The sequence below is a fragment of the Choloepus didactylus genome, chromosome 18, assembly GCF_015220235.1.
Source record: "Choloepus didactylus isolate mChoDid1 chromosome 18, mChoDid1.pri, whole genome shotgun sequence".
Lineage (NCBI taxonomy): Eukaryota > Metazoa > Chordata > Mammalia > Pilosa > Megalonychidae > Choloepus > Choloepus didactylus.
In genome coordinates this window covers 46713799-46775573 of record NC_051324.1, presented here as the reverse complement: position 1 = coordinate 46775573, position 61775 = coordinate 46713799, and the positions used below count along the sequence as shown (strand labels likewise).

Sequence of the window (61775 nt, the reverse complement as noted above, 5' to 3'; positions counted from 1 at the left end):
CACTGACTCTGGAAACAAGAAAAAATAATAACAATAAAAAATTCAAGGCATTCATATCGGCGTAGGCAACACGTGTTGCAGAGCCCGGCCCGGGCCGCAGGCGACTGAGACAATGGGGTCGGGGACCGGGAAAGGGGCGAGTGACCCCCTTCTTCACCTGCCGTCGCCGCACTTGTGCCCCAGACAGGATTATTTCCCCCTCCAGCCGAACCCGGAGCAGACCCGAGTTTCCGCCCAGTTCCGAGAGACTCCGGCATTACTGGTGGTCGCCCCCCGCCCCTTCCCCCAGTTCCCAGGCGGAGAGGGTTCCAGGGTTCTCCGGCCGCGCGCTCCGCCACCCCCTGGCGCCATCCCAGCCCCCGCCGCTGGAAATTCGTTGGCCTCGCGTCTCCGCCCGGGATTCCGGGCTGGGTCGCGTATCCGGGACTCCCAAACGCGCGGCGACCTGCCCCCTCCCCCACCGCCGGGACGGGGCGCGACCGCCCACGTGTCGCCCCTTGCCCAGTCGTGTCTGTCCCTCCGGCTCCTGGGGCCGGAGGATCCGGAACGAGTTGGTCAAAGCCGAGGGAAGGGACCTGGGCGGATCCGCTTCCCCTCCCCAGGAACGGGCAGGGGAGGAGCCATCGCCCCCTCCTCTACGCCCGCGCCCCTCGCTTCCTCAAGAGCCAAGCGGAAATTGCCCCCTCCCCCCGCGGGTCTGACCTGGGGGCGTGGGAGGGGCTTCGCGCCCAGTCCCCCGCCCCTCTCCCGCCTTCCCGCTGGGATCCGAATCCTGCGCCCCAAACAAAGTTCCGAGACCCCAACCAAGTGCTTGGAGCGCGCCTGTCGGTGTCCGTGGTGGAGCAGGCCGAGAGGACTCCACCTGTCTGCCCCCGCAGTGAAACGGGGACCATTCCTATCTCCTCCCGTTCACTCCCTCGCTAAGACCTCCCCTTTCGGTTCGCCGGGTTTGCCCAAGATACCACCCCTCTTTCTTCTCTTCCACCCTCCCTCTCTCCAGGGGTCATCTTGGGCCGGAACCACGCGCCCCCATAGGAGCTCTGAAACGTTCTCGCTCAACAGTCGGATCCCCAGTGCGAGTCACCCTTTCTCCCGTGGGAATCCCAAAACATAATTTCCTGCGGATCCCTCGATCCCAACTGCAAATCTCCGTGTTCCTAGCTTCCCGATCCCGCTTTCACAGGGGAACTCGGGCTCCCATCCCCGGAGGCGGGGGGAGTTGTGTGGGGGTGGGGCGGGGAAGGCGGAGACCCCTCACTTAAAAAGCTAGGCAAAAGGCGCCTTTTTAAATCGCTAGCTCGCACGACCCCCTCCTGAAGACCCCAGAGTCCTCGGCTTCTCTTTGTTTCTCACGGCCGTCCCCCCGCTGTCAGTCTCGACCAGTTAATCGGGGTGGGGTGGGTAACACTCCCCCCCAAACGAATAAAAAATAACCCTACATTTTACCCTCAACTACAGGCTAGATTCTGGGCCCGACCACCCTCCCCCAACTTCTGCCAGGGGAGGGAGATGAGTGGGGGCGGGGCGCTTCCCTAGGGGCCAGGTTCTAATAAAAGGGGAGGGGGAAAGTAGAGCCGCCCCCACCGTCCCAGTTTATCCTGGGGCTGAATCGAGTGTCCCCCAGGCGGGAGATTGGTAGTTTAGGACTGGCTGGAAGGCCGAGGGGCCCTGAAGCGTCGGGGGTCTTCCCCTGCGGGGTGGGTGGGGGCCTTCACCACGTGGCTTCGCCTTTTTTTTTTTTTTTTTTCCGCTCCATTTTTTTCAAGTCGATTTTATTTAGAGGCGGCGCCAGGGCGGCCGCGGAGAAACGTGACACACCAGCCCGCTCGTAGGGGTTTCGAACCAGAGGAAAGGAAAGGACCAGCCGCCGCGTCCTCCGCCTCGGATCGCGCTGCGGACACTTCTCCCGGGCTCTCTCTGCAGTCTCCCGCGCCCTTCCTCGCCCTCAGGCGTCCTCCCCGCCTTGGGCTCCCGACAACTTAAGGGTGGGGTGCAAAGAAAGTTTGCGTTCCGGCCGCGGGTCTCCGCATCTCTCGGCCTAGGAGGCTCGCCGCCCGCACCCGCTCGGTTTGGCCTTGCCGGAGACCGCGTCCTGCCCCGAGACCGCCACCATGAACAAGCTTTACATAGGCAACCTCAACGAGGGCGTGACCCCCGCCGACTTGGAGAAAGTGTTTGCGGAGCACAAGATCTCCTACAGCGGCCAGTTCTTGGTCAAATCCGGCTACGCCTTCGTGGACTGCCCCGACGAGCATTGGGCGATGAAGGCCATCGAAACTTTCTCTGGTAAGAACTCACCCACCTCCCAGAAAAAACACCACCGAAATCCCTAACGGCCGAGACCTGCACCTTCTCTTTGCTTGCCCGCCAGCTCCCCTACACCCCGTCCCGGCCTGCGTGGCTTGGCCCCCAGGACCCACCCTCGACCCACCTCGTTCTCCTGCTGCAGAAATATTCGGGATGGCCTCACCCCTTTCTCCCAGCTCGAGATAAGAAGTTGGGGGCTTTAGTACGGTGATTCCTTCAAACTCTCTCGACCGGGCAGGAGCCCCCATTTAGCGGCAGTGAGGCGACCCCTGTCTGGACGGTATTTCCAGGTCCCTCTCCTCCCTAGCCGCCACTCGACGGCCCCTCAGTTTGAACACCTCCAGTTCCTCCCCTGCGTCCTAGGCCTTTCCAAACAGAGAAGGGGTCCCTGCGTGGTCTCTGGTGCCCCAGGTTTCCGTACGGCCCGCAGCCTTCGGGCAGGGCTGGGAGGAAGGGGGTTCCGCCTCCCGCCCAGGCCCTGGGACTTGAGCCATTTTGATTTGAAAGTGGGGCGTGAGCGGCGTGGCGCGGCGGCGGCGGCGCAGGGTCGCCATGCTGCTTCCCGAGACGCCGAGGCTGGGCCGAGAGGCGCGCGCCGCGGCAGCGAGGGACCTCGCGGGGCTCAGCAGTGCTTCCCCAGGCCCTCGCCTCCCCGACGAGCCCCGACAGGTGACCACCCCTCCGCCCGAAGCTCTTCTCCCTGGTTGAACAGAAAAATAAAGTTTCATTCTGCACCCGCGCCCCGCCCCCCTGCTCACACCCCAAGAAACAGGGAGATCTTTCCCTTCTGGCCACTTCTCCCCATATCTGGGGGTCGTGTAGGCGGCGAGCCCACACAGATGCCCTCGCACTGTTCCCAGATGGGGCTCCCGTGCAATCCACAACACAGCTAGCCTCAGTGAGAAAACAAAACAAAGATTGAGAAAATATTACGAATTTATAGATCCCACAATTCCCAGAGCAACGTTTTCCTATCCAGCAGCGAGATCCACTTCTGGATTCCTAGGAAGATCTCGAAACCCAGTAACTCCTGAATCATCCTAGCGTCTTTTCCTTCCTCTTTCCACCCCCACCTCTGTTAAATCTCTCATATTAATGTGTGTTGTTTTTTTAATCTTTAGGAAAAGTAGAACTTCAAGGAAAACGCCTAGAGATTGAGCACTCTGTCCCCAAAAAGCAAAGGTAGGGAAGAGTTCTTCTCTGGGGGCCGTCCTGGAGGCCGAGAGGCTCGGATCAGGGGTCCATAGCGTCTCCAGTGGAAGAAACCCATTACTGGCCTTCTCACTCCCAACTCCGGATGTTGGGGGCAGGGAAGGAAGATTGGCCAAGATCTTGTAGAATGGGTGGTTTACAGCTTGTAAAACAAAAAATAAGTTGGGACTACGGTGGGCTAAAAGATGTTACTTGGGGAATTAAAAGGAAATAAAAAAATAATGGGAAGGGGAGAATTCTCGTGGAGTTTGCTCAATGTGGGGGCTGTTTTTTTGTGCAAAAGCTTGAGTTCAGACTCAAGGCAAATGCTGCAACTTCTAAGCAGGCTTTATTTCCTTTTTCCCGTCCTTGCCCCCTTCCCTCATCATAATTCTTAAGTGGTTTGGGGGAGGGTGTCTTCTTGTACTCCCTAGGGGCAATAAAATGAGCTTCCTGCTCCCCAAAAGAATACCCTTATGTTTGTGCTTACTTTATATTTCTGCAACAGGCAAAAGACATTTTTTTTTTTTTTAAACAGACCCTACTCTCAGTCACTCACACATACACACACACACCCCTCACTGGATTTTCCAAAGAATATGATTTGTCTGTACGGATCCTTTTCAAGCCCCCTCCCTCACTCCTTCAGTCCATTGTTACTAGGGACCATCTGGGTGAGAGCTTTGTGTTGAGGCTGTGAGCTGGGCTCTTTGGAGGGCCTAGAACTCCCAGGATGAATGGTGTGTGTGTGTGTGTGTGTGTGTGTGTGTGTGTGTGTGTGTGTGTGTGTGTGTGTGTGTGTGTGTGTGTGTGTGTGTGTGCGCGCGTGCGCGCGTGCGTGCGTGTGTGTGTGTGTGTGTGTGTGTGTGCGCGTGTGCGCGTGTGTGCGTGTGTGTGTGTGTGTGTGTGTGTGTGTGCGTGGTGGTGGTGTTTTCCAATATCCTCTATCATCTCTTGCAAAGTGGGGTACCTCCATCACATTTCCCCCAAATCCAGCTCATGTTGGCTTCCAAATCTTTTAATATTGAACTGTGGCAAGGAAGTATAAGGGCAGAATCTTTTTGCTTTCTCAAATCAGCCTTTAAACATGTTGACAGTGCAGTTTTCCTTATGTTGTTAGTTGGAAGCAGCCCCCAGGAAATCTTGGAGTCTTTCCCTCCTCTGATTTCAACTGGAAACTTGCTCCATTTCAGAATAATTGCTAGTCTTTCCTGGATGGGAAGTGGATGACTGCTTTTTTATTGGGGGAGGGGGTTAAGAAGAGCTAGGAAGTTAACTTGAGCCAAAAATCTGTTCAATGGTTTAGTTTGAGGTATTTAAGTAACTTGGAACTGCTGTATCTATAGATGATCAATATAGCATGCTACTATGTTTATAGAACTTGTGATTTAACCTCAAGTGCTTGAAATTCTCTGTTACTGGAAAGGCAATTAGAATTGGAAGTAAAGATGCAATAAAATTGGAAGGAAGAGGTCTTATTTATTATTTTGAAATATTTCCTGGAGTTGGGAGTAAGAGAAACATATATACACTGACACCAGTGGATTTATTGAGACGAACTCGTTTGAATTTAAAACACGTTTGAAATGTGTTGATAAGAAATATGCAGAATAACTGGAATTCTGACATTTGGAAATTTTTTCTTTTGCTCTTGAGGATGGTTTAAATTTTAAAGGGAATGAAATGAAAAGCAGGAGAATACCAAATGTGATGAAATGGAATTCAAAACATTTATATTTTAATTTTCATGGTGTGGTGTATTTATGGATCTTTTTCCCTAAGCCATCTGCTTGCTTTCAAGCCATTTCTAGGCTTGTTTCCTTCAAAATGCATTACTGTGGTCTCTTTTTGAGTTGGAATGGCGTTGGGGTTTGTGAAAAGATTGTGTAAAATATCTCCCTCTCTACACCCATATTAAATTAGGTCTTTCTGTGTTTGCCGCCCCCCCCCCCTTCCTGAAATAATTGTTGAGCCCAAACATTGAATCAGTTTTGTTTTATTTTCCTTTGTGGGGTGTTGGCGAGAAGGCACTTCGTTTTTCTAGAATGAATCAATTTTTGCAGTCTTGGGACTTAAAAAGAGAGTTTGTTTTTAAGTCAGTTTGCTCTATCATTTGTGCTCTTTGAGGAAGCATGTGGTGTGGTGTGTTTTCAGCCTGTCTCAAAAATATTTCTTCAGTTGGTTTGTTAGAGGTTTTTTCAGTCTCATGGATATATATAAGAGGAACTAGTTAATTAACTAAGACTAATATATTCTAAGCAAAATGAACAACTACACATACACATTTTGGGTTTTTCTTAAGAGAAATTCACTATTTAAAGTAGAGCTCCACTTGATGCACTCAGTTCTAAGTAAATTATGATTTTAAAAAAATTTCTAGGAGCTTCATGAAAATCCCAAAGAGGGGGGAATCAAATGAAAAATAGGTTATTGCAGCATTTACCTGTTTTTGGTCTAACTTGGTATCTATTTGATAAATAGAATTTGTACCTTTTCTAGAACCCAAGAGACTGAACAGTATACATTTAAACTGAAAATTGCAATTAATATGAGTTTTTTAAATGGCAAAATTAAAGTTCTCTGAGATTACCTTCCCAAACCCCCTCCTAGTCATAAGTATTGGAATTTTAGTTAATAGTTTGGGCTTTTTGTTGAGAATTTGTGTATATTCACTGCCAAATATTGGGACAAAGGAGAAAAACCGAAAACATTTTTCAAACAGTTACAGACAGAGTTTGTATATGTGTTTTATTTTGAGAGGTTTAAGAGTAGTTAAGGTTGTCTGCTTAAACTTTTGTTACATTTGCCACCATGGGTGCCTTTTTCTTGAGGAATTTAATCTTAAGATAACATACTCGGCGTAAACTGGTGTGATCAAAATGTGTTTCTGTTAATTAAGAAAAAAAATCGAAGAGATGCACTGTTATTTCTCTGAAATGTGTTCAAGTTTGAGTTCTAAGGTGATTTCTTTAGGCAGGCCAATGGTTGGCTTTTTTTTCTCTTAAATTGACTTAAAATGAGGGAGGCTGACATTCCCCGCCCCCTCAAAATTTCCTACTATTAAAAAAACTAAAATTAGTCCTCATAATCTTCAAGTGTGAGAACTTCTTAGAAGAGAAATTGTTCAAACTTAATTCTATTTTACAGTTTATTCTTTTACTGAAGTTAATAGCTTTAAAAATCTTTGTGAAGGGGATGTCTTGTAGTGGCAAAAATATTTTTAATTTTAGTATTAAAAAGATTTGTTGGCATTGAAGAAATAATTGTTTCACTAAATGCTTCAAAACAAGCTAAAATTTGCTTTTAGAAATGGGGTTTGCCTTTAATGAAAAAAAAGCTAGTTAGGGGCTAAAAATGAATGAAGGGAGTTAAAAAAAAACAGGGAAGTGAAAAGTATCAGGGTGAGGAGATTTTCAGGCACTTTTACTTTAGTGGTTGTAGTGGAGTATCCAAATCAAAGAGAAAGTTAACAACTCATATAAGGTGAAAGATACATCTGACCAGTATCCAACAAGTAAGTTTAAAGTAGAAACAGTTTATGACACTTTTAGTAAAAAGGCTTTTTTTTACTAATATTTGGTTAGATTAAATAAGTGAAAAAAAGTTGAATCCTAAATTTTTCTGCAGTTGGGAGGAAAGATGAAAGTCAGGGTTGACTCTCCACATTTTCATTTCCACCTAGAAATTAAATTTTAAAAATTCATAAACAAGTTTTAGTCACTGCTAGAGAAATCCCTAACTGTTATTTGCTGGTCAGTATTTTAAGATGAGGCTTTCCTAAGGACAGTGGTATTTGTCACTTGGAAGAGTTGTTTCCCTTATTTTATGACCCAAAGGAGGAAGATGAAATTTTACTCTAATGGTTCCCAAATAGAGAACTTTTTAGTAAAGAAGGAAGAATTGTAATTACATTCACTCATTTTTTTTTCAAAATATAGTTAACTGTTCCAAAAAAAGTTTTAATGGCATAGCTTTTGGTGGAAAAAGCAAAACATTTCTTCTTATAATTATGTTTTAGAGAGGAAAAATATGACAATAGCAACTGGAAGAATTGAGATTCAAAAGTTCTGAGCTTCTAGTCTTCTAAGTTACCTTAATATATAATCATTTTAATGTATGTTATGTGCGTGGGTACTTTCAAGGTTTAATTTTTAAGAGTTTATTCTATACTTTAAAGCAAAACAGCCAGTTGACAGATATCATTGAGAAAATAAGTGTACAATTTTAAAATATTGAAAAAAAAAAGACTTCAAGTCTGCTTGGTGGAGTTTAAAAAGAGAACAGCAAGTATTACTTGTTGAAGTTCAGAGATTTTGTGTTGAAGACATACTTATTGGCTATTGGATTTTTGTGGGAGGAGGGTAGTAGTGGTGATGGTGTCGTTATAATGAAATGTATGAACCAAAGGCATTTGAAGAACAGACAGTTTTCCAGCCGTTAAGCATTTAAATTCAGTCTTCGTTCCCCGTCTTTTTCAAAGATTTAAAAAAATGTGGCTAATGTCTTCCAGAAACAGCAGCTTAGATTTTGGGATGGGAGTGTTAGGGAGAGAAAAGGGGAGGTAAAAAGCAGCAGGGGAGACTTGAGAAATCAGACAAGTTAGTCTTGGGTTGGAAATTCCAGACAGGGGTAAAAAAAAAAAAGAGAGAGGGATGGGGGTGGGGTTGGATCTCTGGCCTCCCTTTTAAAAGAGCGGCTGGAGGCTTAGAGCTCCCCATTGGAGAGGGGGTCGGAGAGTCCAGGTTTAGAGGAGGGGTGGTAGATTTAGCGACAGTCAAGACTGTTTTTGCTTTGAGTTGCCTGCCTTCTCTTCCCTTTTTCAAAAAAAAAAAAAAAAAAGTCGCGGCGGCGCTGGAGGCGCTTCCTGGAGAGCTCGCGTCCGCCCTACTGCCCTGGTCCTTCCCGGTCCAAGTCCCAGCCTCGCAATCTCTGCCCGCTCTGCGGTGGAGCGGCCTGCCTTCCTCCTTTTAACAAGCCCGGGACCGAGAACATCCGCATGCCTGGGTCTCCAAGGACCTCCTTTTTCGGGGGGCCCCCAAGACACCAGGCTGCAGCGCGCTAATAAACAGCCTGGTCTTAGGGTCTTAGTCCTTGGAACCTCCAGGCACCCCCCCCCCCACTCCGGGCCTTCCCCACGTGGAGGGTCCTCCCCGCCTCTGTCCGTCTTTTCAGTATCTGGGCTGTCTTAAGACCTTTCCATTCTAAGCAGAGGCAGAAGGCCAGTGGGTAAAAGTGAAGGGAAAGAAGTCAGCGGAGAGAGGAAGAGAGTGGGAAGAGGAAAATAAAAGGATGAGAGAGGTGGAGAGAAAAATGAAGGTGTATGTAGCAGGCTCTTGCCCTCTTCCGGTAGCTGGGGCCCTTTGGCCATGGCAAATAGAAATTTGAAGGTTAACAGTGCCAAATAATCTGATATCCTTGGAAAATGGACCATCTTTCCCCATGCTCCAGAGGCTGATAGAAACAGTAGCAGAGGGAATAATAGTAACCAGAGGTACTCTACGTCGATTTTATTTTGTTGCAAAAAATGGACAATAGGTCCTCCAATTGGCCCTGGTGAGGCTTTGAGGATCTTTCCCAGGGTCTCAGCCACTGAGCACATCTCCTCCCCTCCCCCATATCCTTTTAAATGCCTGTCAAAACAAACACACACAAAAAACTAGTCTCCACAAAAAAAATGCACTCAAGAAAGTGCATGCTTACTTGGTTACTGATAAAAGTTTGGTTTGGCTAGAAAATGATTATACAAGTAGCTCCTGTGGTAACACCCACCATTGCCAGGAAACTTTGTCAGTGAGAAGATGTTCAGTTCCCATTTTGGTAACACCATTCTAGTCGAGTGTGGCTGTCCCCTCAGGTTTTGTTCAACAGGGATATATATTTTTAAGTGGGTGGGAAGGGATAATCCTAGTATTGAAATTTATTGCAGAGCCAGCTTGTAAGACCTGCTTCCTACCTTTTCAGCACAGTAGGTTTGCAATAAATAGTTGAGGAATGAAGGAACAACAGGCTGAAACAAGCTTTCACACTAAACATAGCTGAAAGAAAATGTGTGTTGGTTACAGGTTAAATCACAGAGGAAAAGTAGGTCTGGACCTCATAATTTTAATATAGTTAGAGAAAACCTGATTGCAACACACTGAAATGTAACTGCATGTAGAACAGACACCACCAGAAAAGCAGTCCTATTGTAGGAATCTGATGTTCTGTTCATGTAGCAGAGAGCACAGAGCATGGCTGGCCTGGCCATCAGTGAACTGTTTTGAATGAAGTACAGAGCACACAGCTGAATGATTGAAAGAATTTTTGACTGCACTGTGCAGATATTTTCAAAACCCCCAAGGACAAGTCTGATCACTAGACAAGTGGCATTTTGGTGGATGGAAGGCACTCGGGATGGGTGGGAATTTTCCCCAGTTAGGGGAGAATTGTGAAGATTGCTCTTAGGAAGACAGAAGTGGGGGGTGTGCAGTCAACCCCCCCCCCCCACCATTTTCTTAGGAAGAGAGGGGTAAGGAGAACTTCAGTTTTGTTCTTCATTGACTTCATTTCAGTTAAAAAATTAGTCATCTAGACATTTTGGCTACTTGAAATTGAAAATGCTAAGTTGGAGTGAAATTTGATTGGGTAGTTTAATTGATTGGAAATAGTTAGAATCTTTAAAGGGCCATTTGAAAGAGAGAATGCGGAAATTTTTTTTTTTTTTTAATTGTTCTTATGTGTGAAGGTCATTTGTGGGGTCTGAGTTTGGCCAGAGGAGTTGGGGAGGGGAAGTAATTCTCAAGAAGGGAGGAAGCTCTATTATGTCATAAAGTCTTATGACCCAGCCTGGGTCCCTCACTCTACAGGGGTCTGGAGAGACAGTCTTCCTCAGGATAGTTAAGAGTTTAAAAGCATGAGCTTTGGAGTCAGGTGATAAATAACTGGGAAACACTGGAAAATGACTTACCCTCCTTAAGCCTCAATTTCTGTTTTTACTGTAAAATCATGCATAATAGTAGTATGCATTTGCTATTGTTGCTGTTTTTATTATTATTTTATTTTATACACTGACCTTTCTGTCTTCTTCCCTGGTTAGTCTTGCCCTGGTTAGTCTTGGTTCTCCTTTGATGCTTTAAAGTTCTCTGCCCTGCTTAGTTCCATGAGAATCAGAACTGATCAAGTGTATAGACGTTCTGTCTGTGGGACTGTGTGTGTGGCAGCTTGAGGCATATAAGTAGTGGGTTAGTGTGTTTATACTTATGTGATTTTGGTATGTATTTTATATGAAACAATGATGGATAGGCATGTTGAAGGGGGTCTGTGTGTAGGGTGATTTGATAACTACCTGTGTGCTGAAAGGAAAAGTCAACCTGTGGAGGAGGGAGATGAAGTTCACCAGGGCAATCCCTAGAGCTCCCCAGATGTGGACCTCGCCACATCTCTTACCCATCCTTTCAGACAAAAGGCTTGGAGAGGTGGGAGCAAGCATGCTGGAGAAGGCTACTGTACTGATTCTTCATTCATTAGGGGAAATGACCCATTTATTCTTGTTGATGTTCTGAACTCACGCCAGTTTCCTAGCTGAAATTTCACCCTTTAGGGCTACTGTCAAAGGTGCATGTAGGGTAGCCACATTGTGAAGAGGCAGGTTGTAGGAATCCAGGATGAGGAATCTTGATGAGGGAGGTGTTGTGAGGATCTAGGATTAAGGGGACCATATGAGTCCTCTTGTGATCTGAGGAAGGAAAAAATGAAAGCAGCTTCCCCCACCTGGTGGGAGATGGGTATCTTTGTTTCCATGTTCTGTTCTTGTAGAATTTAACAAAGCATGCAGGAGTTGGGGATCCCTGGATGCCTGAGAGGTGACCGCATAAATTGTCTTATCCTTTAACGTTTTAAGGGGCAAAGCCAAAGAGGCCTCACATTCTCTACCTGGTCCCTTGGCCTTGAAACAGTCGCCACAGATGTTCTGAGAACCCACCTTCATGGCTACGTCTCCTCCTCTCTTCAGTCCTCCCTGCCCTTTTTTTGTTTGTTTGTTTACTACTGATATTTATTTGGATTTCCAATGAAAATTCTATAAAATACCATAACTGATACAAGGCTGTTAAAAGGTATACATTCTGATTGCATGTAACATACTTTATGCTTATACAGTCCATTGTAGCTGCAGTTTTTACAATGTTTCCAATCATACATGCATAGTAACTGTGAGTGTAGTTAACGTACTGGATTAATGTACTGCTGCCACCATCCATATGTAAAACTTTACAATCAACCTAAATAGAAATTCTGTACAAAGTCAGCATTAACTCCCCATGCTCTACTCCCATCCCAGCCCCTGGTAACCAGTGTTTTCGAGTCTAACCCTGAATCTGCTTATTCACATTATTTCATACAGATCATACAATATTTGTCCTTTTGTGTCTTATTTTACTCAGCATAATGTCTTCAAGGTTCATCTGTGTTGTCGCATGTATCAGGAATTCATTCCTTTTTACAGCTGAGTAATATTATATTGTATGTAGATACCAAAAAAATGGGTGTATTTTTTAATATATAAAAATAGGTGCTTATATGTGGGCACAGCCCCTTTCAAGAACTCAGACCAGGCAATGAGGATTGAACTTTCTCTTAATGGGGTGGGGAGGGGAGGGGCTTCTAATCCGGATGTGGTTTTTAGCCATTCAACAGGCTTGTGACTTTTATCAGTTATTATAAAGGGTTTTACAATTAGTTTATGCAGAATGATGTGTTGCCTCTTCCTGGGGTGGCATTTGGGGCTGCTTGGGGCTCATCATCTTTCCCTTAGGTACTCTGAGGAGGAGAAAATGTTGGGAGGCAGGAACGCAAGTGTGGGGGCTATTGGGTGGAGTAAACTTGTTGGGGATTTCTATACAGAGTTAGAAATATTTATTCTACTTCTTCTCCAAGGTTTCTGAGTTACTTGGGAGGAAAAGCCTCACTGTAAAGAGACTAGTTGTTTTGGTAGGATTTGGAGATGGAATCCTAAATTAAAGGGCTGATCCTTCCCAGAGAGAGATGTGGTTGTTGGTGGCTGCTGCCAGTGTATTCTGGTTGAGCAAGGACAATACGTAATGGGATATTGGCTGGGGAAGCAGCAAAGTTCAGAATATTTTCTTCATTCTTCTTGTTGAGTGTTTTACTCCAGCACCTTCTTATTTAATGTCAGAGAGGAAGGGAAAATCTAGCTGATTGAAGTTGTCTTATCTACAGGGTTTTTCTCCAGAGATTTATTACTATATGATCCAGAGATGTTTCTGCTGCTGGCTTTTTGGAATAGGATAGGGTAATACCTGTTCAGAATGAGCAGTGGTGGTGAGTGGGTGGGTAGGCAGGGGGTAGAATAGAATGATTTTCACAAACCTCATTTATCTCTATGAGATAATATCCCCCCCCCCCCCATTTTCTTAACGCTTGCTGCTTACAGGCCGTCTTGAATGAATAATTTCTTTTAAACTTCTAACTGGAAGAGGACTGGGGCCTAGCCCCAGCTCCTTTGCTGTCTTAAAAAGATCCCATGGCCAGAATGTTAGCCATTTTTTAACCATTGCCAGTTCTGCTTTTTCCCATATGGTGGTCAGCTCTTCATCCTATATAAAATGGAAGCCTTTGCTTGACTTTTCCCCTGAAGTATTTTAAATTATTTATTGGGTGTTTTTTTTAGCATTATTGGGTCTTCTATTCAGGGTGGGGAAGGGAGGCAGAGGTAGAGACAGGGAGCAGCACAAAAGAGGTACAAGACGAAGTTCCTTCCCTCCAGCATTTTCACTTTAAATCCAGAAAAAGCACAAGAGATTATGCACTAAAATGGGAGGCACACAACCTGGGGAATTAAAATAGATGAGGGAGGCTTTGAGCTAAGCTGGGGTTTGGAGGATAGGCAAAAAAAAAGAGGAGTGGATTAGGGAGAGCATTGTGTACCCACAGGGAGATGTCTGTGGGAAGAAAATTGTAGAAAAGCGGGAGCAGCATTCCAGTGGAGAGGCAGTGGGGAGAGGTTACAGAGATGATGAGGCCCTCATGTAGATAGGGTAGACATTTCTGTGTATCTCCCTTATTGAGCATCCTTTTTGCCCCTGAGCACGGTGAGGTGATGAGGCTTAAAAGAGCTCAGAGTTAGGTACTGTCACTTCATTGAGTCCACATAAGAACCTGCCAATATTATCATCTTCATTCCACAGAAGAAACTAAAGCTCTGAGTGGTTACAGTAACTTAGCCAAGGTCCTACCTTCAGTAGGCAGTAGATCTGGGATTCAAACCTCCAAGGCTGAGCATCAGAATGTGGGAACTGGTGATCCGTGAACACACAGAGAAGTTGAGTCTTTTCTTGAGTTTTTGGGGAAGTATAAGCTCAGCAAATAAAAACATGCCCGAAATTACTTCTTCCTGCTCTTGAGGTGTTTCATCGTTACCTTGCATTGTATTTCCCTCTGAGCTCTGAAGAAGATTGAGATAGGGGAGTCAAAATCTTAACTAGTATTGTCAGCTAAGGTGGGAAATGGGAATACTGCTCTTGGAATGAAATAACCCATGGTGAGGGAGCTGACAAAGTGAAGGCCCTGAGTGGGGCTAGAAGTCAGTGTAAACCTCAGCCTGTCCCTTCCCAGCTGTGTAAGCTCTGAGATGGGGTCAGTGTCTCTTTTTCTGGTCCCCATTTCCTCACCTGAATCCTCCCTGTCTCTAGAAACACCATGAAATAAGCTGGATAAGTTCTCAGAGCCTTCACTCTTTGGCACTGCTGGGGAGGCACCAGGGCTGGAACCTTTGGCTGATTTTTTTTTTTCTTTCTTCCTTTTGTTTGGGTTCAACCCAGAGGAAAATGGGAGGTTGGGGGGAAGGGCAGGGATTGAAACGACTCCCCTCCTATCCCTCTCCTCCCAGCAGGAAAGGACAAAGAGTTGACCTCTGTTACATGCATACAGCATCATAATTCATAGTCATATAGGTTTTAAGGAGCAAGAACCCAGACACCTTTTTTTGCTGTGATAAACAGGAGCAGGCCACACGATGTGATGACACTTGCTGGCTAGTGTCACCTTGGACTAGTCACTGAACCTCTCTGAACCTGTTTTTTGACCTGCAGAATGGAAATAAAAATATCAATCTCCTGTGGTTGTTTTGAGACCCAAATCAACTTCTTGTGGTTGTTCCAGGTTCACAGGAGAGTGTGGGTGTAAAAACTAACTTTGTAAACTCTTAAAATACTCTCAAGTGCCAAGCAAATGTGACTTACTAATTATCATTAATTGGTGAGGGGAGTTGCAGACAACCCTGAGAAAGCTGGCTACAGGGCCCGCAGTCCCCAGGTTTAGATTGCTTTCCAGTCTTCTTTAGTTTCCCACCCTGTATCCCTAAAGGGCAGACAAAGAAGGTTATTCTCACCCCAGATAAACGTCCACTCTGCATGGGGGCGAGTACCACTCCTCTATTCTAACTTTCCCTTAGCGCCTCCTCCAGTGCTGTCAGGACGTGCCCTGGGAAGAGAGGGTTCTTTTCTCCCCAGGGCCCTCGGACCCCAGGCCACTCCCAGGCCTGTTCCTGCCTTCTCGGTGGGAGGCCTCCCAGCGCAGTCCTGCCTCCACCCGCAGCCCAGCCGAGGTCTCTACGGAATGCTGCCTCCCGGGCCATTTTTTCCCCTCTAGCTTCTGCGGCCTCACTTCCAGCCCCTTCCCGGCCTCCTACCCCCAACCCGTTCCCACTTAAATGCTTGCAGGCCCGTTTGCAGGCGGGAAGCCCCCTCCCCCACAGGACCACCTCAGTCACAGCCCTGACCACAGGGAGGTCGGGTCTGGATTTACTAAAGGACCCCGGAGGGGGAGCCTGCCCCTCGCTGGCTGCCTGGTTCGCTGTTGATGGGGTCGGGTTTCGGCCGGTGGCTCAGGAGAGAGAGAGAGACAAAGGGCAAAGTCCTGTCCCCACCCCCATCCAGCCGCCCCTGGTGCGTGTCCCCTCCCCCTCCGGGCCCTGCACGGGTAGCCAAGGGCCCGCTGGGCCCGGAAGGACAGGCTCGGAGTGAGGCTCGGGGTACTGAGGAGGCTCTAGGGGCTGAATATTCCAGACTGTGCCGAGCCCCGCAGCAGAGGGGGTATCCGGGGGCATCCTCAGACCCCCTCCTTGCACCCTGAAAGCTCAGCCCACCCAGCAGCTGGGATGGGAGGGTGGAGTGCTCAGCTTTCCCTGGGTTAGGTGAGAGGGGCTGGGGGGAAGGGGCCAGCGGCCCACGTGGGGCACAGGCCGACGCCAGCCGCGGCCTCTCAGCTGCTCAGACCTTCTCAATTGCCCGTTCATGAGGATGCCCCTCCCCCCCGCCCCCAGCTGCTGCCAGCCCTCCCCCCACCCTCAGCTGCTGCCGCCCCGCCACCTCTCCTCCTCAGTTGCCCGGAGTGCTCCCCCTTTCCTCTCTCCTCGGTGAAACGCTGTGTTTCCGGGCCTCGGTCTCCTTGGCTGTTAGAGACCTTCTCCCCTCCTCCTGGCCAAGGATAGGTGAGAACCATCTTGGAAGCAGCCCTTAATCCTTCCCAGATAGAATCCTTGCGCGGGAAAGAAAGACGTCTTTGGAGAAGGCATTTTGTTCCTGCCCCAAGCCTGGTCAGAACTCAGGGCGGGCATCCCTATCAGAGGAGAATTATTCTGATTAAGAACTACCCCACCGGAAGAAATAAACACCCAGCTTCCATCAGTTTCTGACCGCCAGCACGTCTTCCTTGGCAATTGGAGAAGACAGTGAATTTCTTGAGGTTGTTAACCTTGCATTGGAGGGACTCAACCAGAGTTCCTTTCCACTAATTGGATATATTAAGTTATTTTTTGTATAATGGGATACATTCTCGTCATCACACAGGGAGCACTAAACAATTCCATGGATTACTCTGATTCTCACAGGGTTCTTTTTGCAGTGCTGAGTTGTAAGCTGCAGAAGACTGATTTCTTTTGAGGCTGGCTTCATTTCCTTTTCTTTGCTTCTGAGAGCTCCACTTCAGAATCCTTGTCTTGAGCTGGGCTCTCCAAGCATGCTGTTCCCTCCTGAGGAGAGACCCGACCTCTCTCCATTTCCGAGGTCACCTCCCCACAGTGCCTTCCACTGCAGTCAGCTCCATCCTCAGCCAGGTCCCTGGGCCCCGGTGTGCCAGACCTTTTGGCCTTTAAGCTTTCTGGAGAGGTGATGATGTCTCCACTGGGGGGTGAGAGCTAAACCAACCTCTCCGGTGAGGCTGGGGGCTGAAATGGTCTTCCTGTCCCCTTGGCCTTCCCCTTTGTGCAGAACACATTAGCCTTCCCACCCCACCCCCACCCCCACAGATCCCGGAAATGCTTCTCATTGCCAGGCTGAGTAGGATGGTGATCAGTGTTCCCAGAGGTTCATTTCTTCCCCACCATCATCTCAGCCTCCACTGGGAGGGCTCAGCTGCATTGCTTACATTGGGACACCTCTTCTCCATCTGTCCCCACACTTGAGGTTTATTCTGATGGTTTCTTCTTGACACCTCCCCACCCCCAAGATTTCCTTTCCTCCCACTTCACACTGTACAGCTCCACATGGCCAGCTCCCACAGAGGGAACTACTCTGAGGTTGGAGAGCAAGATTCTAGGCAGAGAGACCAAGGGGAGGAGATAGTTGGTGGGGGGTGTACCTGGAATTTGTCTAGAAAGAGCTCAGCTGTCCCAGAGTTTCTGTTGTGGCTGTCTTTGGTGCTGCCCAGATGCACAAGAAGAAAAAGCGTAGGGCACTCGTGTCAAACCGTTTATTTCCAAGATGAGTGAATTGAGCAATGCATTCATGACTAAGATTTGAAGCAACCAGTTAGCCCCTTCCCACGTTAACCCTTTGCTTCCTTGCCTATCCCTAGACCTTGAGGAAATTTGGAAGATAAGAACTTTTAGTTACTACTCTCTACCCTGCTAACAAATCTCTCTGACAGCCATCCTGCTGTATTATAGGGCAGTTAACTCTTCTACAGTATAAATCCTGTGCCTAAATTAGAGCCGCATGCAGTTAAAAAAAGCCGTTTGGCACTCACTTGGCCATAGAGAATATGGGCATTTTTCCTATTCCTGACATAGGTGCTATACAAGCTTTTGCTGTGTTAATACTTCTCTTCAGAAAGAAGACAGCAAAGTTTGGTGAAATGAGCATAAACAAATCTAGGAGGAGTTCTGAGGTCTAGTCCTGCCTGGAAGTTGGCATGTCTCATTCCTTCTCCATCTATAAAGTGAGGGTGATTGTTTAGGATTATCCCAGGCTTGAGAGGCTTACCCCTCTTCTTCTGCCATCAATGCATGAATCTGATCTCCTTCAATTGGAACTTCCTGCTGGCAGGTTAGTGTGTGTGTGTGTGTGTGTGTGTGTGTGTGTCATGTAAGAAGTCTTAGTGGTCCTCCCTCCCACCCCTCGTGGTCCTCTTCCCTGACTCCATGTAAGTGTGGAATTACATGTGGATATGAACCATCCAAAGAAACTGGTAGACAGAGGGAATAAGAGCTCAGCCCCAAAGGAGCTCATGGAGACTTGCTTTTCCTTCCTTCTTATCCCTGATGTTAGTGCAGGAGTAAGGATGTGCATGGGACAATGGGTGTGTGCCACATACATTTAAAGACCATGTGCATGGCATCACAGATGCATTCCAGTGCTGTCCTTTCCTTGCAGTCCCCCAACACTCTGTCATTTTCCTTGATGGTGGCATCTGCTTTGCCTCTCCTTGCCTGGTTCCACATCCCCCTGTAGATCAGTGTTTTCTGGCCCCCCACCCCTGCCTGCCCGGCTGCCTGCCAGCCCGCCAGCCTGCCTGTCCGTCTGGCTGCCCTGCCTCTGGATCAGCCTGGCGGGGAGCCCTGGGCATTGGGCCAACTCCTCCTCCCTCCTAGCCCTGCCCCCTTTTTCACTACTGCTTTGCCTAAAGCGTGCCAGGTCCGCCCCCTTCAGAAGTTTTCCTGGACATTTTTTTTTTTTCTCCACCTCTCTGCCCTGTAAGAATAAGGAGGCAGGGTGGGGAGGAAAGACTAGGCCAGTGGTGATCTTCTGGAAAGGCAAAGGTTGGTGCTTTAGGGCATCTTGCAGGTGTGACTTCCAGCTGGGAGAAACAACTGGGAGGGGGCCAGCTCTGGGAGGCTGCTTCTACCCTGGTGTCAGCCACAGGGGCCCTCTCTTTCTGAAGAGATCTAGTGGACAACCCTTTGCTGCTGCCCAGTTAACCTTCTCCATTCTATTCTCCCATCCCAAACAACCTGTGGTCCTTGCTGGACTGTAGCCTCCAAGAGGACAGGAGCCGAGGTCCAGCACTGTGCAACAGAAGTGCATCATGAACCACATATATAGGTTTAAAGTTCCTAGTAGGTACACTAAATGCTTTAGAAGAAACAGATGAAATTAATTTGATGTATCAAAAGATCATCATTTCATCTTGCAATTAATCGAAACACTTATTAATGAGATTTTACATTTTTGGGGCACTAAGTTTTACAAATCCAATCCCAATTCAGATGTCAAATTTTCATTGGAAATAATTGATCTGTATTTATTAGATAAATAAAATTTAAAATTCAGTTACTCAGTTGCACATTTCTGGCCACATTTCTGGTTTTCAGTAGGACTAGTGGCTTCCTTGTTGGACAGTGCAGGCCCAGTTACATAGGTGCTGAGAAAACATCTGTGGAGTGACTCCAGCAACTGGGCTCGGTCCCAGGAACCTTGAGGAAAGTCAAGGCAGCTGATTAGATATCTGTACTTGCTAGATTAATTGAGGAGGGGGTGTTTCTGCAAGTTTGAAACATCTTTGTTGCTCACTCTTTTCCAGCATCCCAGTTATAACCACCCCAACCCCTCAAGCTCTGTTTTATAATTGCCATGGGCCAGTTTCTTCCCAACCTTTTGGAGAGATGCCTGCAGGCTTCACTGAAGACCTGGGCATCATTGGGATATTAGGTGTGTGGGAGAAAGGAGGGTGTCTTAACTTTCGTTTGTGGATGGATTCCAAGGTCTTGATTAACAACCCCTGAAATCTTGAGATGATGTGCAAAATATTTGCATTTTTTCCTGGGAGAAGAGTGTTCTTTCCTCCATCCTATTCCTAATGGGAAAAAAGTCTTAAATTAAAAAAAAAAAAAAAAGAACCACTTATTTAGACCATCACCATCAGGGCACAGAAAGTCCCTCTAATTAAGAAGTCAGTTCTCCAAGTAGGTAGACAGAGGCCCATCCCTGGCTGGAGACTCAAGTCACTGTAAATGCCTGGCCAGTGGGGGAAAAGGTTCCCTTCAGTTTGACCTGAGAGTGACAAATCCTACTCCTTGTTGTCCAGATGTGAGAAACTGAGGTCCAGAGAGTTGAAGGCTTGCCCAAGACCACAAAGCAAGCCTACTAGTCAGAGAGAAGCATGGCCTGGGGGAGGGGTAGAGGTGAAGGATCAAATCTGAAGATCCCATTTAATCCTAGTTCTCTGCAGGAGACGAAGTCCACACATGACTTTGGCAGGGGCCTCTGGCTATTGGGCCCCAAGCTTGACAAGATACCCAGACCCACTCCTGCTGCCCTCAACAGGGGATACACCCCCCCCCCCCCGGGAGGGGTGAGGCCATCAGCCCGATTGCAGACAGCACCTTCCCCTCTGGGTTTGGGGGTGGAAGAAAAGGAAGGAGCAGGTTTGCAGAGGATTAGGACCCCCCCCCCCCCACCAGGCAGATTTTAGCCTCTTTTCCCTGAGACCTGGAATCCCTGCCCCCAGTGTGCTCTCTGCCCTCCAGGAGGCCCCCTCCCTGACAAAGGTCAGCGCTGTGTCCCTGCTCTGTCCTTCACTGGAACCAGGCCCTCATCCCTCCTGCCCCCAGCAAGCTTCTTGCCAGCACCCAGATTCTTGCTAGTAAAACCAGTGATAAGAAAACCTCTTTAGTTTAAACCCATTAATTTGGAACTTGTAATGATTTCAAAATCGGGTGAACCAGAATTACCTTTTTACAATGGGCAAAAAGTAAACATATACAAAATTAGAAAGGGTAATATGTAATCAAACCCCATGTACCCATCACCTGGCTTTAACGATTACCAACGCAAGCCAGTCTGTTTTCATTTTCCCCGTCTCCTGCTTATTTTGAAGAAAGTCCTAGATAGGTCATTTGTCTATGTCAGTATGTATTTCTAAAATGGGACTTAAAAATTACAGTGTGATTTCAAAATTAACAATAATTTAGTATCCAGTATCTAGACAGCATTCAATTTTCCCTAGAATCACTTGACAACTAACCATGGCAGCATGCACTGGAGAAAGGAGTCACAGCTTAGGATATAACAGCTGATGCTCCGACTTCCTGGAGAGCAGCATCCCTGTAGCAGGGGCACTGCTCACTGCATGAGGTTATGTGAACTCTTACTCTGAATTTTAATTTGTTCTAACAAGACTCTCCTTTGTCAAAGGTTTTTTTCTTTATGCCATCAAAGAGGCAGCACAGGGGACAGTGCAAATAACACAGAATCAGACAGGTTTTGGGTTCAAATCCTGGCTCTCTGTAGCTGTGTCACTTGGACACAGCTCAGTCTCAATCTCCCAATCCCAGTGTAGAAAGGGGCTGTTTTTACCACCTTAATGGGCGATGGGAGATCTCTGAGATGACGTATCTCAGACCCTGGATTCTGGAAAACACTCATGAAATGTTGGTTTCCTTCTTTTAAAGTTTAATTTAGGCTCCTTAACCCTTATCCTGTTGCACGGATGCTCTCTGCCTCTTTCCTGGCCTGGAATTTCTGCTCATTTTGGGGAGAATGATCACTTGGGTCCGTGGCCCTGGCAGCAGAATTGGGTCCCCTGGGGCTGCAGCCTGCTCCGCGGGCACAAGCAGGCAGAGGGCTGTGCCAGAAGCCCCACGTGTTGGTACCAGGGGAGTAATTACGCTGGTGTGCCCACTGCCTTTATTGCCAGGGGCTGGCAGCTTCGTTCTTTCAGTCACCAGGGCTGTCAGCTACGGATTAGACTGGGGAGTCTCTTCCCTTTTCTGAGCAATAAATGTTAGGGTTCAGGAGCTCCAGGCCCAAAGAAAGTGCTCAGGGACTAGCTAGTATCCACAGGCACTCACTGCTCACCCTCATGGGAGCTGGTCTACCGGGAGAGCCCCAGGCAACACCACAACCCTTTAGTTGTGGGATCATGAGGAGGTGGGAATCTGGGGGTGGGACTAGGCAGCTGTAGCAGCTATTTTCCCCCAGTGCAGAAGTCTTCAAATATTTTGATGACTGTTAGGCACCACTCGGGCTTAGCGGTTCACCATGAGCCTCACCGGTCTGCATCTTCCGGTGCTTGTCTGGGCACCTGCAGGCTCCTAGGGACGGGAGTGTGTCCTGAGTGCTTACTACCTGGCGGGCTTCACCTGAAGCCTTCTCTCTCCAAGTCCTTGCAAAAGCCTTGCCAGGAACAGAGTGGAGTGACCTGTCAGGGTGTTCTTAGTTGCTCCACCATTTGTGTCCTCCAAGCCCCCAGCACACTGCCCCAGGCTGGCCCCCTCTGGGCCTTCCCTAAATGTTTGTGGAATGAATGAGTTACCTAGGATTCCTGGAAAGGGAATACTGGTTATACTTCCCAACACTGCCCCATGTGCTCTGGACCGGAAAGAAATTAGGCCCAGGTGTCAGAAATTAGGCACCATACTTAACAGAAACCAGGCCAAGGGCTTAAAAGGAAAAGGTTCTTCGTGCTTCTGTTCTTCCAGGGCCTCCAGGCTTTGGGGCAGGGCTGGGGGCTTTGCTGAAAGTTCTGGAGGCGTGGAGGGGCCTGGAGTGGGTTCCCAGAATGTAGTGTGTGCCCTAGAGGGGTGGGCGAGTCTCTGCCGGTTGGGGGTGGGGGAGGGCAGCCAGGATGACTCTTCTTTCATTGGTTGGGTGGGCCTGCCCTCCACCCCCTCCCTCTCCTGGAGCATTCCTGACATTCCAGACAATCTGCCTGCCCTTGCTTTCAGGATATGGATTAACATCCAAGCAGAGATTTGATTTTGCCATTGCTGCCCCCTCCCCACCCCTCACCGTCCCTGAGAAGGGAGGTCCTAAAACTAGGAGTTTGAAGTAGGAGAGAATTTTTGGTATTTGACCTTAGATTACAGTATGGTGCCATCTTGAAAGAGTGAGCTTCAAACTGGGCTCCTGTACTGGCGTTGCTTTAGGCCCTTATTGGTTTGAACCCTCAGTAATTCCCACCTCCCTGTCCTTCAGCCAGAGGGGTTTGCATGGGGGAAGTCCTGGGCTTGGGGGATCCTTGCTATTGATGTTAGGCTAGGTTAGTGTTCTCAATCTTCCAGTGGGGAAACTACCTCTTTTCCCAGTTTTCCACCAGTTTGACCTTCACTGTGAGCATTTCTGCATTTTCTGTGTGTCCATTTTGACTGTCCAATGAGTTGTAGGAAAAATCCCTCACCAGGGCAAATGTTGGACAATGAATTGAGCCACAAGAAGGTGGCCTGTTGGGATCTGAAGACCTGGAATGGAACTTGTTTCTGATCCTTACTGTTGTGTTCTGCTATAATCTGACCTCCTGAATACAGTTTTTGAACCAACCAAATAGAGAGAGCCTCAGACATAGATTGTCTTCCGTATTTATCCTCCTTCCCCCCTAAGTTATTTCATCTTGGGAAGAGATTTCCTTAACATATTTCAGTGATAAAGACTCTCTACACTCATAAAATTGTAGAACTAGGTGCGATCTTAGAGACCATTTGCTTTTCTTTTTATAGCTGGAGACGCTGAAGTCAGAGGGTTGGAGAGAGTGAGCTGGCCCAGAACAGCCAAGATTGAAAACATTTACCACCAGAGTTCAGCATCCCTTGCCTTCATCCCTGGGGACCTGGACAGAGCTGACACGGTCCTCACTGAGGCCTGAAATTTTAAGTGGCTTAATCAGATTTACAATCAGGGGCAGTTTGTGGTTTAGAACTTGACTTTCTTGCTTCCTAGCCCAGTTTTCCCTCAGGCCATTAGAATTTTGTTGGACTATGTCCCTGGCCTTGTGATCAGGGATATACAAAAACATATGATAGCTGACTAACACAGATCAAGTTAATTTAAATTTTAAATGTTTTTAAACCCAAGGATTAGGACATTGATTTGGGTGGCCAGCAATTGCCCGAGGAGTCAACCCTGAAAGACTTCCTCAGGGAATATAACAACTTAAAAGGCATTTGGAAGATGGGAAGGAGAAAGTATAGTGAAATGGGAATAGGGGAAGGTGGTGGTCCTGTTGCTGAGTCGTGTGTGTGTGTGTGTGTGTGTGTGTGTGTGTGTGTGTGTGTGTGTGAGAGAGAGAGAGAGAGAATCACTCTTACCTTAGTAACCCTGCATATGCACCTATTATTACACTTTAAGTGCTTACTCCAAGCCCTTTGCTAATAAGCACTTTATGAATGTTGTCTAGTATCACTCTACCACACTGAATAGGCATTATCCCTGTTTTACAAAGGAGGAACCTGGGCCTTAGGGAGGTTAAATAACCTTTTTAAGATCAGTGTTACTTAGAGGAGCATGGGTTTAAATCTGTATCCGTGCACTGTTATCCTGCTTTCATTTGTTTGCCTATATGTCTCCTTTAATGAATTGTAAGCACCTTGAGGCCAGGCACTTAGTGTCCGTTTGCTGGACACTGTGTTCCCGGCACCTAGAACAAAGTCCAGGATGAAGTGGGTACCTGTTAAATAGTTGTTAAATGAATTAATGGTATCTTATTTAGCTTTGCATTTCCAGTGCCTTGAACATAGTGATGGTTACAAATGCTTATTGCATAATGGAATAACTGAGAAAGCTAAGCTAATGAAAACAAAAGTGAGACAAACAAAGCAGTTGGGATTTTTAGGAAATTATGTTACCCTAGTGCTTAGAGCATCTGATTCTGCATTTCTGTTTGTTGTAGCATTGATAATAATTTTGCTTTCTAAAGTGAGGTTCCCTTACCCCAAATCTCCATTTCCATAAGGTTACCATTCTTAGCTTCTGAGAGTATGATGTTGGCGAGAAGGGAGAGTGGGGTGTGGTTGAGACACTGCAATGTCACAGGGCCCTAAGGTGTCCAGAGCTTTCTCTAACCCTCTTCCCTCTTTAATTACAGGAGTCGGAAAATTCAGATCCGAAATATTCCACCCCAGCTCCGATGGGAAGTAAGTGTTTGAGGGGAAACTCTGAATGGGATGGGGGAGTGGTAATTGGAAAATAAGTCTAGATTAGCCTGAGTTGGCATGGGGGGGGGTCTCCCAGTGGTTAGGGCAAGTCAGGGATGCTAGTCCTGAGGTGGGGGTGCTTGAATCTCTTCCTTAACCAGGGACTCCACCAATGTTAGCCCTTTGAGTTGTCCCTTTGGTGAGAGGCGTTAAGGAGGTGGGAAAGGGTGTTCTCTGATCCCAAATCTGCTGATGGCAGAAGTTGATTTAAGGATCCAGGTGGCCCAGGCCTGCTTCCAAAAAGCCTCTGGCAAGGCCTTTAGTGCAGAGTTTGAGTACATTCCTGAAACACAGCCCTCACCATGTTGCTGTCAGCATTAGTTCTCTAGAAAGGGCAAACCGACTAGGTTAATACACACCTCCACCTAAGCTCTGCCTGTGTTTTGGTCCTCTGGGGTGAGGGGTATCCAGTGCCTCCCTTAGTGCCAGCCCTGGGATGCCCAAGAGTACCCTCCTTCTCTCTCCATCTCCTCTAGGTGCTGGACAGCCTGCTGGCTCAATATGGTACCGTGGAGAACTGCGAGCAAGGTAAGAGTAGGCAGACGCTGGTGGTGGAGGAGCCTGGGGGATTTGCTTTGCTTTATTTTCCATTACCAGATCTACTGGAAGACCCAAAGAAGACAGAGAAGATATGGTAGGGAGGGAGATACGCTGGACGGGGTCCCCAGTCCGCAGATCCTGGCTTTGGCTCTGCTTCTCTCTGGAACCAGCTTTCTCCTCTGTTTAGTAAGAGGCTTGTTGAAGTCACTCCTTCACAGTGTAGAGTCCCCAGGCTCCTGGAAGTTTACCACGGTGCCAGAAAGTGTGTGTTGAACCCAGGTAAATCTGTAGCCCTTTCCTTTTAAAAGCTTCAGAAGTTTACTCTAAAGGTTTCTTCATTTTTGATTGGAATAATCAACTGGTTTTCTCTTTCTTGTTAGAAGTTCTGCTTGGCAGCCAAAAATATATCTTTGGTCAATTAAAAAAAAAAATAGGGAGGGGATTTATTACTTAGTTAATACAGTTTGATGGCAGGCAAAATCTTTTAAGAGTGAGCCCACAGAAGGAAAAATAATGAACTCTAGGTTATAAAATGTTTGCTCTGATTTTTTGAGGGTTCTCCATTACTAGCATTATGTATTACTTTCCAAGGAAATGAGTGCAAATGAAATATGGAGTGATTTTGGTTGGACACAAGGTAGAGCTTTGTCTTTAGGTAGACAAGATAGTAGTTTGGGTTTGGAGCTTTTCAAGAAACAAATAATCTCCTTTTTTGAGATTTAAATATTCATCTCCCAAATTCTTTGTCGAAAGGGGCAAGCAGTAAATAATTTTAAAGGATAAAACTTCACCTGCCCAAAGGTAAAGTGCTGAATTACTCAAACTGGTTCTATCTTGCTTTAGTCAGGTAGCTTAACTTTTATCATAAACGCCAGGACACAACTGGACTCACTGATAACCATTGCCCGGTACCACACGTGCTTAGACTAGTGAATAAGTTACCCTTGGACAAATAAGAGCAAGATTGAGCCAGTGGCAGGGGAGCCCATGCTGAGCTTTACTGGGAGCTCCAGCAGGAGTCAAGAATAGTTTAAATTTATCCAAGGTTTGTCAAGAAGCTATAACCTACCATATCAAGAGGGGATATCTGCTACCTGAGAGAACAGGATGGGAAACATTTGATTTTGTTGGACATTAGAGAAAGTCAAGTCTGCTTGTGTCACTTTCTCAGCTAGGTCTATTCTGTCCACCCTATTTAAAATTAAACTCCCTCCTCATTCCCCTCACCATGATTTATTTTTCTCTGCAGCAGTTGTCGCTTTCTTTTCTAGTTTGCTAATGCTGCCAGAATGCAAAACACCAGAAATGGATTGGCTTTTATAAAAGGGGGTTTATTTGGTTACACAGTTAATCTTAAGGCCATAAAGTGTCCAAGGTAATGCATCCACAATTGGGTACCTTCACTGGAGGATGGCCAATGGTGTCCAGAAAACCTCTGTTAGCTGGGAAGGCACGTGGCTGGCATCACCTCCAGAGTTCTGGTTTCAAAATGGCTTTCTCCCAGGACGTTCCTCTAGGCTTCAGCTTCTCTCCAAAATGTCACTCTCAGTTGCTCTTAGGGTGTTTGTCCTCTCTTAGCTTCTCCAGAGTAAAAGTCTGCTTTCAAAGGCAGTCTCCAAAATGTCTCTGTAAACTGCAGTTCCTCTCTCAGCTCCTGTGCATTCTTCAAAGTGTCCCTTTTGGCTGTAGCAAGCTCACTTCTTCTGTCTGAGCTTATATAGTGCTCTGGTAAACTAATCAAGGCCCATGCTGAATGGGCAGGGCCACACCTCCATGGAAATGTTATCACCCACAGTTGGGTGGGGCACATCTCCGTAGAAACAACCTAATCCAAAGTTCCAATTTAACACTAATATGTCTGCCCCAACAAGATCACATCAAAGAACATGGCATTTTCTGGGGGACGTAATATATACAAACTGGTACACCTTCTAATATTTTATATAATTTGCTTATTATGTTTATTGTTGACTCCCCCTACTAGCATGTAAGTTCCTTGAAGTTAGGGGCTTGGGATTCATTCACTGTGTTTCCATTGACAAAAGGGAGATTGTTGTATTGTCTTAGTTTGCCAGGTCTGCTGTAACAAAGAACTACAGACTAATTGGCTTAAACGACACAGGAGCTTATTGTCTCATAGTTTGGGAGGCTAGAAGACCAAAATGAAAGTGTTGGTAGGATCATGTGTTCTCTGAAGTCTGTAGTGTTCTGGTTATGGGTTTTCCACAATCCATAACTGAATGGCTGTCCCTCTTGAGTCCAAATTTCCTCTGCTTGTAAGGACTCTGGTGAAATCGGATTAATATACCCTGATTTAGTTTGGCATCACCATAACCAATAACCTCTTCAAAGATCCTATTTACAAATGGGCTTACAGCCACACCACCTGGGGTTAGGACTTGAACATTCTATGTGGGAACACGATTCAGTGCATAACAGTTATTCTTGCAGAACCTTCCTCACCAGTGTGGTGGGAGAGCCTTGCTGATGGAAGGCCAGAGGGACTACACTGAGGTTTTGTGGTCATGTGTCTTATCCTCAGTATTGTGGGGGCAGACACTTGAGTTTTGTCAGTGCCCCCTGGTCCAGGGTTGAACAGACTCAAGGGACTCAAATTCACGAGACATGGAAGCATAAGACAGAAAGGTTTATTAGAGTGAGAGGTATGTGCCCTGATTGCCTGGAATTTTAAACTCATCTGGCCCTCCCTGTGGAAAAGGGTACACAGGGAATCAAATCAGAATCAAAAGGCTGCACATAATCAGAGCCTGGGCCTTTGTTTAATGTGATTAATGGCTGGTGTCACAAAGCTACGATGGCCTCACATGTCCATCTCCACTGCCATGATGTTTGGAACACTCAAGTCTAGGATTCCTTTTCCTGGGGAAAGGGCACAAGATTCTTGGTTGTTTTTCTAGATGCCACAACTGCCACTCTCCTGTCAACCCCTTTGGCCAGGTCATCATACACATGATGCACTTTTACATGTGATTGCATCCTTGTCCTTGAGGACACACAAGGCCCCTAGAATGGATTTGGGTGTTCCTCAAATCTTTCTAGGCATATCTTGGCCACACCTTTGCAAAGGTTTATCTGTACAAATTCCTAATCTCAGCCAATGTGTGTTGATTTTTTTTTTTTTAATATAGTTTAACCTGAAGATAAATTTATCTCCCAGCTTTGGGGGTGTTGGTGCTGGGCCTTTACTCTGCTGCACAACTGCTGATACAGTGACTGCACTCTTTTGTATACCCAGATCTCTTGGGAACCGGGTAATAAGGAAATCAGAGGAAAACAAGGAAAAGAAAATGCAAGTTTAATTTGAATGTTCCAGTAGCCCTTGTGGAAGGGCTTTAAAGGGGGAATGTTTTGCCTATTTCATTCAAGCGTTTTATAAGCACAGGTAGTTTGTGCGATGTTTCTTGATCTCACAAGGCCTCCACATTTCACTGTTCTAACACTGGCTTCTGTTTTGCTCCCCCAGTGAACACCGAGAGCGAGACAGCCGTGGTGAATGTCACCTACTCCAACCGGGAGCAGACCAGGCAGTGAGTGGGTGGGAAAGTGGGGGTGGGGTGTGGGGAGCTGGGTCCCCCTGCTTTGAGGCAGGCTGGAGTCACCGCTTGGGCTCTGATATTGGCCCAGCCAGCCTCTCCTAAAAGGTTTTTTTTTAGAGTATGTGTCTTCTCCTTTGGGCTCTTCCTTTGGTTCAGGGATTGCGAAGGCTCAGAAACTCATCAGGATTGATAGCAAATCCATTGAAGGAGGAACCAAGGACCTCCCAGGGAAGGGTGGAAATCCTCTGTAGGCTTTTGATAGGTTGCCCAGGAACTGCAGCATCCTTTGCTGTGTTCATGGCACCACCTAGTGATGACCAGGGGGAATTGTGGGATTAAAACACGATTCCTACATGTTGTGATGCCAGAGCAGACATTTTATTCCAGCAGTTGCCACACCGGTGGTTTATGCTTATAGGGTCTTTTCAGTCCCATTACAACCATAATTTCTATCTCCTTAGTCCCTTGGTTGAGCAATGACATTTCTCACTGCCTGGTACAGACAGCCTCTATTTTGTGCAATTACTCATTTACCACCCCACCCTGTTATAGATCTTTTGCCTCATTTTGCTTCTGATGACTTTCTTGTTATTCACCATACTGCCTCTATTCCTTCTGTTTCCTGCAATCTAGTGATACTTTGTAAAATCCTATCACTTCTTCAAATACCTACCGTTTTCTTTTAGATGTCTCCTGGGCTCAGAATTTTCTGGAGGTTCCTGCTGCCCCTTGTGGCCAATAAAAAAGCTCCTTTGCCTGGCTTTAAAGATTGGGTCAACATTTGCTCATTCCCTGCTGCCTTCTTGTCTTGTTAACATTTCTCATCAGTGTCAATCTTGGGGATGGATGGTACTTGTCCTGTCCCGTCAATCTCGTTCAACCCCCTTGCAGCCACCCTAGATAGACTTAAAATCTGCTATTCTGTCTTCAGTTCCTACTTCCTTTCTGCTGAGTTCCCCTAACTGTGGAAAGTGCCAGACTCAATAGGTGTAGAAACAACAAATCCCTTAATTTATCACATATTGTCACAGGTCAGTTTTACTTTATTTTCACAGTGGATCATGTAAGATAGGCAGTTTTTGCAGAAATTGACAAGCTAGTCCAAAAAGTCAATGGAAATTCAAGGGACCCAGAATGACCAAAATAATCTTTGAAAAGAACAAAGTTAGAGGACTTGGATTTCTGGATTAAAAAACTTACTTCAAAGGTACAGTAATCAAGACGGTGTGGTAATGGCATGAGGAAAGATACGAATCATTGGGATGGAATTGAGAGTCTAGCAATAAACCCTCACATTTACAGTCAACTGGATTTCAACAGATGGTGCTGGGGTAATTGGGTAACCACATGCAAAAAGATGTATTTGGACTCCTAGCTTATATCATACACAAAAATTAACTCAGAATGGATCACAAACCTAACAGTGAAAGAACTCTAAGATAGGGCAGTTTTCAACTTCCCATTTGACAGTTGATGAAACTTAGGTCTACACTGCAGGTGTAGTGAATGGGGCATTTCACATAATAGTGAGCATTGGAATTAAGATTGAACTACTGCTGTCCTAACTCAATTGAGTGCTTTTGTCCCACACTTCCCTAGGGTGTGCTGGGGCAGGATTAATGTATTTGAATTCCACATACATATATTTCAATCTCCTTTGGTTTCCTTGCCTACAAACTTAGGATTTTGCAATAGTTAGCTCATTTTCCTCACCCCTTCTTAAGATTCCTCAGTCTAGAAAGTGGTATGCTTCAGCTTTCTCAAGCCACTTCAGGTACATGGTATGTTCTTCAGCTGACATCTGTGACTTGGTCTTCCTTTCTGGCTGGGCGTGTGCTGTGCTTTCTATTGGATTGGAAGCCTATTTCCCCAATAATGTATGTGGAAGGCCTCTGTGAACAGGAAAGTCCCAAACAAACTCTGGAAATCACAATAACAGATTTATTTTTCCTTTTGATGTTTTATGCCATTTAGGTTTGCAGGCAGGTGGTTATCTCTTCTTATTTAGTGTGTTCCATGCTGTTACCTGTAAGTGTCTGGCACAAGGAGGCTTTGGTTTGCTTGGTATGGATTGGAGTGACCAGTGTCCTCTTTGTCCCCAGAGCCATCATGAAGCTGAATGGCCACCAGTTGGAGAACCATGCCCTGAAGGTCTCCTACATCCCTGATGAGCAAATAGCACAGGGTCCCGAGAATGGGCGCCGAGGCGGCTTTGGCTCCCGGGGTCAGCCCCGCCAAGGCTCACCTGTGGCGGCGGGGGCCCCAGCCAAGCAGCAGCAAGTGGACATCCCCCTGCGGCTCCTGGTACCTACGCAGTATGTGGGCGCCATCATTGGCAAGGAGGGTGCCACCATCCGCAATATCACAAAACAGACCCAATCCAAGTGAGTCTTGGCTGCTGGGGAAGGGAGGCGCTGGGTGCTGGAGGGCAGTGGTTGGCACCTGGAGAGACAAAACACCTTCGGGCAGCACACTGAGGGTCAACCAAAAGGACCTTAGGGAATGTGCTTGGAACTTGTTCCCTTCTCTCCCTCATTCAGGGATCACTGTTTCCAATCTCAGCCACCCTGGGGAGGGTGGGTATTGAGGGAGGGAGAATGGGTCTAGGTTGTGCCATTTGGTGGCAGTGGCTGGATCCAACATTGTCATTAGCAAGAAGGGTTCTATCATTTCTCAGTCTCTCAAGCATACCCAGGTGAGTCAGCCACTTCCCCGAGATCTGTGATTTCATGACTGCTTATTGTGGCAGTAGAGCTGGCCAGCCTGGCCCAAGTCAAACCCCCCAGGAAAGGATTATCATTATGTCCCATTTCCCAATCCACTGCAGCTGCTCCTGTTCTCTAATCTTTACCACTGATGAGTATACTCAATGGAAAAGCAGAGGTCACATTGTGTGCTGGTTCATAATAAATCCTATTGTTATTTACTTTTACTTTTGGACAGTGTATCATCCCTTTACATTTGTTGCAAGGAGGGCATACAGAATTTAAGGGGATACCTAGTTTTAAAGCTGTAGGCAGTTAACTCCTAACCCCCGGCAGTTGAGTGATGGCTAGACTGACTTCTCGTCCCCAACCACCTCCTGATTGGAAAATTGCAGATCTGAGACAGAATCTGTAACAACAAACTGGTCCCATTCCCTGGCCTTTTCTCTGTACTTCTAATTCTGCACCCAATAGACCTTGTTCCAAAGTTCTGTGCCTTTGATTGAGGAGAGGTGGGGAGACCCAGAAGACCTGAGTTTCATCCGGGACAACTAACTGGCCTTGTCCTGTGGTCCTCAGGATAGACGTCCACAGGAAGGAGAACGCAGGTGCAGCGGAGAAGGCCATCAGTGTGCACTCGACCCCTGAGGGCTGCTCCTCCGCCTGTAAGATGATCTTGGAAATTATGCATAAGGAGGCAAAGGACACCAAAACGTAAGACCTCACCTGTTTTGGGAACTGTTGGCAGTAATACAAAGACACGGTTAAGAATTGAACACAAGGATATAAACTGAAAAATAAGATTCTCCTTATTCCTTACTCTCCAAAAGTAACATCTCACATCCCTCACAAGTGTGCACTCACAAGTGTGTGCCCGTGCGTGTGTATATTTGAGCACAAATAAGATCATACTGAGCATGCTGCTCTTTAGTTGCTTTTTCACTTTTTGTATCAGTGCATGTGTCAACACACATTGATGTACCTCATTCTTTTTATAGCTGCATAAAATTCCGTGGTATGATCACCCATAGTTTATTTAACCAAACGTGTGTTTCTTGTTGGGTGTTTGGATTGTTTAAAATTTTTTCTTGGAAAAATTGCAAAGAATCCACTTACTCGCTTTCCTTTGCACACTTGTGCTTTTTCTACAGCTTTATTGAGGTATAATTGACATGCAATAAACTTGTACATATTTTTAATGTGATACTATTTGATATGTTTTGATATGTGTATACCCGTGTATACCTTTGTAATCTAATCCATTCCTCTTTCCCCACCTCTCTATCCCTAAGCAGCCACTCATCTGCTGAGTTTTGTCATCTTTTAACACTTTTGTCCTGTGGTTTGTCCTGGAAACCCTGTGTCTTGAGTGCTAATGCAACATGTCTCAATGTCGTTCACCATTTTAGGAGCTCTTGACCCTTTACTTCTCCTGTCTTCTCAAGGGCTGATGAGGTTCCCCTGAAGATCCTGGCCCATAATAACTTTGTGGGGCGTCTGATTGGCAAGGAGGGACGTAACCTGAAGAAGGTGGAGCAGGACACAGAGACGAAAATCACCATCTCCTCGTAAGGCTCTCTTGCATTTCCCCACTCACAAGTATGCGTGCGCGCCCATGCATACAGGCCCGTGGGGGCCCGGGTCTGGCAGTATTTCATCATTGAGCCTGAACAGTTGCCCCCTTTAATTGGATATAGTTTCTGCTTATTTGAAAGACAGTAACTAAAGAAGTGGTAAAAGAGCGTTGTTCTCTCTTATATGAGGGCTGGAGGTCGCCTGGTATCACTGCCACATGGGATGGGGGCATCCTTAGGATGCCGCCTCTTGTTTGAGTTCTGCAGTCCACTTCACACCATACTTCTCTTCCTTTGTGCCTCGAGGAGAGATTCTGAACCTGGGAGCTGGAGCTTTGGGATTTCAGGCCTGTCTGCCACCATGAGAAGTGGACAGACCCCAGTCCTTTTCCGAGGACAGTGCATGTTTCCACCTATGCGGATGTTCTAGTTTGCTAATGCTGCTGGAATGCAAAACACCAGAGATGGATTGGCTTTTATAAAAGGGGGTTTATTTGGTTACACAGTTACAGTCTTAAGGCCATAAAGTGTCCAAGGTAACACATCAGCAATTGGGTACCTTCACTGGAGGATGGCCAATGGCGTCTGGAAAACCTTTGTTAGCTGGGAAGGCACGTGGCTGGCTTCTGCTCCAAAGTTCTGGTTTCAAAATGGCTTTCTCCCAGGACATTCCTCTCTAGGCTGCAGTTCCTCAAAAATGTCACTCTTAGTTGCACTTGGGGTATTTGTCCTCTCTCAGTTTCTCTGGAGCAAGAGTCTGCTTTCAACAGCCGTCTTCAAACTACCTCTCTTCTGCAGCTCCTGTGCTTTCTTCAAAGTGTCCCTCTTGGCTGTGGCTCCTCTTCACACATCACTCACAGCTGCGCTGAGTTCCTTCTGTTATGTCAGCTCATTTATATGGCTCCACTGATCAACTTAGACCCACCCCAAATGGGTGGAGCAACACCTCCTTGGAAATTATCCAATCAGAGTCATTACCCACAGCTGGGTGGGGTGCATTCCAAGAGAACACTCAAAGAATTACAATCTAATCAACACTGATAACATTTGCCCACATAAGATTACATCAGAGATAATGGCATTTGGGGGACACAATATATTCAAACTGGCACAGTGGAGCGCTGCCTCTCTTAAGGAAGTGAGTGAGCTTCTTTGCAGGCACTGTGCCTCTTCATTTCATCAGACTTAACCTGTTGGCACTAGTCCAAAAAGGCATGGAAAATGAATTGCCTAAGGGAAGCTGGGGAAGCTGCCAGTCACCAGCCTCCTTCCTGCTTGACCGGTGGTGAAAACCTGTCCAGGGTTGGATTTCTTTGAAATAGAGGGGTTTCAGTTGGGTATTCTCATCCCCCCTGTACCTCACAGCCTGTCCTGGTTACAGACGGGAGAAACTGAAGGCTGGAGGTGTCGGCCTCTGGAGGTGGTGGCGCCGTGACTTGGTGGGTCCTCGTTCATAGCAGGGCTTGTCCCCAGCCCGGCCGTGGAAGGTTGACTCTGCTCTGCTCCTCCCCCCAGGTTGCAGGACCTCACCTTGTACAACCCTGAGAGGACCATCACCGTGAAGGGGGCCATTGAGAACTGCTGTAGGGCCGAGCAGGAAATCATGAAGAAAGTTCGGGAGGCCTATGAAAATGACGTGGCAGCCATGAGTGTGAGTGCTGGGCCGTGGTCACTAGTGCCCATCTTTTTACACTTTCAAGGCTGCACAACAGATGGTAGGCGGTGTGGAGGACGTGCCTGCCTTGGACAAGCTATAATATATGTTGACCTCAACTTATCAGAAACGGTCTTTTAAATTTGATCTTATTCAGTGAACAGGCATTCTTTGACTGGGCTTCATGGATTCCTGGGGTGGAAGTGGGGGCTAAGCTTGGACTTTGGAGGCCTGTAATCCTCCCATAGTTATATGAAAATTTGTATTTATGTGCACTTTAATGAGGAGAGGGTCCAACATTTTCATCGCATTTTTAAAGGGATGTGGGGTTAGGGTTACATGGTCAAGAGGGTCAAGAACCACTGAGTCCCAGAAGCCAAATGGACATTTGTCGTCCCTGCCCCTCCTTTTCATCAGAGGATGTTATAATACAGGGTTATGTAAGTCGTTGGTCTGTCTCTCCCAGGGTGGAGTGAACAACCAGAGAGGAAAGTTTTCTGAGGGTGTAAAACTGGCTGGCTCTTGTGATTGGAGTTATTAGTTCTTAGCCCAGTGAATATCACGTCACACACAATTCCACACCCTGAGTGTGAATGTGATTGTATGTGAAAATCACAAGGGCGGGTAGGTTTTTGTGCAAAAGCGTGTAATTCTCCTGTTCTCTTGGCCCCCTGTTGCTGGGGGCACTTGCCCTCCTGGTGCCGAGGGCTGGCCTAACCCTCAGCAACGGTCAGGGTCCTGATAGGGGAGCTGGAGTCGGCGAAGAAACGAGACAGACACCTTGTTGTGTCTGGGTACGAAGATGAATTCTCCGACCAAGCAGAGCATCAGAGCTTTATTTTTATAATTTTCTATAACATACACACTAGCATTTAGGCATACAATACTAGAAGAGTTTGGCTAAATTTCAGACATTATTTATTCTTACACAATGAAAGTGGACTAGCAGGGACAGACTCTCTGAAGCGTAGCAAGACGCAGTGTTTGGACACAGGCATAGCAGTTCCTATTATTTAGTACGAAGCAACCTATAACTATTTTTTGTGTTCATGTTTTAGAGTCTGTTAATCATTACTTTTTTATTTCTTCTAGCTAACTCTTTCAAAGCTTGGGAAGGGGGATTTTGAGCAGAAAGGGTGACCTATTGTTTTCTAAGAAAGGAGCAGGCATTTTCACTACGCTGACGCTAATGCAGGGTAAGCTGCTGGCTCATTAATGTAGCTAGGTGTGGGAGCATTCCACCACCACAGAGCCCAAAAGACACCAAACGAGAAAAAGAAGCAGTATGAATATAAGACACATATAAGAAACAGCATAAGAAACAAATTCCTTTTAGGCAGGAGTCATAGGTGCCATTCGACGCTCCGCCTTGCGGAACGGTCACCACGACTTGTACTGAAGGCCCAGGGACCGTGCCACTAGGCCGACTGCCGGGTGCTGAATTGGCTGCCCACATCCTGGTTCAGCCTGGGCCATACACAGACAAGGGACCACCAGGCCCTGTCAGAGGAGCTGACCTTGTCCTCACCTTCTTCCCCAGCTGCAGTCTCACCTGATCCCTGGCCTGAACCTGGCAGCTGTAGGTCTTTTCCCAGCCTCGTCCAGCGCAGTCCCACCACCCCCCAGCAGTGTCACTGGAGCCACTCCTTACAGCTCCTTTATGGTAGGTGGAAAGTCTTATTCCACAGACCCCCTGGGCCCATCTGTGGCTTCCCTTAAAAGGCCTAATTCCCTGTGGGAGTCTGATGCTTGGGAGGTTTTCAGGGAGAGGGAAAGGGGGACCTGAGGGGACTCCCCTCCCCTGCACTGCTCTCAGCCGCTAGTGCTGACTCTTCAGAATGCCAACCCTGCAGAGGGCAACCTGGGATGCTATCCCGCTGGTGGCACCTTTACTCTTCCTTTACCTTTGTTATTGTCTGGCCTCTTCCCTTTAGCCCTGCTGGGCAGAGGTAGAGCTAAAAAGCTTGCCATGTCCTTTGGTAATCTGGGGTGGCAGCTAGGTGCCTGCACCCCTTCCTTCTTGAGGCTGCCAGGCAGGGCAGTGGAGGCTTTTTGGCTCTGGCCAGGCTCATCTGTGTCCTCAGGGGCTGCTTGGTAATACACCTTGTCTTGGCAGCAGGCTCCGGAGCAGGAGATGGTGCAGGTGTTCATTCCTGCCCAGGCGGTGGGCGCCATCATTGGCAAGAAGGGGCAGCACATCAAGCAGCTCTCCCGGTTCGCCAGCGCCTCCATCAAGGTGATCTGCTCTGCCAGCCTTTCAGTTCCTGGGATGGCAGATGGCTGTGCTTGTGTCACTCTCTACATTTCATCCCACATTCCTTGTAGTCTTTTGAGAATTCCAGGAGGGCTTTCACATCTCATGTTAGGGACCTTCCTCCCTGTAGAACTGCAGTGCCCTTTGCTTTTGACATTGCTTGGTCCTTGCTGGGGTGCTTTCAGTGCTTCTGGGTCTGGGGTTTGCAGGCTAGGAAGGAGGCAGTGTTGTGGTGTAGAAAGAGCTCAGGTTCTCCCACAGATTGACTTGGGTTCAAATTCCAGCCCCAGCTACTCAACCCCCAATGACCTGTAGGACCTGATCCTCACTTTCTTATCAGTACAGTGAGGATGATAATACAGTGAAATAATGCAGCTAAAGACCTGAGCTACATCAGAGCCTCGTGCACAGTAGTTGCTAAGTAAAGTGTTAAGTTTAAGTCTTTTACTTTCCTTGGTATGGGGGAGAGAAATGGGAGAATCTGTCATAGTGAGAGGGAGGTGCTGTTGAAGTTCACCAATCTTCCTCTTTCATGGTTTAAAAGCTTTGGGTGAACGTGTTGATTATTCTTTAGGGAAAGTACATTCACTGTCCTTTCTCCACCTGGCTCTCTGTCTCCTGGCAGATCTTCACTGAAACCTCCCCAAGAGATTGGGAGGGGGTGGGAGGTGAAGGAGAAAAGCTCCCCCTCCCTGACCACCTGTGTGTGCAGCAGCAATACTCAGGGATGCAGGGTCTTTTGTTCCATCCGCTTGTCCTCAGAAGTGGACAGTGGAGAGTGGTGGTGGTTGAACTGGAGGAGGTGAGGATGGGGAGGGGAGTCTTCCCATAGAGGACACCGCTTTGACCAGCTGTTTGCTTTGTAGATTGCTCCTCCTGAAACTCCTGATTCCAAAGTTCGAATGGTCATCATCACTGGACCCCCAGAGGCCCAATTCAAGGTTCTGATTTTTGTTTTTCCAATCTAGGTAGAGGGGAATTGAGATTGGGGACTTGAGTGGAAGTGCAGGTACAAATCGGTGTCAAACCGTTTAGCCTTCCCTGTGGGATATAGGGCTGCAAGGCTGCTTTCAAATTGGCACCTAACTTAATTCTCTGATGACTTCCACTTTCCTCTTAACTTCCTGAAGTACAACAGTAATATGGGGAAGGTTTGAAGGCTTCTTCCTCTCACTCTGCCTTGGTTACTGAGGAAGGCCTTTGATGCCAAATATGCTTTTCTCCTTTTGTGTTAGTATGTCCCTAGGTTCTTGAACTTCTGATCGGACAGCCAAAGAGCTCTAACAACACCTGACCCAGGCGAGCCTAGAGAAATGGGATGCCCCTCTAGGCTCTTAGGTCCTTGTAGGGTGTCAGGCCTGCCCTCTTGAATGACTTGATTATTTGCCATTCAGGGCTGTGAATTCCTAGTCACTGACATGTTCAAGTAAATGCAAGCATCCCAGGTCCCATAAGACTTACTCATAATTGTCTTCTGGGAAATACTTATTCAGTTTACTCATAATTCATAATAAACTCCACCCAGCGTTCCCCCAGTATTACAGATTAACAGAAGGACCCTTTCACATCACCTGGCTCAGATGGTTGACCCTCCTAGGGTGGGCTGGGCCTATGACCCAGGGAAGGATAAGGTAGACTTGGGGGACTGCACTTGGTATTTACTGCCCTCCCCTTTTGTCATCTATGTAGCCATCTGATTAACAATTACCTCCTCTTCTCAGGCTCAGGGAAGAATCTACGGCAAACTCAAGGAGGAGAACTTCTTTGGCCCCAAGGAGGAAGTAAAGCTGGAGACCCATATCCGGGTGCCAGCATCAGCAGCCGGCAGGGTCATTGGCAAAGGTGGCAAAACGGTGAGCCATGAGGGGCAGGTTGAATACTGGGTCCCCACCTCCAAACCCATCAGCCCTGCCCTATAACCCCCTCCCCGCTCAACCTCAGGATTCCTGATTTGCCCATTTACTTGAGTCTACTTCCCAAACTCCTGACCCCTCCAGTTTCTACCTGCTGAGTCACCCACTTCTTGCTCCTCCCTGAAACCCCAGCCATGCTTTCTTTGAGTGCCCCTGAGGTCCTCTCTGCCTCTGCCCTGCCTGCAGGTGAATGAGTTACAGAATTTGACAGCAGCTGAGGTGGTGGTGCCAAGAGACCAGACCCCTGATGAGAACGACCAGGTCATTGTCAAGATCATTGGGCATTTCTATGCCAGCCAGGTATGCAGGGCCCTCTCCATTCTCTGGAGGGCTGCGGGAGGAGCAGAGACTCAAGAGGTTGACCTGGGTGACCTTGACAACTCCTGTGGGCTTGACTGCATTGGCCTGTCCCTGGGCTGGGCCATCCCCCTTTGCCAGCTGTAGAAGTGTGGTGTGGTAGCTGTTTTACTCCGTCTTAAAAGGTAAAGGGATTGTAGACAACTTTCATATTTAGTGTATATTATGTATAATAACTATGTATATGTCATATGTTTTATAATACATATTAGAAGTCTTTGCTGTTTAACTTTGGTACTTCCCTCACTCTTTCTTGTACTGGATAAGAAAGGAAATTGAGTTCTTTAGGTATCAGCCATAACCCAGTCTTGTTCATGGAATAATGATAACATTTTGGATTACAGGTTTCCCAGAATGACAGCTCCGTCCCTGTTTCCTATTCTGCCATCCTCTCTCATCCCCTTCTCAGAACCTTGTTCTGCCACTCATGAGCCAGTCAACATTTGCCAAGCATTGGGGTAAACCTGAGAACCTAGAAAGGATGATCAATATCAGGTTCAAATTTTGCTAAACTTTGACAAGGAAGCCCAAACATAGAACCAAGAGGGAAACAATGACTGAAAACTAATGGGGGTTTCCTCCCAGTGTTGGAACTGGAAGGGATTGTGGAGACCGTTGAACATTCTATTCATAGAGGACAGCCCAGTCTCAGCGGGTGGGTGGTCTGCCTGAGGCTGCTCAGGTGATCAAGCACAAAACTGGAACCCAGAACCTGTGTTCTTGGCACTCAGTGAGTGTGGAGCAACCTCAAGAACATGGGCTTTGGAGCCAGAGGGCTTCAGGTTCAAATCCTACCTGTGCCTTGCTACGTGAACTTGGATGAGTAACTTTTCTGATGACTCTTTGAGAACTATTAATAAGAGCCACAAGAATAATATCTTAAGATTACAGGTGCTCATGGTATACCAAGCATTGTTCTAAATGTTTTATGGGTATTAACTCATTCCCCACAATAACCTCATTTTACAAATGAGGAAAATGAGGTTTAGAGAGGGTAATACTGAAGTATAAAAAATTTCATTTACTGGAATGAGCATTAAAAGCATGGGGTAGGCAGAAGAGGAGCTACTGTAAATATTGGTTCCACATACTTCTACCAACCTAGTCCAACTTTCTCTTTAAAACCAAGAAACCCAGCACTCAATTTATGGAAAGGAGATATTCTCATGATTTTCTGGGAAGCAAATCCTATTTTACAGTTGATTTCCCTTATACAACTTTATTCTTGGGAAGAAACTTTTAAGAAGGAAAGAATAAAGGTACTGATCCCTTGGTGAATTCACAATGGCGTGTATTCATTTCACTGCTTTTTTATTAAGCCATATCCAGGCATTCTATCCCCTTTCCTTGGTAATAGATTCTTGATAAAGTCTCCTAATTTATGACCATCTGAAAACACATAAGATAGTTGTGCCTGGAAACTCCAGGAGTTTCCATTTTAATTTCAGTAACATGTGTTTGTCAACTTTGTCAATATTTAAACTTTGTCAGGTTTTAAATTCTGATGAATAGTTTACACTACTCTTCCTCTTTTACCCCCAATACTTGCTGTATTGGATGCTCATAGTCCACTTGTAGACAGAGAAATTTAAGATCACCCTAAAATTTCTTTCTGCTAACCCCCCGTGCCCTGTTCATTTGGTGGCCCTTGTCTAGATGCTCTTGACCTGTCTACTTGCCTTTGAACATCCTCACTCCCTCCTTCTCACCTGTTCAATCCGTAGATGGCTCAGCGGAAGATCCGAGACATCCTGGCTCAAGTTAAGCAGCAGCACCAGAAGGGACAGAGTAACCAGGCCCAGGCACGGAGGAAGTGACCAGCTACTAAGCACCTCATCAACTCCAGGACAACAGGCGGAAATCGAGAGCACACTCTCAGCTTGGGCCTGGGAATGAGTGGGAATCAGGGATACTTAAGTCGGGCTGTAGATCAGGTTTGCCCACTTGCTTGACAAAGACATTCCAGTGAGGAACCCTGATCTCTCGGCCCCAAACACCCTACCAGTTGGCCCAACATCGCCCACCCCTCAGGGTGTCGCCATTGAAATTCTAGCTCAGGGTGCTTTTAAACGTGGATTGTTTTAGTAACTTCTCCAGGCCACCGAGAGGATGGGTCAAACCCCAGTGGGTTGTTTTAGTAACTTCTCCAGGCCACCGAGAGGATGGGTCAAACCCCAGTGGGAAGAGAAATAAAATTCCCTTCAAGTTTTTAAAAGATGCAGAGGGGTGTTTTAATCAGCCTCAAAGGATGATTTGCTTCTTGCCCCTAAAATCCTTCCAAACTTCTCTCCCTACTTGGTTTATTTGATTACATACCTCCATTCTCGTGCACTGATATGCTCCTCCTACACTCACACTAATTGTTTTTATCTTCACTGCTACCGGAAAAAATGAGAACTAATGCATTTCTTTGCTTATAATATTAATATTGATTCTGAGGGAGAAGACACACCACTGGCTTGAGTTCAATTCCCAACCAATAGGAACAGCAAGGAATGAAGAATGGGGGAGAAATGGGAGAAAGGTAATTAAATATATAGTAATCCACGTTTAAAAGGGGTGCCCTTGTGGCTGATCTATTCTGGATCACCATCTTGAAAAATTGGCACAATTAAAATTTCCCCCACTCTATTGGGGCATCCCCACCGAGATCCCTGCCCCACCCACTTTCCTCTAACCAGATGGGTCCCACATCATGTGGGTGGTACTGAACACATTGGGGTAGGGACTGACCACTGTCCCTGATTCCCATCATTCTCAGGCGGATTTTATATTTTTTTAAAGTCTATTTTAATGTTTGGATATGAGCACTGGGAAGGGGATGTTAACTCCCCTTTGTAAAGTCTCAGTTGCATGGAGGACTTGAGTGGCCCCAAAGGCTGCCACGGTGCCCTCACCCCAGCCCACATGTTCCCATAAGGGCTGGTTCCCAGAGGCAGGGGTTGCAGGGCACCCGCCACCCGCCCCACGGCACTGTTCCCTTGGTGGTGGTGGGACTTGAACCCAACCCTGAGCTCCTGATAAAGCTAAAGTTCATCACCTGGCAAATATTTTGAATATTCAGTAAATTGGGGAGTGTTTGCTTCTGTTTTAATCCTAGAGGCATATTTAACTGATGGCTTCTGCATTCATGAATCATTGTTGAAAAAACACAATTCAAAATACTTGCAACTTTATGCACAAAGGGGTAAATAAGTTTAATTTATTAAATTACCAGGCTCAGTAAGATCCTGTTTGAAGTTTAGCCCTTGTGGCACGCAGCAGCCATCAGTTAAATGAGGTGAGACCTTGCTTCCTGATGTACTGATTGTCAGTGGATGTTAGCCAGCTGATGCACTTGAGCTACCTTAGAAAGTTCTGTCAAGTGTGCTGGGAAGGGAGGAAGGTGTCTCTTTGCATGTGGAAAAGCCCATGCACGGAGCTCCCCTCCTTCCAACATTGCAACAACAGCAGTAACAATGAGACAACCATGACGTGTGGGCGGAGTCAGGCAATGCTGTGCGTGAAGTAAACTACCTCAAGGTATGAAGTTACCTCAGCAATTTTCCTTTTTGTTCCCCTTTTTTAATTTTTTGAACTTTTTTTTTCTTTGCGGCTTGCTGATATTTTATATAAAAGAGAAAAACAAAGCAAAAGAGAAGCTGATAGTCTTGAATATTTTATTTTTTTAATGAAAAGGAAAAATGAGAAAGTTATGTTTCATGATTTCTTACAACATGAGCCAGTAACCCTTTAGGAACTCGATGGAGAACAGGCCCCGTGGGAAAGGCGGTAGGGGCTGGTGACTTGGGAGGTGGCTGGAGTTGAGAGGAGGCCCAGGCTTTGAGAGAGCCCAGGACGGCAGAGCTGCCTCACTCTGGCTCTGGTCTCTCACTCCCAGAGCCCCAGACTGCTGACCCTGGGTGGAAGATCCTCCCTGATGGAATTAAAAAGCCCAGCAGAGCTGTGGGCCTCCAGCAGCAGAACAGCAGTGGCCGACGGTGGGCCTTTGGCCTCCCCTCTTGCACCTTCTGGTTTAAAGGGAACCCCAGCCAGTCTTTCCCACCGGTGGTGCTGTTGAGATATTTTAAAATATTGCCTCCGTTTTATCGAGGACAGAAATAATAACTAAAAAATACACACTTTTAAAAATTTATATTTCTCTGTCCAAAAACACGGGAGCCAAGATTCCATTCATGGAAGAAAGACAAGGCCACCCTCTCGCCTGCAGAGAGGTCCACCTGGTTTGTCATTGCAATGCTTTTCTTTCTTGCTTGCTTGCTTGCTTTATCTTTCTTGCTTTTTCTTTCTTTTGTTTCATTTCAATCTATTCTTGTTCTTCTTGGTCTATATCCATAGACCAAGGGAGAAAGAAGTATTCAGACAATTACCTCCCCTCTGTTTCCCTGTCTTCTTTAAGTTGATCCGATTGATCCTAAAAGTGGACCCAAATTAGGGAATTGTTGATTTAGGGTGGTGCGTAGCAAGGAGGGGGCAGGCTGTTTTGTTGCATTGTGATTGGAGACAGGCTTTCTCTTCAGGCCGTTCTTTCCTAGCCCCCTAGTGCTGTCTACCCCAGAGAGGAGGAAGAAGGAAAACATTTAGAGATAATCAGACCAGTATAATTAAAGCTTCCCACCTGTCCTAACCACAAAAAGGGTCTCCCAGTTACTTTCCATCTCTGGCTCTATATGCTTTATCCCAAAATGAAGCAGATAACATTCAGACATCGGCCATTTAGTGATTGAAAGGGAATTTCTAACAGCAAGCATGCTTTGATATCTGGTTCAAATTATTGTCAGGAAAAAAAAAATCCCACAGTACGTGAAATGTGATTGTTGCAGTGTTCAGTTTCCTTGGGATCCTGCTCCCTTCACACCTTAAGCCCACGTTCTTTTCTTTTGGCCGATCCAGCTCCCAGAAGAGACCAGCTCTAAGGAAGCGTGGCATGGGATGTGAACTTTACTGACTTAGGTTGGGTAAGGACCCACCCACTGCTGATCTTTACCCAGCAAGAAAAACTGGGGAAGTAACACTACCAGAAATCAACAGGAGTATGGTTTGGTGGTTAAGGTTTAGCAGGATGAAGGACCTATTTTGGTGGTTCCTCCTTGGACCTTCAAGCTAGGTGTTGGGGCAGCTCCTTACCCTCTGCCCAGTACCTCTCATTTCCCCGTCCCCAGTGAGATAACAAACTGTAGTGAAAAGCACTTGGGAGACTGGATGATAAGATATGAGAAAAGTGACTTAAAAAAAAAAAAAAGCAAAACAACACTTCTGTGTTCTAAAAAAATTTTATATATATATATGTGCTACATATATATTTTTAAGAAAGGACCATCTCTTTAGGCTATATTTTTTAATTCTTTGAAACACATTAAAAACCAAAATGGTTTGACTCGCTGACTTATTTTGAAGCTGCATCTGCCAGTTAGACCCCAATGGCTTTAATCCCTGCTAGGGTCTGGTTGCCTTTTTCACTTTGAGTTGTGGACTCAGCTCCTGGGGGAGGAGTCTGGGTGGGAGATAGCCATTTTTAGGGACAGGGAGTTTTGTATTGCCCTTCTCTTTTACCCCCGCCTCCCAGTCCTCTTAAGTTTTTTCCTTTTCCATGAGCTCTCCACTTCTGGGGAGAGTTGGGAGCTGTCCTCTTCTTTATGCCTCACAGTTGGCAGGAAAGACCCCCATGTAAAACTAAGAACACTGGAGGGGAAAACACGCCAGTCAGTTCCATGTGTCTGTTTTCCTCTGTGCCAAAGACAGACAGACAGAGGCTAAGAGAGGCCGTTTCTGAATCAAAGCAATAGCCATCTTTCAACATACATACCTGGGCTGTGAGAGAGGGGCAGGGCTCCTGGAAGCAGTGTGAGCTAAAGACAAGTCCCTTCCCTTCTGAAGGCCCTGGGGCATTTGGGAGTGGTACTTGCCCCAAGGGATAGGGAGCTGAGGAAGGGGTCCACTGGCTCCCGGTTGCACTTTGGGGAGTTCCTCCTGTGAGATTGCTCTCAGGCCCCTGCCCCCCCCTGCAGAGACAGCACCGCACGGTTCCCCTCAGGCCTGGCAGTCTGGTGGTGAGGAGGGCCATCAGTTAGCTCTTGAGGGTGCCTTCCCCTCCTCCCACCCCAGACGCTCCCTTCTGCCAAACGGAGCAACAGCAGTGCCATGTAACTACCTCACAGTGCCCCAGAGGAATCACTTGGGCCTCCTGAGTCACGAGAGAAGCTGGCACCTCTGGCCCACCCCTCCTTTGCACCTCTCTTTCGGAGGTGGGGCATCTCCTCCGTTGTTCCCCCTGAAGTGTTCAGGGGGAGAGCCAAACAAATGTTTTGTCTGTTTGTTGGAAACTGGTAGAAGGAAAACAGTACAGCCTGATACAGTGATTGCAGGAAAACTGAAGGAAAATCCTCATCAGTGCCAGGGGACATAAAAGCCATTTCCCTTCCATATGTCTCAGTGATTTAGATGCAGAACATTTCTCTTGAATTCAGACTTAGAGTAACACCAGCTGAAAACTTCAGTTTCTTTCCTTTGGATACAGAAGGCTTCTTTATTGGGGTGCAGGACAGGGAGGAGGCCACATGACTGAAGGTGGATTTAGAAGGTGAGGGCGGGTGCCCCAACCTTGACCCCCTGCTCCGTGCACCGCCTCGGGGTGGAGGGTGACGGTGCCATTACTGGCGCTTTAGTGTGGTTGAGTCCGGACTGACAAAATAAAAGAAAAGGAAGAATATGTTTTTTTTTTTAAATGAAATAGCGGGAAGCTCTTTGGGAGCATGTGTTCTGAGTAACCACAGGTTGATGGATGCTACGAGTATAAATGGATTAACTACCTCAATCCTTACAGTAAGATTGGAGCCAAGGGCAGGGACTTGTGCGTAGGGGTGTGAGCCCCACAGAATGAATCCCAGCCAGGAGAAGTGAATTGAGGCTTGTGCCACAAAAGGTTTGTCCTTGGGGAACAGGTGGGCCTGCCATGGATTGGTGGGGTTGGGCAGGCTGGCCATTAGGTCCCCCCTTCTGCCTTTCTTGCCTTGGGGGCTCATTTTTCATCCCTTTCCCTCCAGCTGGTCCCACTCACCCGCCAGAGCTTTGTTAGACCACATGGTGAGTAAAGGATTTACCTTCTCCCTTCCGCCAGAGGGGGCTGGTTGGAGGGGAGATCTGGGGCTTGGCCTGGAGCCCACCACAGCCCCCAACGTCAGGAAACCCGGGGAAGCCAGGGCTTAGACCTCTTCAACAGGGTTTCTTCGAGACTCTCCACCTCCACCTGTAGGCCTTTTTCAGTCTGCTAGGGGACAGTTGGCTCTAGGAGAAGAGGTGGAGTGGGACCCTTTGCCCTGAGAGTCCAAGGGCCGTCCTCTGGACTGGCTCAGGTCATCTTTGTAGTCGGGGAGCTCCGTGGGCGACCCCAGCTCCTCCCCCCCTCTAATGGACCTCCTCATAGAAGCCCCGTTTCACTTTTGTTTTATCTACCTCTTAGCAAAACAATAGAGATAAATTAGGTAGTGACAACTCCACTTGCTTAGGTTAGGGGGGGGAAAGATTTCTTTTTCCAAAGGAAAAAAAATAATACCTTAAAAGTACTTTCCAAAAAATTAAAAAAATTCCCCAAAAAATAAAAATTAAAAAAAAAAAAAAAAAGAGGGAGACATTTTCCAGTAGCCACTGGATTGTTGCAATTTCCCAAACTTTTCTTTTTTTTCCCTCATAAATGAGTTTCACTCTTTGGCAATTTTCTTCACTCATTTAAGATAACGTGCTATTCTAACATACAGCTTTCACAGTCTGCCCCCTGGCCTGCCTCACCCCCACCCCACTCCTGCCAGAACCTGTACTTCTCACCCCTTTTGCCCTCCCAGCCAGGCGACTTCAGCCCCCACCCCCCAAAGACTTTGTGTATGTTGGGGGTGCTTAACTCTTGACTCACCATTTTCCCTTTGGGGATTGGGGGGCCACTGGTCACGTTTCTGTGCAAAATTTTTTTGTAATTCACTGCTATGAAAAAGTGTTCAAAATGAATTTCAGCGGGTAATGAGTTAACATCATAAATAAACATCCTCTACCACCATTTGGATTCCCCCTTTTCTCCATAATCTTGGTCCTGGTTCCAGAAACAAGAATGAGCCCAACAAGCACCCTCTCCTGAGGCAAAGTGAATTGGTCTTCATTCCCTAGACGTCACTTACTCAGTGTAGTGAAAATTGTTTTTTTGAAGGCAAATCAGGGTGAGGGCCAGAGGGGGGTACTCCTGCTTAAAATCGTTTTTAAAAAAGTGCCACCCCATTCTGTAATTGGGGCAGTGTTGGAAATTGTGCTTTACTGGAAATTTGCCAGCTGTCACCACCCCAATTTTGATTGTGCCCATCCTCCCACCCTCCGGTCTGTTCTGTACTTTGTTCAGGGGAGTTGGGGCTGCTGGCTCAGACTTTTGGAATTTGTTCTTTCGATGGAAGAGCACTCCAGTTTTCTTTCCTGTGAAGGTTGTTTCAGCCACAAACCACTTTATACTGCGATTTCAATTTCTAAATAAAAGGAAACGTATATTGAAAGCTGAGTGTGTCTGTGTCTCAGGGAAGGTTTTCTGGGCCTGGGAGCCAAGCTGCTCAGATCTTCTGGGGTCGACCTCAGCCCGAGAGTCCTGGTTCCTGTGGGCCTGAGTCTGCTAAGAACAAGGTACCATTTTTCTAAAATTTACAGGACAGCCACAGAGGAGTGGTTTTAAATGGTGTCCTGTTCTTGCTTTGCATATTGGGGACAAGGTGCTCTACCATTAAAATGTTGGGAAATCACAGTTCAGAGCAATAGCTGCTCTGGTAGTGATGAGAGTGAGTTGCCCTTCCTGACACCTGCCTTAAGGAAAATTATGTGAATGGCTTCTTCTGAGTTTCCTTGAAAGGGAATTTAGTCACCATTGATTCACTCTGGCCTCCTGTTTGTTTGTTTTTTTCCTGTTCGAAGGCCAGATTGGTGGAAGGATAGTGTTGTGCTTGGTTTGCCTGAGGCTTGGTCGAGCCCTGGCCACTACATCATCCATCTTTCAAAAGATGATGTGTTGGTACTGGGCAACACCATGTTTAAAGGAGCATTCCAGGTTATCTGTTGGGTAAATAGGGGTACCTAGCAGCAATTATGCTGTTCCAAAGCCTGGTGTAAAAGAAACACACTAACAACTGTCTCTTCCTCCCGCTTAGGTTTTATGACCGCCCCTAGATAATGGGCAGACTCAGGAGAGAGGCAGAAAGCAACTGCTGGCCTGAGTATGAAGTTGTACAGTTAACTCTAGGGTCCCAGGGAGGCCCACCAGTGAAATCTTTACTTCCACAAGGGGCAGTGGACAATATTTGCTAAGTTACAATATGGTTTTACACTTGTCTTTTTCTTCCTTCTTTCCTCCCCCGTTTCTCCCCTTACTTCCTTTCTTTTTCTTTCCTATTTAACTCAAGCTTTGAAGTCAATCTGGATGGTTTTCAGTTCACTGGGTAGATACGATGTTGCTGTTAATTATCCCTTTCCAAATAATTGGATAATTGTTGAGACATGACTTTCAAGTCTTGGTGAAAGTTTTTATAGGAGGTGAATATTTGTTCCCTGCTTTCCTTCAGAAATTAAAGTGCTTAAAAGTGGGACTGGAACCCTGTGGATGCCTTTCTGGTAATGGCCAATATTTATTGAGAGTTTACTATGAATTAAAGGTCTTTTGTGATGGATTATTTCTTTAATCCTTACAACAATCCTAAAATGAATATGCTATTCCCATTTTATGGATGAAGGACTTGAGGACCAGTGAGATTATTTTACCAGTCACACAGATCATTTGATTCTAGAACCTGTACCTTTAGCAGTACAGTTAACCAACACCTCTACAAAAGAGTTTTATTGGTGCATGCGAGACAAGATTAGAATTCCCATTTCAGCTATAGGTCTACTAGAACCCTCTCCCCCCAAACCTTCCATCTAGTTGAATAAAGTTAAGGTTATAGCCAGCACCTTAGGTGATTGTTCTTCTATTTGAGGCAATGAGATGATCCTTGGTGAGCAAGATCAACACCATTCCTAGCCCACATTTAATGATGCCATGATGACAAAGATTCTGGTCAACAGGGAAGGAGGGGATGACCCCAAGCCCTACCTCCTGACACCTGGCCAGAAGAGTTCTGGGGGTTGGGGACAGATGGGAATAGACTTGATATATACAGTGCATGGCCCTTAGGCTCTCAACTCCGTTTGCCAAGTCAGTAATCCTGATAAGCTGACTTTTTGTCTCACCTGGTGGTCCTTCCTAAGTGCTCCATTCTTGTGGCTGAGGCTGTGCTCCTGATCAGGTTGCTCCCCTTAAAATGCTGACCCTCCACCTGTACTTAAATCTGTTACTGAAGGTCTCTCCTAATCAGGAATCCTCCCAGTGCCTATATGGGGCCTTCCCATATGCCCCGCTCCATGTGGTGAGTGTGTTTGACCAGCTTCTGATGGTCAAGTTCTAGTTAAGACTGAATCCTCCTATTAGCCTCTTTCCCTTTGCCTTGAATCTGGCCCATAATTCCATCTCCTGAAGAGTTGGTTTTTCATTCTCATAACGGCCATTCCAGATTGCTCAGATGAGTCTCGGGTTTATTTCCTATGATTTGCCCTGTTTCCCCAGGCCAGTGAACATTTAGCTATTCTGTGTACACATTGCCTCTCTAATAGATCCATCTCATGTTGCTTCTTTGACCTCAGCTGTTCCCTAGGTTTCATTACCTATCAATCTGGGCCAGTTTGAATATACTGTGTCCCCCAAACACCATTACCTTTGATGTAATCTTGTGTGGGCAGATGTTATCAGTGTTGATTAGACTGGAATTCTTTGAGTATTTCTGTGGAGATGCGCCCAACCCAGCTGTGGGTGATGACTCTAATTGGATAATTTCCATGGAGTGTTGGCCCGCCCATTGGGTGGGCCTTGATCAGTGGAACCATATAAATGAGCTGAGGGGCAGAGGGAACTCAGTGCAGCTGTGAGTGCCATTTTGAAGAGGCGCTACAGCCAAGAGGGACACTGAAGAAAGCACAGGAGCTGCAGATGAGAGACAGTTTGAAGACAGCCGTTGAAAGCAGACTCTTGCTCCGGAGAAGCTGAGAGAGGAAAATATCCCAAGTGCAACTAAGAGTGACATTTTTGAGGAACTTCAGCCTAGACAAGAACGTCCTGGGAGAAAGCCATTTTAAAACCAGAACTTGGAGCAGACGCCAGCCACGTGCCTTCCCAGCTAACAGAGGTTTTCCAGACACCATGGGCCATCCTCCAGTGAAGGTACTTGATTGCTGATGTGTTACCTTGGACACTTTATGGCCCTAAGACTGTAACTGTGTAACCAAATAAACCCCCTTTATAAAACCAGTCCATTTCTGGTGTTTTGCATTCCGGCAGCATTAGCAAACTAGAACAAATTCATTTTATGATTTCTAGTACTTCAGCTGGGGGAGGAGCACTTGAGGCAGTTCTTGAATGGACAGCCAGCTTGAGCCTGATTTGGAAATGGTGGGATATGTTCTGGAAGTTGTGGCATGTTTTATCCAGGGTTCCTTTTTCAGGGTGTGTGGTCAGGACTTCAGGCTGATGCTCCACTTTCCCATCAGAGCATGACCCTTCCTGCTGGCTTCTTAGTCCATCAGTGAAGTCTGTAAAGGGAGGGCAAATGAGAAGATTTCCCTGCTGGGGGTCATAGGAAGATAGCCCACCACCCATCCCTGTAATATTGGCATAGGTCCCATGCTAGGCAGGGGTAAGCTATGCTCTCAGCTTTTGGGGACAGTTTTATCCTTCAGTGTTGGCAAGAGCAGGGCTATAGAGAGACCAAGGGGGAAGACCCTGTGCTCTTCCAGAGAGCCTGGGTGAAGAGGACTAAGTCAGAGAAAGCATTACAGAAAAGCTATCAGACCAGTGCTTCTCAGACCAATCCTCATATAGCAGAGAGGACAAAACATCCCAAGAGAAGCTGAGAGAGACATTTTGGAGAAAGCCATTTTTGAACACAACCGGGAGCAAAGGACCAACAGATGCCAGCCACGTGCCTTCCCAGCTGACAGAGGTGTTCCAGATGCCACTGGCCTTCCTCTTATTGATACCTTAGTTTGGACACTTTTATGGCCTTAGAACTGTAAATTTGTAATCTGATAAATCCCCTTTGTAAAAGCCAATCCATTTCTGGTATTTTGCATAATGACAGTATTAGCAAACCGAAACAAATAGTTAATGGGAAACTAAAACAATGGCATTAATAAATAAATCCAAGAATTGTTGCTTTGAAGAAAAAAATAGTATGCTTGGTGAACTTGGAAAATCTAATCAAGAAATAGAAAAATATTCACAAAGAAGCAAATTAAAAAGAAAGACATGATCAGCTATATTTAGGAGCTAAAAATGTTAAGACTGATTTGATGACTATGTTAGGAACCTCAAGTAATTACAACCTTCTAGAAAAACATGGAATTAACAAAAAGTCACAAGAGAGGAGAGAATCTGAGCAGACCAGTGGAGAATCCAAGAAAGTCATTCAACTGCCCTCTCTAAATTCTCATTTTGGAATTTAGAGAGGGCAGAAAACTTTCAAGCTTTAAAGGATCAGATTATCCCCAATATATAACCATCTGTTACAGAACCAAGAAAAGAAGGAAAGTTATCTAATTAATTCAGCCTGTAAAACAAGCAAATGCTGACAAAGTGAAAAATTTTTAAAGTAAGAATAAATGAGGTTTAAAAACAAAAATTCAGTCAAAGCTTATCAAAAGATATCCTCACATTGAAGGAGGGTTCAATGTGAGAAAATCGTGAGAGTTATAATAAACATCAAATAAGAGAAAGCATAGGTTTATTCAAAAAAATACAATATTTGACATCTATTCTTGATAAAAATACTACAGGTAAGTACTTTATTAACATGATTAAGATATTCTATTTCAAACCATCAGTCCAAATATGCTTCATACTGATTACTGGACAGTTCCATTAAGATCAAGAACAAACCCAAAGATGCTATTTAACCACATTTTAAAAAAATTAAATTCAGTTTTATTGAGATATAGTCACATACCATGCAGTCATCCATGGTGTACAATCAGCTGTCCATAGTACCATCATATAGTTATGCATTCATTACCCCAATCTATTTTTGAACTTTTCCCTTACACCAGAAAGAATAAGAATAAAAAATAAAAAAAGGAACACCCAAATCATCCCCCCCATCCCAGCCTATTTTTCATTTGTTTTTTGTCCCCATTTTTCTACTCATCCATCCATACACTAGATAAAGGGAGTGTAATCCACAAGGTTTTCACAATCACACTCATCCCTTGTAAGCCACATTGTTACACAATTGTCTTCAAGAGTCAAGGCTACTGGGTTGGAGTTTGATAGTTTCAGGTATTTACTTCTAGCTATTCCAGTACATTAAAACCTAAAAAGTGTTATCTGTATAGTGCATAAGAATGTCTACCAGAGTGACCTCTCGACTCCATTTGAAATCTCAGCCAGTGAAACTATTTCGTTTCATTTCACATCCTCCTTTTGTTCTCAATCCCAGGATGCTGGATCCACATTCATCCCTGGGAGTCATATCCTGTGTTGCCAGGGAGATTTACACCCCTGGGACTTAGGTCCCATGTAGGGGGGGAGGGCAGTGAGTTCACCTGCCAAGTTGGCTTAGCTAGAGAGAGAGGGCCACATCTGAGCAACAAAGAGGCACTTGGGGAGACTCTTAGGTACAATTATAAGCAGGTTTAGCCTCTCCTTTTATTTAATCACATTGTGAAGTTTATGGGTAGTGCGATAAGATGTGTCAGTTTGAATCTATTATAATAGTCCCCCACAAAAGCTGTGTTCTTTAATGCAATCTTGTGTGGGGCAGACTTATTAGTCTTGATTAGGGTGGAAACATGATTGAATGTTTCCACGGGGATGTGACCCACTCAACCGTGGGTGAGAACTCCTGATTCAATTATCTCCATGGAGGTGTGGACCCCACTCTTTCAGGGTGGTGCTTGATTGGTTCACTGGAGTATTTAAGAGAGCTAAGAGCTGATACAGATGCTGATGCTTGGAGATGCTTGGAGTCGTTTGGAGATGCTAGCCCGGAGTTTGCTCCAGAGAAGCTAAGACAGGACACCCAGATGCTTAGAAACACCCTGGGAGAACAAGCAAGAATGCACAGGATCTGAGAGGGAGAAGCTAAGACAGGATCCCCCAGACACTTAGATACACAGGAGCTGAAGAAGCTAAGAGAGACAAGCCCAAGACATTTTAGAGAAAGCCATTTTGAAACCAGAACTCAGGAGCAAAGGATCAGCATGTGCCTTCCCAGCTGACAGGCATTCAGAATGCCATTGGCTGTTCTTCAGTGCAGGTATCTTCTGGTTGATTCCTTAGTTTGGATACTTTTGTGGCCTTAGAACTAAAAATTTGTAACCCAATAAATCCCCTTTGTAAAAGCCAATCCATTTCTGGTATTTTGCATAATGGCAGCATTAGCAAACCAGAACAGACATTAAGTGAAAATAACTATTAATGTAAGAAAGACATGATTGCCTTTTCAGGAAATCTAAAACTAGTTAATCAGTAAACCATTACAATTAATAAAATATTTTAGTGAAGGGGCTATTTCAATATAAAACATTATCCTAAGGAAAAACAACAGAAGTCACTAATAAAATTCCAAAAAGCATTCTATTTATGGTACTAAAAATATTGTTAAATAATAAGAATAATCTTATGGAGAAATTAGTATGACTTATTGAAGAAAACAAGAAATCTTCATTCAAAGATATAAAGATGACTAAAAAATTTTCTAGAATAAAAAAATATATTGTCAATGTTATTCTTCCTTAATCAGTTACTTGAGGAGTTACATAAGAAAAAGACATCAAGAAATGGAGAAAACTCAGAAAACCTCTGAGGTGGAAGCTTTGGCCTGGAGAAGGACAGTCCTGCACAGCTGCTGGGGGTTAAACTAGGAAAGGCACCATTGGATCTGTGTCTGCCTCCTTAGCCCCCACTTCCCCCAGTGCCTCGACACAATTGGGCTGTCCTACCCTCACCCCTGTGGCAACTCAGAGCTGGTTCATGTGTCCTCAGGTAAAATCAGGGCTGTGTGTAGAAGCTTTGTGCTCTGAGGAGCTGAGAAAAACAGGTGGAAGCTAATCAACCTTGGAAATTTGACCACCCATTCATTCCCTCCCAAACCTTCAGGGCTGGTGAAATCCTCTGGGGACAGGAAGGGGCTTTGAGCTGAGGGGTGGTTCTGTGCAGTGGGATTACTGGTTATCTGCTTCCTGGGGCTCTACCCCTGGCGCCCCGCTGGCCACCCACTTGGACTCCTGTTTGGCTTTCCTCCACTTGCATTGCCTGATGTAGTAGCCCGATACCCAGGGGATGAAGGAACTTACAGGCTAAAGTGGGAGGGGATTTAATGAGTACAATTATTAAAAAAGAAATCTTACTGGATTACAAATTCCATTGGGAGGAGAAATAGCAACGTGACTCAATAATTAAAATAGCCTAATAAACACACCAAAAAAAGGTAAAAGAAAATTACTCACAATATGAAACTTCAAGAAGAAAATATAAATTAAATGAAACTATTAGGTTTGAAAATGATAGTTGAAAAAAGAACATAATAGGTGAGATAAATAGCAGAATGAATAGAGCAGAAGAGTGGATTGAAGGCTAGGAAGATCACAGTGATGAAATCTTCCATTATGAAAGAGAGAACAAAGTAATATGAAATAGAAAAGAAAATCTAGGGGAGGATCCAAGATGGTGGATTAGGAGAGACAGAACAAAATTGTCCTCCATGAAAAACACTAGATAAAGGACAGGAAGTGCTCCAGAACAGCAGTTCCAGGGTTCTGCTGGCTGGACAGGGACTTCTACACCCACAGTGAGTGTGCACATGGAGAAACTTTGAGGCTGTGTTTAGAGATGGGTGAGTGTTCAGCCCAGAACGCTGCTGGAGAATGGGCAGCTGGAGCCGGCTGACGACAGGAGGGGAGTGACCTTCCATGTCCCAAGTACCCTCCTCAGTACTTGGTGTGGATGATAACCTTTTACAGACCCTTTCACAGACAAACAAATGCTGAGAGAATTTGCTAGCACGAGACATGCCCTACAAGAAATGCTAAAGGGAGCTCTACTAGCTGTGAAAAAAGGAAAGGAGAGAGATCTGGAGAAGGGCAGAGAACTGAAGAGTTTTAGTAAGGGTACCTTAAAGGAAATAAAGGGGGGAGGGGAACATCTGACAAATAAAAACTGAAGGATAAGATGGCTGATTCAAGAACTCCCTTCACAGTAATAGCATTGAATGTGGATGGATTAAACTCCCCAATTAAAAGATATAGACAGGCAGAATGGATTAAAAAATATGGACCATCAATATGTTGTTTACAAGAGACTCATCTTAGACTCAAAGAAATTGAAAGTGAAAGGATGGAAAAAAAAATATTCCATGCAAGCTACAGCCAAAAGAGAATAGGGGTAGCAATACTAATTTCCGATAAAGCAGACTTTAAATGCAAGGATGTCATAAAAGACAAAGAAGGACACGATATACTAATAAAAGGGAAAATTCACCTAGAAGAAATAACAATCATAAATATTTATGTACCCAATCAAGGTGGTCCAAAGTACATGAGACAAACTAGCAAAACTGAAGAACAATTGATGTTTCCACAATAGTTGCGGGAGACTTCAATACATCACTCTTTTCCATAGATAAATCAACCAGACAGAGGACCAATAAGGAAATTGAGAACCTAAACAATGAGATAAATGATAGACTTAACAGACTTCTATAGAACATTACATCCCAAATTACCAGGATATACATTCTTCTGTAGTGCTTATGGAACTTTTTCCAGGATAGATCATATGCTGGAGCATAAAACAAGCCTCAATAAATTTAAAAAGATTGAAATTATTCAAAACCATTCTCTGACCACAATGGAATGCAACTAGAAGTCAATAGCCATCAAAGATCTACAACATTCACAAATATTTTGAGGTTAAACAACACACTCCTAAACAATCAGTGGGTAAAAGATAAAATAGCAAGAGAAATAGCTAAATACCTAGAGATGAATGAAAAGGAACACCACACATCAAAACTTAGGTGATACAGCAAAGGTGGTATTGAGGGGGAAATTTATAGCTCTAAATGCATACATTAAAAAGGAAGAAAGAGCTGAAATCAAAGAACTAATGGAACAACTGAAGAAGCTAGAAAGTGAACAGCAAACTAATCCTAAAGCAAGTAGAAGAAAAGATTTAACAAGGATTAAAGCAGAAATAAATGATACGGAGAACAAAAACACAATAGAGAGAATAAATAAAATCAAAAGTAGGTTTCTCCTGAAGATGATTATATAATAATGTAGATTACAAGGGGTGACAGTGTGATTGTGAAAAACTTGTCAATCACACTCCCTTTATCTAGTGTATGGATGAGTAGAAAAATTAATGACAAATAGGGTGGGAGGGAGGGGAATGGTTTGGGTGTTCTTTTTTTACTTTTATCTTTTATTCTTATTCTGATTCTTTCTGATGCAAGGAAAATGTTCAGAAATAGATTGCGGTGATGAATGCATAACTATATGATCGTACTGTGAACAGTTGATTGTATACCATGGATGATTGTATGGTATGTGAATATATTTCAATAAAACTGAATTAAAAAAAAAGGTAGGTTCTTTGAGAAGATTGACAAGATTGACAGATCCTTAGCTGAATGAAAAAGTAAAAAAGAGAGAAGACCCAAATGAACAAAATAATAAATGAGAGGGGGGGCATTACTGCGGATCCTGAAGAAATTTAAAAAATCATAAGAGGATACCGTGAACAACTGTACAATAATAAACTAGATAATTTAGAGGAAATGGATAACTTCCTAGAAATACATGAACATCCTAGACTGACCTGAGAAGAAATAGAAGATCTCAACAAACCAATCACAAGCAAAGAGATCCAGTCAGTCATCAAAAAGCTTCCTACAAATAAAAGCCAGGGCCAGATGGCTTCACAGGGGAATTCTACCAAACTTTCCAAAAAGAACTAATACCAATCCTATTTAAACTCTTTCAAAAAAAATTAAAGAAAATGGAACACTACCTAACTCATTTTATGAAGCCAACATCACTCTAATACCAAAACTAGATAAAAGATGCTACAAGAAAGGAAAACTACAGGTCAATCTCCCTAATCAATATAGATACAAAAATTCTCAACAAAATACTTGCAAATTAAATATAAAAACACGTTAAAAAATTATACATCATGACCAAGTGGGGTTCATTCCAGACACGCAAGGCTGGTTCAATATAAGAAAATCAATGTAATACAACACATTAACAAATCAAAAGGGAAAAATCAGATGATCATCTCAATAGATGCTGAAAAAGCATTTGTCAAAATTCAGCATCCTTTTTTTTGATAAAAAACACTTCAAAAGTTAGGAATTGAAGGAAACTTCCTCAATTTGATAAAGGGCATATATGAAAAACCTATAGCCAGCTGTTCTAGTTTGCTAATGCTGCTGCAATGCAAAACACCAGAAATGGACTGGCTTTTATAAAAGGGGTATTATTTGGTTACACAGTTACAGGCTTAAGGCCATAAAATGTCCAAGGTAACACATCAGCAATTGAGTACCTTCACTGGAGGATGGTCCATGGTGTCCCGAAAACCTCTGTTAGCTGGGAAGGCACGTGGCTGGCGTCTGCTCCAAAGTTCTGGTTTCAAAATGGCTTTCTCCCAGGACATTCCTCTCTAGGCGGCAGTTCCTCAGAAATGTCACTCTTAGTTGCACTTGGGGTATTTGTCCTCTCTCAGCTTCTCCGGAGCAAGAGTCTGCTTTCAACGCCTGTTTTCAAACTGTCTCTCATCTGCAGCTCCTGTGCTTTCTTCAAAGTGTCCCTCTTGGCTGTAGCTCCTCTTCAAAACATCACTCACAGCTGCAGCTGTACTGAGTTCCTTCTGTTTGTCAGCCCATTTATATGGTTCCACTGATCAAGGCCCACCCTGAATGGGTGGGTCCACACCTCCATGGAAATTATCTCATCAGAGTTACCACTCACAGCTGGGTGGGGCACATTCCATGGAAACATTCAGAGAATTACAATCTAATTAACACTGATAGGTCTGCCCACACAAGATTACATCAAAGATAATGGCGTTTGGGGGACATAATACATTCAAACTGGCACACCAGCATAGTGCTCAATAGTGAGAGACTGAAAGCTTTCCCTCTAAGATCAGGAATGAGACAAGGATGCCCACTATCACCACTTTTATTCAACATTGTGCTAGAAGTTTTGGCCAGAGCAATCTGGCAAGACAAAGAAATACAAGGCATCCAAATTGGAAAGGAAGAAGTAAAACTGTCATCATTTGCAGATGATATGGTCTTATATTTGAAAACTCCTGAGACTTCGACCACAAAGCTACTTGAGCTAATAAACAAATTCAGCAGAGTGGCGGGATATAAGATTAATGCACATAAGTCAGTAATGTTGCAATACACCAGAAATGGCCTAACTGAAGAGACACTTAAGAAAAAGATTCCATTTTCAATAGCAACTAAAAAAATCAAGTACCTAGGAATAAACTTAACCAAAGATGTAAAAGACCTCTACACAGAGAAGTACATAACTTTACAAAAAGAAATAAAAGGAGACCTAAAAAGATGGAAAGATATTCTGTGTTCAAGGATAGGAAGGCTAAACATCGTTAAAATGTCGATCCTACCCAAACTGATCTGCAGATTCAATGCAATTCCAATCAAAATTCCAACAACATACTTTGCAGACTTGGGAAAGCTAGTTATTAAATTTATTTGGAAGGGAAAGATGCCTCAAATTGCTAAAAACATTCTAAAAAAGAAAAACAAAGTGGGAGGACTTAACACTTCCTGACTTTGAAGCTTACCATAAAGCCACTGTAGTCAAAACAGCATGGTGTTGGTACAAATATAGACATATTGATCAATGGAGTCAAATTGAGAATTCGGAAATAGACCCCCAGATTAACAGTCAACTGACTTTTGCTAAGTCCACAAAATCCACTGTACTGGGACAGAATGGTCTGTTCAACAAATGGGACTGGAAGAACTGGATATCCATATCCAAAAGAATGAAAAAGGACCCCTACTGCACACGCTATACAAAAATTAACTCAAAGTGGACCAAACACCTCAATATAATAGACAGTACCATAAAACTAGAAGATAAGGTAGGGAAACATCTTCAAGACCTAGTATTAGGAGGTCGCTTCTTAAATCTTACACCCAAAGCAGAAGCAATGAAAGAAAAAAAAATAGGTAAATCGGAACTCCTCAAAATCAAAAGCTTCTGTACTGCAAAGGAATTTGTCATAAAGGTAAGAGGCAGACAATGCAAAGTGTTGAAAATGGGTTGGTTTGGGGAAAAATACAATCAATGCAGACGAGAGTCTATAGTTAACAGTAACATTGTGATATGTTTCCATTAACTGTAACAAAGGCAATATAACAAAGCTAAATGTCTATAAGAGTGGGATATAAGGGAGGGGTATAGGATTCTTGGGATTGGTGTTGTCTGACCTTTTTATTGTATTGTATTTTTATTTCGTTTTTTCTTTTTTTTTCGGTCATCATTTTTTTTCTTTTTCTTTTTTTCCTCCTCTTCCTCTTTCTTTGTGGAAGAAATCAAAATGTCCTCATATAGATTGTGGTGGTGAATGCATAACTATGTGATTATACGGGAACCTTTGATTGTTTACATATGAGGGAATGTATGGTGTGTTAATAAAACCATCTAAAAAATAAACAGAGGGATACAAGTGCTGGAGAAAATGTGGAGAAAGGGATGTACCTAATCACCACTGGTGGGGAAGTAGAATGGTGTAGCCCATCTGCAGGGCAGTGTGGTGGTTTCACAGGAAGCTAAGCATGGGGTTGCCATATGGTCCTGCAATGTTAACAATTTTCAGTGGATGAAGGTGGCGTAAGGATACATCAGCTGATGAATGGAATGGTGAACTGTGGTGTATGCATACAATGGAATATTGAACTTGTACAAGAAGGAGTGAAGTTCTGAGACGAATGGACATTGAGGACAGTGTGTTGAGTGAAATAAACCAGAAATGAAAAGAAAAACATTATAATGCCTCACTAATATGGACTAAGTATAATGTGCAAACTCTGAGAATTGTGTCTGAGAGCATAGGTTATCAGGGCAAATCTTATTGCACAGGTTCCTAGATTGTAAGCTCTTACATCAGTTACATCTATTCCTGAATGTAATGATTATTTCTAAATTCTGAGATGCTGAGTGCTTTGTGTATAACCTGGTCCCTGGAACTTTGGGTGTCTGTGACACCTGAGACTCAGAGCCAGAGTCTGGCAGCTATGCATTACTCCATACAGCAATTTTTTTTTTTACAGTTTTATGGATTTCTTTTTGAACTTTTATTGTATTGACATATATACAACATTATATTCCCCATTTTATATTTCCCACTTTCGTGTGTACAATTCAGTGTTGTTTATTAAATTCACAAAGTTGTGCTACCATCAACACCATTCTGTAACAAAACTTTGCAATCCCCATAAACAGAAGCTCTGAAACAATTAAGCATTAACTCCCTATTCCCAACTCCACCCCTGCCCCTGATAACCTATATCGTGCTTACTGAATTCATAAGTTTCCATATTGTATTTATTTTGTATGAGTGAGGTTATGCAATATATGTCATTTTCTGTCAGGCTTATTTCAGTCAACATGAGGTCTTTTAGGTTCATACAGATTTTATCATGTATCTGAACTTCATTGTTTTTTTTTTTTCAGCTGAATCATATTCCATTGTAGGTTTATACATCATTTTGTTTATTCCCCTCATCCACTGAAGAGGACTTGAGTTGCTACAGTCTTTCAGCCACTGTGAATGTGGCTATGAATATTGGTATGTCAATATCTGCAGGAGTTCCTACTTTCAATTCTTTTGGGGATATACCTAGAAGATAGTGAGATTGTATGGTGGTTCTATGTTAAACTGTCAGTTTCTGTGGAAAGGAAAACTGGGTCCAGGAGAGAGTGGCTGGAAGAAAGCTTGCTGCATATTCCATTTTGCACAATTTCCATTTTGATAGCTGGAAAGGTTTTACCTTGGAGAACCAGGGGTCACCTCGGACTAGCTCTGAAGGGAAATTTCTTTTTCTTTTTCGGCTCAGTGGAGAAAGCCTCAGCCATTTTTAGTTCCCAGTGCTGTGAACCAGACAAGGTGGGGGGGAGATAGCACAGGCAGAGAGAGACCATTGAAATCATACAGCAAATGAAAAAGAGATCAGACTTCACTTACCGATATGAACAAAATGGACTTGGTTAGGACTTAGGTAAATCAGACTAAAGGGTAAAAGATGGTAATGATGGTGTTTATGAAACTTCAACTTCTGTGTGAGACCAAGGGAAGAGATGTTTATTAGGTGCAAAATCTATATTTTTTGTAACACTATGTAATTTAACTTTTATGAACAGTTTATTCAAACAACATAATTACATGGAACA

The 61775-nt window shown here is 45.2% G+C and overlaps 1 protein-coding gene across 3 annotated transcripts; it reads left to right on the top strand.

Moving 5' to 3' along the window:
- Positions 1-2111: 2111 nt before the first annotated feature.
- On the top strand, positions 2112-41050 carry IGF2BP1 (insulin like growth factor 2 mRNA binding protein 1). Of its 3 annotated transcripts, none has more exons than XM_037809354.1 (15): positions 2112-2286; positions 3429-3489; positions 24571-24619; positions 25156-25207; positions 28704-28767; positions 30879-31160; positions 32061-32195; positions 32927-33049; positions 34571-34706; positions 36250-36372; positions 36829-36945; positions 37830-37904; positions 38685-38816; positions 39063-39176; positions 40958-41050. In XM_037809354.1, exons 1-15 carry the CDS (start codon positions 2112-2114, stop codon positions 41048-41050), a joined length of 1731 nt encoding a protein of 576 aa, XP_037665282.1. The 3 variants fall into 3 exon arrangements, with proteins under 3 accessions (XP_037665282.1, XP_037665281.1, XP_037665283.1); XM_037809353.1 differs by having other exon boundaries at positions 36826-36945; XM_037809355.1 differs by lacking the exons at positions 30879-31160; positions 32061-32195 and having other exon boundaries at positions 36826-36945.
- The last annotated feature ends 20725 nt before the right edge of the window (positions 41051-61775 follow it).

Coding starts and splice junctions, on each gene's coding strand:
- IGF2BP1 (XM_037809353.1), top strand. CDS start 2,112: ATGAACAAGCTTTACATAGGCAACCTCAACGAGGGCGTGACCCCCGCC. Junction 25,208..28,703: donor CGTGGAGAACTGCGAGCAAG/GTAAGAGTAGGC, acceptor TTGCTCCCCCAG/TGAACACCGAGAGCGAGACA. Junction 36,373..36,825: donor CTCCTTACAGCTCCTTTATG/GTAGGTGGAAAG, acceptor TTGTCTTGGCAG/CAGGCTCCGGAGCAGGAGAT.